The 72,089-nt window shown below is 41.6% G+C and overlaps 2 protein-coding genes across 2 annotated transcripts; one reads left to right on the top strand and one right to left on the bottom strand.

Annotated features, from left to right (window-relative positions):
* Window positions 1–23,905: 23,905 nt before the first annotated feature.
* Window positions 23,906–28,241, bottom strand: LOC124476811 (proprotein convertase subtilisin/kexin type 5). The gene is made up of 4 exons (XM_047034194.1): window positions 27,992–28,241; window positions 24,479–24,682; window positions 24,280–24,349; window positions 23,906–24,162 (listed from the first exon to the last, which is right to left on the bottom strand). Exons 1-4 carry the CDS (start codon window positions 28,022–28,024, stop codon window positions 24,077–24,079), a joined length of 393 nt encoding a protein of 130 aa, XP_046890150.1. The 5' UTR covers window positions 28,025–28,241; the 3' UTR covers window positions 23,906–24,076.
* A 32-nt stretch (window positions 28,242–28,273) lies between these two features.
* On the top strand, window positions 28,274–45,831 carry LOC124476367 (putative nuclease HARBI1). Its single transcript, XM_047033475.1, has 3 exons — window positions 28,274–28,294; window positions 44,651–45,353; window positions 45,485–45,831. The coding sequence occupies exons 2-3, from the start codon at window positions 44,816–44,818 to the stop codon at window positions 45,829–45,831; spliced, it is 885 nt and encodes a 294-aa protein (XP_046889431.1). The 5' UTR covers window positions 28,274–28,294; window positions 44,651–44,815.
* Window positions 45,832–72,089: the final 26,258 nt, after the last annotated feature.

Below are 72,089 nucleotides of genomic sequence, written 5' to 3'. Positions count from 1 at the left end.
CACTAACGACTGATGGTTGGACTTCTCGTGCTACCGAAAGCTACCTCACGGTGACTGCTCATTTTATTGACTGAGTGGGAATGAAAGCGTCAGTTCTACAGACACGGCCCCTGTATGAGCAGCACACAAGCACTCACCTAGCTGAGAAGCTACAGAAGGTCGTGGCATAGTAGAAACTAGAGAGGCCTGGAAATTTGGAATTTATTGGGTGTGTACAACATCAGCACACGTTAGCAACAACTCATAGATACTACGCTCTGGATAAAAACGTCTGCTAGACTAAATGCAAGTTCTAGTAAGACAGCAATATCAGCGAGCCCTCAGCATTAGTACCGCAGCTAAAAGTCTAGGAAAGTTTAGGCAATTTTTCGCTATACTTACACTACGAACATTCATATTTAGCACTAGCGTTGCAAAGGCTACGTCTTGGACAGACCAAAAATTTCCTATCAGTTTTGCTCCGTTTTTCTTTCAATTCCGTATGTAACCTAACGTATCTTAAACTTATCCGAAGTCAGATTTCAGTTACCTCTATTAGTTTTCTCACAAATCCCGTTTTTAGGCGTGATTTTAGGTAATTTTTTTAAACGTTCCACCGCTTTAAGCCTTGAGTTTTGTGGCACCGAGAAGCTGTCAAGCTCCCTTTAAGAACGCCATTGTTCTACGTCACAGAGCTCTGCTTCTAGCCAGGGCGGGAAATGTGACTTACATTTGTCATTTAGCAGATGCTCTTATCAGATTCTCTGCTCTTATCCAGACTTATATTCTTTGTACTTTGCGAGCTAATGCGGTGTCCAGTATGGAGGACCAAACCTGCCAAAATCAAAAATAAATGAATAAATAAATAAATGTATAAATAAATGTACTTATACATAAAAAAATTTAAATATATAAAAATAAATGTATGAAAAAATATTAATTACGTATTTATTTATTTACATGGCCATTTATTTCTGTATTTATTTATTTTTGTATTTATTTATTTCTGTGTACATTTATTTCTGTATTTATTTATTTATGTGTACATTTATTTCTGTATTTCCTTGTCCTTAAGCTAATGAGGTAAGCTGTCAATCAATGTATGTCACGGTGTCACCTTAACCCCATTGGTTGATTGGTATCAGAGTGCGAAGATGGACTTTCCATGCCTGGGGTTGCTATGAATACCTTAGTAAACAAAAGACTGCACACACGCAACAGATAGCCAGAGATTTGATAGTTTTGGCTAGCTAACCTTGCTAAAAAAGTGCTAGTCAAGATGTTTTACTTTTTTGCGTTGAGGCTCTGGATACCAATTTGTACCATTTAGCTGCATGCAGAGTCATAAAAAGAAAGAGTTGCATCAATTGATTGGCTTTACGTTCATGGTACTGCACTGTAGGATAGTTAGAACTAGAGCGAGCTAGCATGAGTTTCAAACACAGCAGCATTGTCGTTGTGGAACAGTTGTACTGCATTGTATGAAGGAGCTGTGCCAAGGTAAGAATGTGTAAGTTCTTGGCTCATTTTCTGGCATCTAGTACATTTAATATTTCAGTATCTTAAAGTGCCGAGATTTTTTGATGCTAGCTAGAAATGTAGAAGCCAGAACGTAGCAAAAACAATGTGCTACGAAGTGAGTGATGACCTGTTTATGTAATGTTAAGTGTAGCTTGCTAATTTAGTGCACTATTTATGTTTATTGAGAAACTAATGCCTACAAACAAGTTTGTGTGAGAGGAAAGCTGTATTTAATAATTAATTCATAAAGGTGGTCGCTTATTTGCACCAAAGTCTGGTAGTTAGTAGGGGAGACCGGGGTTGGTTGGCACACTTTTCACTGACTGCCATATTTCTCTGGCATCATTTATGATAGAATATTCTAACCAGCAGCAAATGAAACGTTATGGTCTAAGCCATAATTAAATATGTTTACAAGTACACAAATAATTGTTTTAAATGTGGTGATTTGAGATTTAAATCATGTTGTGCATTTGTGCCAACCAGCCCCATCACGGCAAATCAAATTATTTATTTCTGTGTACATTTATTTCTGTATTTCTTCATCCTTAAGCTAATTAGGGGGCGGGATAGGGGCGGGATCAGGGCGGGATCAGGGCAGGACGTTCAGCCAAGCATCATGCCATAGCAAGACCAGATAGATTAGAGACGTAAAGTCACAGTAAACATGTCCAGACGGATATTGGAGCTACTAAAGGCAGCTGATCAAACTATTGATATCTGGTCAGATGATATGTGGATATTTTGAAGTGTAGCCTACTTATCGCATACACGGCAACCACAAATTCAGATGAATTTAGCTCTAGCTAGCAACGATCTGTCATACGGGTTAAACTAAGGAACTCGTGTAAATGAGTAAAACGTAGCTCTAATAATTTTAATCCAATGTTGTAACATTAGGCAGGTAGCCGGTAAACTTCCCTAGCAGGTTAGCATAGTTATACTGTAATACTCTGCAGTTTGACCGACACAATTTAGTCATAGTTTATGGAGTGCATTTGTAGTGGCGTGTTCTGCATTTTTGTCATTATCAACAGCAAGTCTATCAGGCAAATCAACAGCCATATAGATGCAACCAGAGCTGTACTCCAATTTAAGAATCTCTTCATACCCTTCATGTGTTGTCATTAAATGTAACTTACAAACAAGTAGTATGTTCTGCATCTTTATTTAATCTTGCCCTACTTATTCCTTTTTATTGAATCATCAATAACTGACAGCACACAAGGTGATTATGACCATGTAATGATAGAAATAGGAAACAGTTTAATAACATTTTAAGCATGTGTAGTGCACAATGATTAAACCTCAAGGACTTGGTTGTGAAAGGCTACAGTACAACTATGATAGTCAACATGACTATTCAAATATGTACACGTTATTTTAGTCTCTGCTATGAAAAGAGTGTCACAATAAAGGTAACACTTTTGTCTACACTGCGCTGTCTTGGTCTTGCACCAAGCATCTTGGATGTATTGCATGCTCCAAATAGGGAGTCGTGATGTAGGCTACAGCTTCCCAGCTGATAGTGAGAGAAAGAGGTGGTTTGCTAAAGTCAACAGGAGAAACTGTCAAACTCAATATAACTCAATAACGACCACAATTAAAAGCATAGTAATGACAAAAATACTGTGGTTCAAATATAAGACAGCCCACTCCATCACATTTTCCCTCATCCAGTGGTCCCCCTTCCAGCTCTCTCTCATCCAGTGTTCTCCCATCCAGCGCTCCTTCAACTAGTGGTCACCCATCCAGCGCTCGTTCGTCCAGTGGTCTGTCATCCACCTCCAAGGCACTGGGCCTCCTTTTCAGCTCACATCAACCTCAGTAGCAATGCCAGACTGCAAGGGCCATAACCACAACACACACACACACATAAACAGACAGTAAGCTGTAATGATAATCACATGATGGACTGAATGTTACAATGGTCTCTAACTCATGATGGACTGAATGTTACAATGGTTTCTAACTCATAGTTTGCTTAGTAAACATTCACTTTATGAATAGATTAACCATGTTGTACTGTGTTCTTTGATGGTTCCTTGATACTGTATAATATAATCCAATTTCTTACCGTACTAACTACCAGACTTTGGTGCAAATAAGCGACCACCTTTATGAATTAATTATTAAATACAGCTTTCCTCTCACACAAACTTGTTTGTAGGCATTAGTTTCTCAATAAACATAAATAGTGCACTAAATTAGCAAGCTACACTTAACATTACATAAAAAGGTCATCACTCACTTCGTAGCACATTGTTTTTGCTACGTTCTGGCTTCTACATTTCTAGCTAGCATCAAAAAATCTTGGCACTTTAAGATACTGAAATATTAAATGTACTAGATGCCAGAAAATGAGCCAAGAACTTACACATTCTTACCTTGGCACAGCTCCTTCATACAATGCAGTACAACTGTTCCACAACGACAATGCTGCTGTGTTTGAAACTCATGCTAGCTTGCTCTAGTTCTAACTATCCTACAGTGCAGTACCATGAACGTAAAGCCAATCAATTGATGCAACTCTTTCTTTTTATGACTCTGCATGCAGCTAAATGGTACAAATTGGTATCCAGAGCCTCAACGCAAAAAAGTAAAACATCTTGACTAGCACTTTTTTAGCAAGGTTAGCTAGCCAAAACTATCAAATCTCTGGCTATCTGTTGCGTGTGTGCAGTCTTTTGTTTACTAAGGTATTCATAGCAACCCCAGGCATGGAAAGTCCATCTTCGCACTCTGATACCAATCAACCAATGGGGTTAAGGTGACACCGTGACATACATTGATTGACAGCTTACCTCATTAGCTTAAGGACAAGGAAATACAGAAATAAATGTACACATAAATAAATAAATACAGAAATAAATGTACACAGAAATAAATAAATACAAAAATAAATAAATACAGAAATAAATGGCCATGTAAATAAATAAATACGTAATTAATATTTTTTCATACATTTATTTTTATATATTTACATTTTTTTATGTATAAGTACATTTATTTATACATTTATTTATTTATTCATTTATTTTTGATTTTGGCAGGTTTGGTCCTCCATAGTCCAGTACTTCGCTATAAATAATTATGTTAAATCGAGACCACAAATATGCAAATGTTTGTCCCGTTTAGCATTACTGCTGTAATGTAAATTTTTGGCCACTTGGGGGTGTATTTAACGTTGAACAGGGTGTTTGTGTCCTTGTGACATTGCCCATTATTTTAAAATACCTTGATTTGAACACGTCTGTTTGTTTATGATGGATAAAAAGTATACACTAATCGTATTATAAATAATAAACTTTATGTATAGGGATATGAAACTTATGGTCCAAAATTTAGTCATTGCCTGTGAAAAAAACTACAGGTTGATAGCTCTCAGAGGACAATTGGGCACCTCTGCATCCATGGTGAAGGTTCAGGGGAGCAACTTTTATCTATTACTTCTATACTAGCTATGACAGTTTGGCTTAACAGGGAGTCACCCCATTACAGGGCCCACTGTCTCATATCACCAAACTGTACTACTTACATTTACATTTATTCATTTAGCAGACGCTTTTATCCAAAGCGACTTCCAAGAAAGGTAAGGGGGTTTTCGGCACTCCGCTTCGCGTCGTGCCTAACAACTCTCCTTACCTGTTCTAAAATCAGCGTAAACCACGGCCTCTTGGGGCTTATTGCTTAATTAACTAAAATAGAATACAACAGTTTAAATCAGCTACTACTTCTAATCCTACCTGTATCTACTTTTATAGACATAGTCCGTTTTAATATTGCAAAGCTAAGTCTGTCTGTGTCCGCACAGGCCCACTTGATCAGACAACCCAATGCTAAAACCAAACAAATACTACTACTACTTACCCAATGCAGCTATCAGATATTATGGCAGACCATTTGGCTTAACAGGGAGTCACCCCCTACTGGGGCCCCCTGTCTCATATCACAAAATGGTCCATCATGAATATCCTCAAGCTACCACAAAGCCTGAATATTACAAACCAATAGCTAAATGACACACTGCAAAGCTAAGTTTGTCAGTGCCGCACAGGGCCACTTGATCAGACAACCCAATGCTAAAACCAAACAAATGAGTGTTTACCCAATACAGTCTGAATATTACATACCAATTGCAAGACTACAAACCTATTTATAAATCCTTTCACAGATGTCCGAGCTGAGGCGAGAACTTCAGCTTTTCTATCTGGATCTAACCCTGACAACCATTCCCAGGACCTATTCTGCTTAAACATGACCATACCCTCTAACGCAGGGGTGTCGAGCTCCGGTCCTCGAGGGCCGCTGTCCTGCATGTTTTAGATGTTTCCCTGATCCAGCTCACCTGATTCGAATGAATGGTCGTTATAACAACCCTTTTAATTGAATCAGGTGTGTTGGAGCAGGGAAACATCTAAAACATGCAGGACAGCGGCCCTCGAGGACCGGAGTTCGACACCCCTGCTCTAACGCTATTTTACTTGCCCTGAACTTGGATCTAATCAAATATCCCAAAATCCCTCTCACATGAAACATTTGTTTTGGGCACTGATCTGAGGACATGATACTGATCTTCAGACACATCATCATACCGTCCATGTTCCAAGTGGTCCGCTACCAACCTACAGCAAACTTTCACTAAACTAGCAGATACAAGTTCTAGAACTTGTTCCTCTTGGCTCTCGACGAAGGCGGTCGCATTTTTCTATCCTCCCCTCCCTGACCTTCCCTGCTTCGCTCTGTCTTGTCTGTCTTGTCTGTCTCAAGATACTCTCTCACCATCACTCTCCGAAACTGGAAGCATGGAATTAATTAGCTGGTCTCTCAATGCAATTGACACCATCTTCTCGAAGAGAAGCTCGGGTTCGGGGGAACCCAAATGTCCGGACGGGACGTTTGCAGCTGGCTACACGATGGACGCGTGGGACAATTGGCGTGTCGTGTGTCTAGCGGCGCTTTCCGTTGAGGATGTTGAAGACATCTTTATTTTCGGAACCATGATTACAGGCTTTCTGCTGTGTGGATTAGGCGGTTGGCTTGTGTATCGGAAAGTAAGGAAACGGCTGCAGCCATCAAAAGCCCCCTTAGGCTGCCCGACCTGATTGAGACGGTGGGCAGAGCCGTTGGAGCACTGACTGTGAACTTACAGCAGAATAGGGAGTACAACAGGGATAAGTTCGCGGCTCAGCAAAGAAGGTTTGAGGATCTGGAGGCCTTCCTGAAGGGTGGACGTGAAAATTGAGTCGCATCTACTCGTCTAAACATCTACACCAATCTTATCTACTTTCGGCCCCGTAACCAGCTCAGGCCTTGGCCAAGGCCGTTGCTGGAAAACAACTCCCCTGGAGAGCGCTGAAGCGAGACTATCTTGCTCTTCCCTTTCCACTCCCCCACCATCAACATCTGTGGCTTGGTCTCTACCCGGGTCATGACCAAGGACGTCTCCTTGCCAACACTATCTGCATAGAGAGACTCGGACTGATTGTGGCCTAGGTCGAGGGCGCCAACCCAGACCTACTCACACACTAACTTTCACCTACTACAGATACCACCACCCCCCCACCCCCATCCAACGCCTTCGATTGCTTTTCCCTGGGTGGCTGGCGGGTCTGTGTCCAGCGCCTATTACGGTCGCAGGTCCAGATGCTGCTGGTCTACCCCACCGCCCTTTCCCATTGCAAGTGTTTGTAATGTTGTGTTGTTAATGTTTGTGGGCTTATGTGCTGAGGTTTTTGCCTGTTCCCATACTGTACTCCTCTAGGAGCATTGTATGGGGGTTGCCTTTTTCTCTCCTCCTCTCTCCTCATGTTATGCTTTGCTGTAATCTTTCTGGTGGGCGCCTTTGATGGCTGCCTAGGTAGGCTCTCCTGCCAAATCAAATTCCGTGTCTGTGCAAACTTTCATGGCCAATAAACATCAATTCAATTCATTCATTGTTGAGTCATAGCATCAAACTCTTCTGATGTTGACTCCAACAACCTATCTAAGATGGGTCCTCTGTGGATGTCTACATCCTCAAACAGAGTGACCTCACCCTCTTCCTAAATATTTTAAGAAATTATAACTTAATTTAATTTTTACTGAAATACTCACGATTAGGGCCTACTTAAAAAAAAAAGCAAACATAAACATTGTATTGTTGGCTTAACCGGTGAAGACCTCACCCTTTGTAACGAGTGGTACGAACGCAGGGTTGGACCAAGTGTTGATTATTAAACAGAGTCAGGGTACAGGACAGACTACACAACATAACGCTAGACCAAGTTAGCCGGTGACAATGCTAGATAATAGTTGTTGTTGCTTGCTTTCCAGTCAACTTCGAAAGATGCTCCCAGCCAGGCTGCAGAGACCATCGATACATCTATGGCAGAGACGAGCAGCAGTAGCCACAATGTTAGCCAAGAGGAAGCTAGTTTGAGCAAAGCTGACACTGAGAAAGCGCATGTTCTGCATTGCTCATTGCTCTGAGGATATTCTGCACTTTACCTTAACCACTTAACTGTGGCAGGAGGAGAAAGGTCCTTAAGTAAACTCAAAATCACAAAAATGACTTGCGCTCCACAATGAGCCAGGAGAGGCTCAATCACAATACTTGCCTTTGTGTGTGAAATGGCTAAACAAATTGACTTCAAATACATTATAAAAGACTTTGCATCCAGAAAGACAAGGAAGATAGTTGTATAACAGGCAAAGATGAAGGCAGGTAAATTGCATTTTATACTAGAAAATGTGGTGTGAGTGTAGCAGATCTCAGTGTGTCAAATTGTTATTTTTATGTGTGTGTGTGTCTGGCGCGGTGCCACACAAGTTGTTAAGGCCTCAGTTATATTTATTAAACTTTATGTTTAAGTTTTATGTATAAAGATGTTTATATTTGTTTTTGAATTTGTTTTTCTATAATGTAGCTCCCATTACTGAGTAAGTCTCAGTAATGGGAGTTTACATATGTCTTATGTAGAGAGAGAGAGCACACGTACATGCGTTAATATAAGTAGCCTAAAGACCTATTAGGGGGGGGCCCATTCACTGGACTTGGCCCAGCCATTTCTATGGGCGGCCCTGCCAGTAGGCCTACAGTATTTGGTCATTTAAATTGGTCATTTTGTCCGGTAAAGTTACATCTTTCCTCTTGTGGGTTTTGCTTTTATCTTTTACCCTAAAACAAACATTTGGAATTGCAAGCTGTCAATATTCTGCTCTGATCTCTCTCTGTTTTGAGCTCTGCATTTACCTGCTCGAACAATTGCAAATTCCCTTTACATCGAACTTCAAGGTGATCTATGTGATTGTCTTTCCTCTCAGTTTTTCTATGTATGTTACGTAGGCTACGTTGACCAGACTTTTCTTTCTTTCTCAGCCTGGTATATTTAAAGCCACATATATTTACGTTCCTTAGTTGATTTATCTACTTCTACTATTTACACCTATGAATGCAATTTCAGTAGTTCTTGTTTTTTTATCTGCCATAGAATTTCTTTTCTTGCAAAATTGATTGCCAGAAAGAAAGAATATTCACGCTTTTTTTTTAAGTTTTGCATTTCCTGACAGACAAAAAAGGTTATGATTGGTTCCGATTTGTGCTACGTGACAAGAACATTTGCATATCACTACTATGAATCATTTCGGTAGAAACATTTATTTAAAAGTCACCAAGAGAGTGGGTTTTATATTACCAACCTTTGTTTTTTGTTCTGCACACTGTAAAGATACATGTAAAGTGTAAAAAATATTTATCTTTTAAACCAGTAACCATGACCGATACTTGCATCCACATACGGGTATAGATATAAAGGCTAGTAGCGTTCCCATGTTGTCAATCAGTTCATGTGAGCATTGGAATCAGCCTAGCATGAGTCAAGCGCGGGAGTTTCAAAGGCTCAAAACGGCTGACGTCACAGGTTTTTGAAAGACTCATTCAGGGAGCCAAAACATAAAATAGTTGGCTTTCGATTTTCTTTAAAATTTGACTGATGACGTCTTTATACGTAACCTTGCTTTCCAGGAAGTATCAGGGTGGTGCCGACATGCGGGAAAAAGTTACAAGGGAAAAACCAACCGTTTTCTCAATAGAACGTTCAGATTTCAATGCATTCCTATGGGATTTTCAGCAACATGTCTTCAACTTGATTTTTCTCAAAATGTATATGTTTTAAAATTGACTAAATATACCTTATTTTGAAGAAAACAACCTACTCTTTCATTTAAGATATGTCTCCCGGTGGTGCCGACCTTCTATGAAAGGTAGCCAAAGCAGCAAAAACTATAAACATTATTTTCACACACTTCCTCAATATGTATTGCAACCAACATTTGATAGCATTAAGGGGTAAGTGTCTACATGTTAACTGGCATGTTTGTTTTTAATATCTCGATAGTAGTCGCTAGTTATAGAGCTAAGAAAAGGACGTGGACCTTAAAATTCCGGTGCCAGATTTTTCAGTGGCGTTCTTAGCTACATTCAGGCTAACTTAGCATTCGATTTAATGCGTTTGCTACCGGCGTTCCACAGTATTTGACAGTTGGTTAGCCTAGGCCAAAAATGACGCGTTCTATTGTCCTCCCTATCTTTAGTGCTGCTGCTGCTGCTGCTAGCTATCTCTGACTCACTCAGGCACAGCTCGGCTACACAGGTGGCGGCGCCAATCAGTTTCAGAGCTAAGGCGGGGCTACAGATTGTCCCTAAAGAACACGAATATATTACAGTAGTTCCGCATTACATTAATTAATTTGCACGCGAGTTTTATTAATTTTTACACCGTGTATTCTCCGTGCAATTTCACGAGCCGAACCGTGACGCCCGTACCGTACGGTTCGGTACGAATACATGTACCGTTCCACCCCTAGTTTGTAATGTAGGTTGTATTCAATTATAAACCAAATCCACTTAATGTTTAACAAGCAAAAACCTTGTCAAATAAAATTACATGATAAAATGGGATCATCACAGACTTTTATTTAACGTTTATGTAAACCTGCTGTATCCATACATGTCTTGCATGTATCAAGACACTAAACAGGCTGATAATTCATGGACCAAATCAAGCTGTGACAAGAACAAATTTCAAGGATCAAGTCAGGCTTTTCAATAATAATAAAAAAGACCAGTAGTAGGATTTTACTTTAAATTAATACAAAATAAATTATATCTAAATAATTCAATCAATAAAAATGGGTTGATAAAATAAATGCATTCAAATAATATAAACCTATACATAAAAATAAATAAACTGTAAATGAAATTGAAATAAAGTGCAAATGACACTGTAGCCTTATAATCTGCAAAGCCATTTGAAAATTGCTTCAGCAGTCTCCATTTTTGCATGTCAGAACCAGAAGAATCTTTATATCTGTGACAAATGAACCATGACACAAATAATAACAGCAATTATACAACTCCCTTTTTATCTTCACCTATTAATGAGACACTTGGGCCTGCCTCTGAGACATAATCAGATCCAGTCTGAGTGGAATGTGAGAAAGGCTCACTCTCAGAGTAGCCTCCAGTGTTGCTCTGAACTGTTTCGGGCTTTGGTCTTAGTTGTGGCCACAATGGAGAATCCTGATTCACACAGGTATGTAGTTGTGAATTGGATAAGGAGTTTCACAGCTCTAAGTGCAAGACATGGGTACACCTTTGAGAGCAATCCAGAAGGAGCCCAGGTCCAGTTTTTTGCCCACTGCAAGTGCTGTCAGTGGAAATTTCCAGAAGCTGTGATTCCAGGTGTGAGGGCAGAGCAACATCATTTGCAGTGGAATCCACTGAAAATGGGTCCTCTCTGGGATCCTCAGGAAAATAGTCACCAAATTTCTCTGCCAGTTGTGAGTAGTGCTGGGAGACTGAGTCACTGATTTCCACCTGAGGGGAGTTTTCCAAAATGTCAGACAAAAGTGGAAACATGTCCATCCTCTTTTCCTGGGCCCTCTTGGTCCACAAAGCAAGTTTCCTCTTGAAAGCTTCAACTTTGTCTGCAACACAAAATATGTTGCTGTTTCTTCCTTGAAGTGAGGTGTTCAGTTTGTTCAGTAAGGAAAAAATGTCACAGAGGTAGGCAAGTTTTGCTGTGAACATTGTGTCAGCATAGTAATGTGCAAGATGAGATTTTTTCTCAGTGAGAAAAGAGAACACCTCATTCCTCAGTTCAAACAAACGATTGAGGACCAGTCCTCTTGAGAGCCATCTCACTTCACTGTGATATAGCAGCTGGACATGATCTGCTTCTATGTCCTCACAAAGCTTAGCAAAACATATGGAGGTCACAGCACTGTTTCTAATAAAGTTGATGGTTTTTACACTTACATCCATCACCTGGTGGAGATCTGGTGACATATTTTTTGCTGCAAGGCTTTCACGGTGGAGAAAACAGTGTGTCCATTTAGCTTCTGGTGCACGATCAAGTATCTGTCTAATGACACCATAATGCTTGCCAGTCATTGATGCTGCACCATCACTGCACACCCCGACACAGTTCTGCCAGTCCAGGCCATTCTCAGTGAAGTAGTTATCCATGCAGCGGAAACTTTCCTGAGCCGTAGTTCGTGTTGGTAGCTCTCCACAAAACAGTATGTCTTCGTGCAAGCTACTGTCCCAGCGATAGTGAACAAAAAGTAGCAGCAGTGCAGCATTTGTGACATCTGCGGACTTGTTTAATTGCAAAGAAAAAAAAAGGGCTACTTTTTTGCAGCGGCCTCTCCGATTAGCTCACGGCACATTTCAACAGCGGCAGGCAGAACCAACTCTTCCGCTATGGTGAATGCTTTCTTACTCTGTGCCACACGTCTGGCTACGAGATAGCTGGCTTTCAATGCACATTTAGAGTTGCTTGTCAGTGTCATGACAGACCTTTTCTGCATCTGCAGCCCACTTTCCTTCCTCTTAAAATATTCCACAGGCTTTCCCACGAGCATCCGGTGCTTGGTCTCTAGATGCCACTGTAGTTTTAAGGACTTGAGGGTTACAGCATTAGCCCACACTCCACACACTGGGATTTTGGCACTGCCTCTGTTCCTCCATTTACGAAACCGTATTTAATGAAGACGAGATTGTATTTCCGCAAAAACTTTGTCTTTTGGGTGGGGGTGTCGGCAGGACGTTAGTCTTCAACTTTTTAAAAAATTCTCAATTTCTGCTCTGTGTATTGGCGCTTTTTAAACAACTGATTGATTGCTTTACCGCCTCCACATGGTCGAAAGCTGCCCTCCAGGGGGCGCTGGCGGCCCAAGTTTGGTTAAGAATCACTGCTATAGCATGAAGAGGGGGGTGCTAAATACCAAAGTGTGTCCATTAATTAACTGTCCCGCACCACCAGCAGAGGCTGGGTGGGGGGGCGTTTCTCCGATTTGCACTCCCGGGGGGGGGGGGGGGGGGGGGGGGGGTGCTGAATATCTTACAGTAGTTCCGCATGCTGTTGAAACATTTTGCCTAGGGCGACGAAGGTTCTCGCGCCGGCCCTGCCCTTATGGCTTTTCGTTTGAGTCTGACACTTGAGACGGAGAATGTCCTAAAATGAACATTGTAGAGCAGGCACTTATCATTATTGCTTTAATATATGGACAAGACACATTAAGACATTTGTGACGGCCTCCTCCTCGTCGGCCGTTAAGTGGATACACCTGGGCCGGTGTGTCTCTTCTCCTTTAAGAGGACGCTGAAAGCAGAGAGAGGATTCTTCCTTTGTCCGCAGCACGCTTTTGTTTCGTGCTTTTCGAGTTTTGATTTCTGTTAATACACCATTCAACACTGCTCAACATCACGAGTCACTCACACACAGGTATACTACTGACCTACTGACATGCATACCTCATTATTGGTTATGTTAAATATTAGTATTCTTTAATAAATTACCACAGCAGATTGTCATCTTGCGCATGTTCCCCTTTATTCTGACGCAACCACTGAGCCGGGTTTGTGAAACATTAAACAACCACCGAAAGCCACAGAAGCACTGGACTAAATGCCACAAAAAATATTTGTTTTAAATTTGCACTTGTTTGCTAATTTTGTTAAGGTTCCAGGGTTTTTCCTGGGTCAAAATGGGTCTTCGGTGCTATATATATTTTTTTTTCTTCTTTTTCTAATCAATGTATTTATTCCCAGGTGTTTTGCATCTCCCCCCAAAACTAAACCTATATTTCGGAACAGGTTAATGTAATAGTCCAAAAGCTAATGTAATATTGCACATATTTTCGTCCTTTTTCCCCTAAAGCAATAAAGTTAGGCTACTTAAAGACACCTTACACTCATAAAGTATGTTCTAAATGGCATAAATGCTGCCAATTAATAATTGACGTAACAACTTATTGTAAATGGTCAGTAGCCCAGCCTATCGATTAAGGTTGATCATTAGATCTTGATAGGCTAAGCATTCTGTAACAAATAATAACAATGAACCCACTTTTTATTAATTAAAACTATTTTAGCATAATAATGCACCTAAAATACAAACCTGAGTAAGGGCAGCAATCGCTATCGAATCAACAGACATGTGCAATTTAGCTAGCAGGGGAAGAATACAAAGAATACTTGAAACATACTATTGATGTCGCATGCATTGCACGCGTCATTGGCACTCGGGAAAACTGCTTTGGCGCACGCCAGAATTTCCTCTATGCAGGAAAAACCCTGGGTTCAATAAATGAACGATCATATGGCCTATGTCATTTGTGACATTTGTATGCATTCACATGGTCATGGTGCGGCATGCAATACACTACCCCCCCCCCCCCCCCCCCCCCCCCCCCCCGCGACAAAGTGTCCTATTTTTCACAAACTCAAATCTGGTCTGGACCCTATCTAGTGTCATAATAAATCCTAAAACGAACAGTTGTGAGGAATGTTTATTTTAACGATTGAAAACAGATGTATCACAGGCCGCTGTTGTATCAGTCCCCCCAGGATTTGGCGGGCCTTTTTTGTGATAGTTGCGGCAAAAAAATCCTGATTTCGCAGGACTTTTCCTAAAAGTTGCAATGAAAGTTGCGATGTTTTTAAGGTCTTTGTTGCAATGAAATTGCGGGAGCAAGTGAAAGTTGCGATAAAAAGTTGCAAATTTCCCTCTTTGTAATTTTGATTGAGTTATTGGTTGAAAATTAAGTAATTAACAAACATTCATTAAGGAATAAAACTAGGGTGACCAGACTTCCTCTTTTACCCGGACATGTCCTCTTTTCGAGACTTAAAAAATGCGTCCGGCAGGGATTCAAAAATTGTCCGGGATTTTGCCTTGTTATTTATGTTATGTTTGCATTGTTATGTTATGTTATTTATTTTTGTGTTTCCCTGGGTCTTTCACGAACTATTACGCCCTTACAAGTTTTGGAAAGGGTATTCCCTTACGTTCCACCTTCTTGCGCGAGCACTGACTGTAGAGAGAACTGTCATTCTAATCAAATAGTCCGGCATGCAATACATGACCTGCACTGCCCCCCCCCCCCAATTCCACGCGATGAAGTGTCCTCTTTTTCACAAACTCAAATCTGGTCACCCTAATAAAACCATTGACAAATGGTCCCTTAAATAACCTTACCAACGTGCCAATTTTCAACACATCCAATTTTTTTTTATCCAACCAGGATTTACATTCGCATTGAAGGAAGGAATCTCCCTTTTTTGGACAAAAAAGATTGAAATCTCTATCTTTCTGCAATACCGCTCTCGGCCTCGACGCAATTTCGGCGCTGTCACACTTGCCAGGCATAGAGGGTAGAAGAAAGCACATGCAGCAAATGACTGGTTGGGCAAACCTGGATACAGGACTGTTAACGGTGTGTTTTTCGCCAGGAAGTCTCTAGAAATCTGGCACCTTATTGAACAAAATTTAAAAGAGTGAAAGAGTTCACAGACACCAGAATGAATGCTTTCACAGTATCGTTCATCTGACAGTAATACAGTACGTTCAGTTCATGTTCACCAAAATTATGAACGAGTTCATGAACTTGCCCGACTACCTCAAGTCTCTCCTGCAGCCTTACACCCCCACCCGCCACCTACGGTCTTCTTCAGACAACCGCCTGGTGGTCCCACCTCTCAAGACCGCCCGGTCCCAGCACAAGCTCTTCTCCTGCCTGGCACCCCAGTGGTGGAATCAACTCCCCACCTCCATCAGAGACACGGACTGTCTCTCCACCTTCAAGAGAAGGCTCAAGACGCACTTGTTCCGGGAGTACAATGGTACTTAGGAATGGTTTGCTGAATCCAACGCTAGTTTCCTCAAGGTTCACAATGACTCTTGCTTAGACTGTTGCTCTTGTTGGTTAGTGGTAGCTGATTTAAACTGTTGTATTCTTCTTTTTTTAGTTAATCCTATTTTTATTGCTTTCCTACAGGTACACCTGCACTTAGAGATCAATGTTGTGTAATTTTAACTTGTTTAACTACATGCTCTTATGGTTTCTTCCCTTTAGCACTATTTTTTGGTTGTCCACAATATGTACTTCTTGTTTTTGACTACCCGCAATGCTGTGGGGCTATCTTGTTGTTATTATCAGTGACCTATGCACTTTGTGAAGCTCTCTCTTGGAAGTCGCTTTGGACAAAAGCGTCTGCTAAATGAATAAATGTAAATGTAAATGTAAATGTAAACTTTCGTTCAATGAACGTGTTCAGGCGCAACACTGGATTCAACCCCTACTGGAGAGAGTTGTGGGAGAGGACGATGATTGGTCAAAGTTGCGGAAAAATGGGGGTGATTGGTTAAAATTGCAATGTCGTGCTGAATTGCGGGGAATCGTTGAATTCTTGTGAATTGGTGCGATCGCAACATCGCGAATTCCTGGAGGGTCTGTTGTATGTGTCGGGCAACCGAGGCTAAAGTCATGATGCTAACGCCTCAGTGAAATAGCAGACTACTGTTTCCGAAAGTAGATGTACTAGTTTAATAATATCAGCGTATATAGGGTGACCAGACGTCCTCTTTTACCCGGACATGTCCTCTTTTCGAGACCTAAAAAATGCGTTGACGTGACGCGACAAAGTGTCGTCTTTTTCACAAACTAAAATCTGGTCATCCTAGCGTATATCATATTGTAGCCTAGATTACATTTCACAATTGTTTTTTCAACCATGTTTTTTATTCAAGAAAGATCAGATCTGTTCTGTACTGTCAGATCAGACAGTACAGAATGTTTCATTTAGGTACAGTGTCTCAAATACTTGTCTTATGAGAAACAATCCCATCCCACCCACAAAAAAAATTGTAGCAATATAAAAAAATAAATAATGTACGATCCCTTTCCGTAATCATGATACCCCCCCAGAAATGTTAACTGCACCCCCTGTCAAAGCAGGCTGCATCCGTGCCAGCTAACATCACAAACTCAAAAATGACGTTGTGTCCTGGGCAGGGGACTTCACCCTACTTGCTTCGGGGGAATGTCCCTGTACTTACTGTAAGTCGCTCTGGATAAGAGCGTCTGCTAAATGACTAAATGTAAATGTAAACAGAAGCAGTTCCAGCCATCACATTAGGGGTGAGTTAATTAAATGTTTGACCAAGCAGGCACATTTTTAAGTTGATAAGGGTTAGTCTGTACGGCCCCCGAATGATTTTATAAATATCCAAATGGCCCTTTGCAGAAAAAAGGTTCCCCACCCCTCCTCTAGGAGCTCCCTCCGGATTTTAGGACAGAAATACTGGGAGACATTGAAACAAATACCGAAATCTAGGTAGAACGTTCATTTTTACACAATTAACCCTACCTGCAAAAGATAGGTATAGGGCTGACCATCTCTGCAGGTCTGATACCAATTTTTTCATGAGGGGTTTGAAATTCTTTCCATATAGATCTGAGAAGTTACAGGCAAATTGTTCACATCCCAACCGTGTCTTCGGATCAATGTTTTGTTCTTCTGACAACTGAGTCTTCGGATCAATGTTTTGTTCTTCTGCCAACCGAGTCTTCGGATCAACGATTCGTTCATCTGCCGGGTATGAGTCTTTTGATTATTTTTCATGTGACCTTGCATAGGCTCAGTACTGCCTAGCTATAGGAAACAGAAATAATTTGTTCATTATGACTGGGTCTTCGGGTACGAGTCTTTGGATTCTTTTTCACGTGACTTGCATAGGCCAAAATTCACTGAGGGGATTGTCTGAATGCGCCGGAAATGAAAATCGTTTCTTTTGTCAAGTTTAGGCTGTGGCATTGAAAACAGCGACACACCAAACAAGCTTAAGTTTAAACACATTATTTAATGTGACATTACTTAATGTACATGCAAGTCTTGAATTACTTACGTATGATGCTGCCAGTACTGTGCGCAACAGTCTTACTAGTATACCTATGCACGTCGTATTTATGAGTCGTTGCTAACGTGTGCTGACGTTATGACGTTAGGCTTGCACTGATTCCCTTTGCCGACGAAAGGCACTTTTTGCCACAAAAACGTTAATCAAACCTAAACCATGCAACAGAACATAAATCCCAATAGAAGCAACGCAATCGAGAACAAGACAAACCTTTTGACACAGGCGTTGTCTATGTAGCGCAAATATTGAGGGATCCTTAGGGGTGGGACAATAATAAAAGGATATATGTGAGAGAACAAAGGTTGTGCCCTTGCCGAAGGCAAAGCACACTCAACAAGTAAATATCAGGGTTATCACCCTGGCCTCTTTGATTGTAGCGTTTCTGCAGCTGTCTTGCCGTTTTAGTTAGTTAGCCTAGCTAAATATCTGCCAGAAGTTACGAGCTGCTAAACTAATGTTCTACTACAGGTAGGTGGTGGTCCGAGCCCGCGCATCTGCTTTAGTTTTTTAAATGACCTGTCCCTATCGATGCAGGAGCTGATTTTTGATATTATCAATGTTGTTTTTTTCTTATAACATTTTTGTTTGTTGGCACATCCAATTCTTGCACATTTTTTCTGTAGCTTAGTTCAAAGTTAGCACCTTTATCAGGTAATCGTCTCAACTACCTAACTCTCCAACCAACCAGAACTCGCGTATCATCTTGTTAGCTAATCGAATGGTTCGTAACAGGATCAGCTGATAGTAAAAACAACCTAGGTGACCATGCGTCAAGTAGCTAGCCTAGTAAGCCTACAAGTCTCAGCACCACAATGGTAGCTCGGTGAGCTTTAATTAAATACTTAATTTCCGTGTCACTGTCGGTCTTTAATTTACCTTATTTTCTTCAATTTTTTAATCAGTGGCGGTGATTAAAACTGTTGGGCACTCACTGACCTGGAGATTTAGCTGGCTGTGCTCAGGATAGCAATAAAAAACAAACCTTGAATGGGGTAGCCCTTGCAACCCTTACAAAAAAGAAGTATATTAAAGTATGCTATAAGTTTACTAAAATATGGATAGTACACTTTTAGTTCACTTTTGATATACTTTTAAGTATGCTTAGAAAATAGTTCACTTTTGATATACTTTTAAGTATGCTTTGAAAATTGTTCACTTTTGTAAGAAGTATACTTAGAAAATAGTTCACTTTTGATGTAATTTTAAATATGCTTTGAAAATTGTTCACTTTTGTAAGAAGTATACTTAGAAAATAGTTCACTTTTGATGTATTTTTAAGTTTGCTTTGAAAATTGTTCACTTTTGATATACTTTTAAGAAGTATGCTTAGAAACTGGTATACATTTCTTTTGGAGTAAGATGTACATTTTCTATTATTATACAGCAAAAACTGCCCAAATAATTTTTAAGTACATTACAGTTGACATTTTTTAGATCCACCTCATCCTAATTATTAATGTCTATGAAAATATTTTATGCATTGCACATTTAATCTTTTTTGGTATTGAAGTTAACCTTAATTACTGCCAAAACATTCTGAAGCCCTATAATCTTATACTAATAATTATCAATTGGAGTATGAATGGACAAAAACGAAAAAGCTACTTGAGAAAGAAGCAGACAGAAGGGTTGCATTATGCATTTGAAGGTTATACTGTCAAACTGATTAAGGAACGAAATAACAACGTGAAATAATGAAGAGTCAGGTGGCTGAGCGGGTAGAACATCGGGCTAGTAATCTGAAGGTTGCCAGTTCGATTCTCGGCCGGTGCACATGACGTTGTGTCCTTGGGCAAGCCACTTCACCCTACTTGCCTCGGGGAGAATGTCCATGTACTTACTGTAAGTCGCTCTGGATAAGAGCGTCTGCTAAATTACTAAATGTAAAACAGTATGGCTCATTGGCTAGTCAATTCCCATGATGCAAGGCGGTAAATAGTGTTAACATTTGCTGATAAGTTTGCTGTTTGTTCGAAATACAAATGCAACTTCATGAATTTCGTTTTAAATGTGTCTGCTTAGAATGTAGTGTTTTGTTGCGTGGTAATTGTCATTGTTATGCTGGTGCACCATTGTAACCATGAGTTAAATGACTGTTACATTTGATAAGAACAGCTGGATTCTTGCAACCTTAATGCTATCGCAGTGAATATGTAGTGAAATGTTGCGAGGGCCCCGTTCTTGCCAAGTGACTTAAGATCTGAGGCGTAAGAGGGGCCCCTAAACATTTGAAAACATTAATAAGTAATAGTAAAATAATTAATAAGTAATAATAATAATAATAAGTTTACTTCTTGAAGTACTTACATTAAATGAAAGTGCACTTGAAAGTATTGCAAAGTATACTTTGAGGGTCTTTAGGAAGTATACTTGATGAACTAAAAGTGCACTACACAGGTTACTTTAGAGTATTCCAAAGTATACTTTGAAGTACTTGAGGAAGTATACTTGATGAACTGAAAGTGCACTACACAGGCTACTTTGCAGTATTCAAAAGTAAACCTTGAAATACACTATAAGTGTACTTCAAAGTGTACTACATGACCTAAAAAGTAGGCCAATTCAGTTTACTTAGTACAATAAAGTATATAAATAAGTACACTGCTAGTATATTTCAAGTAACATGATAATAGTATACTTTTTATACTAAGTATACTTACAAAATAAACTAGAAGTATACTTCATTTTTGTAAGGGAAGTGATCCCCAAAAACCCTGTAAAAAGTAATACACAACATCCGAGTTGGACTGATTTTAAGCATCTGATGCTATAATGTGTTCCAGGTAGAGGGTGTAAGCTGTCTTGTGTCTACCTCTTGTTGAGTGTAATGTAGACTGAGCTGGCTGGTGAAGGGACCCTGAGCTGACTTGAGATGGTAGACTGAGCTGGGCCACGTTTCCCAGATTCGTTAAGAAGCTCTTATCGCTATGAGGAGCTTAGGAGCATTCTAAGAGCGTTTCTAGAGCGTTCTTAGAACGCTCTTAAGAAGCTCTTAGCGTTAAGAGCTTTTTAACAAATCTGGGAAACGTGGCCCTGGCTGGTGATGGGACCCTGAGCTGACTGGAGATGGTAGACTGAGCTGGCTGGTGGTGGGACCCTGAGCTGACTGGAGATGGTAGCCTGAGCTGGCTGAAGATGGGAGATTGAGCTGTGTCAACATAACCAAAAGAGCGATAGGTCTCGGTCTGCTCTAAAGGTTATTTTCCGACCTTTAACATTACATTACATTTACATTTATTCATTTAGCAGACGCTTTTATCCAAAGCGACTTCCAAGAGAGAGCTTTACAAAGTTTACATAGGTCACTGATAATAACAAGATAGCCCCAAAAACATTGCGGGTAGCCAAAACATGAAGCACATATTGTGAACAGCCAAAAATAAGTGCCAAAGGGAAGAACCATAAGAGCATGTAGTTAAGCAAGTTACAATTAAACAACATGAATCGCTATAAGTGCAAGTGTACCTGTAGAAAAACAAGCAACAGTTAAAAAAAATTCACAGCGAGTACAACCATTTAAATCAGTTACCACAAACCAACAAGAGCAACAAGTCTCTAAGGAAGAGTCATTGTGATCCTTGAGGAAACTAACATTGGGACCAGCAAACCATTCCTAAGTACCGTTGTACTCCCGGAACAAGTGCGTCTTGAGCCTTTTCTTGAAGGTGGAGAGACAGTCAGTGTCTCTGATGGAGGTGGGGAGTTGATTCCACCACTGGGGGGCCAGACAGGAGAAGAGCTTGTGTTGGGACCGGGCGGTATTGAGCGGTGGGTTGAATTTCTTCAGCTGCCGCAGGAAGTACATCCTCTGTTGTGCTTTCTTGGTGAGGGAGCTAATGTTCAGTTCCCACTTGAGGTCCTGGGAGAGGATAGTGCCCAGGAAGCGGAAGGACTCCACAGTGTTGACTGGGGAGTCACACAGGGTGATGGGGGTGAGTGGAGCTGTGTTCTTCCTGAAGTCCACAACCATCTCCACTGTCTTGAGAGCATTGAGCTCTAGGTTGTTCTGGCTGCACCAGGTCACCAGGTTGTCTGCTTCCCACCTATAATCAGACTCGTCTCCACCAGAGATGAGCCCAATGAGGGTGGTGTCGTCTGCAAACTTCAGGAGTTTCACGGACGGATGACTGGAGGTGCAGCTGTTGGTGTACAGGGAGAAGAGTAGAGGAGTGCACTCCACCAGCTGGGTGGAGTGCTCAGACAGGTATCTCCTGATCTTCCGGATGTTGTAGAGGGTGAATACACGACCGGGAGACTGCAGCAATGTGGGCCGTGAGGGAAAGCTTGTCATCCATGGTAACCCCAAGGTTCCTGGCAGAGGGTTAGGGTTAGGGTCATCGTCGCAGATCCCAGGGTGATTGAGAGATCGTGGGAGATGGAGGGTTTGGCCGGGATGATGAGAAGTTCTGTTTTGGCGAGGTTCACCTGGAGGTGGTGCTTGGTCATCCAGGCGGAGATGTTTGTGAGGCAGGCCCTAAATCCTAGCTGAGATCCCCGGATCGGTCGGGGGGAACGACAGGTACAGCTGCGTGTCGTCACCGTAGCAGTGGTAGAAGCTTAACGTTCTTCATTGTCTTGCTGTGTCCTTAAAAATCTAGTGATTACATTTACATTTATGCATTTAGCAGACGCTTTTATCCAAAGCGACTTCCAAGAGAGAGCTTTACAAAAGAGCATAGGTCACTGATCATAACAACGAGGTAGTCCCAAACATTGCAAGCAGCCAAAACATGAAGCATACATTGTGAAAAAACTAAACAAGTGCCAAAAGGGAAGACCCATAACAGCATGCAGTTAAACAAGTTTACAAATTAAAACAACATGAACCACAAAAAGTGCAGGACTGTACCTGTGGAAGAACAATCAATAGTAAAAATATTTCACGGCAAGTACAAGACTTAACTTCGTTATAACTAACCTACAAGAGCAACATTTCACAGTAAGTACAAGACTTAACTTCGTTATAACTAACCCACAGGAGCAACAAGTCACTCAATAAGAGTCATTGTGATCCTGGAGGAAACTAACAACAGGTCTAGCCAAGCATTCCTAAGTGCCGTTGTACTCCCGGAACAAGTGCGTCTTGAGCCTTTTTTTGAAGGTGGGGAGACAGTCGGTGTCCCTGATGGAAGTGGGGAGCTGGTTCCACCATTGGGGGGCCAGGCAGGATGATACGCTGCAGTCTGCTCTTGTCCTTGGCAGTGGCAGCAGCGTACCAGACGGTGATAGAGGAGGTCAGGATGACTCAATGATGGCTGTGTAGAAGTGCACCATCATTGATCAGTCTGCTCGTTCACCTAGGAGACAGCATCAGCATTTCCAACCCCAGGAGTTTCTTTCACATCTTCACTCTGAGTTCAAATGAGGAGAAAGCCTAAATCATCGGTGACTTTGCCACAGGTTTCACGTACACTGACATTCTAAGAGGATAACAGTCCTTTGTGCAGAAGGGGAATGGAATATGCAAAGGCCATCAAAATGCAAAGTTACACTGATGGTTGCAGAAGATGCCATGTTCAGCCTCACCTGTGAAAGAACAATAACAATACATTGCGGAAAAGAGTCCACCCAACAATAATGCACCTGCTTTGGCCAGGCATTGAACCTCTACAACAACACCATAACTCTCTAGACACATTGGCTGGAACAAATAAACGCGTGTGTGAGAGAGAGTGTGTGGGGGTGCGAGTGGTGTGTGAGTAGAAGTGCGTGTGTGTGTGTGTGTGAGAGAGGTCTGAAGCAGGTTCACCTTCTTTGCTAAACCTACGGCTCAGGTAACAGTGCATGACTCTGTGCACAAGGAAACTTGATTCGGCAACAGGGGGCCTAAACATGGGGAAGAGAAGCTCAATTGAAGATTTGTTCTTCCACTGCAGCCTTTGTAAATCTGGATCTATGTGAATAGGTTGGAGCAGGTAAGACAAAAAGCTGACACATAAATGTCCCTGTTTTGCTATATTAATGTATCTGATCATGGTATACATATGAAGGTGTAGGTTTGGTTAGGTTTTAATTTTGTGTTGGAAAATATCAGACTGAGTAAATTATGTTCAAAGAGGAGAGATTCAAGGCAGCCTAGGAAAACTCAATCAGAGCATAACAATTATTCATAGTACTTACCATTTATCATTTACAATGTTAAAAGCCTTGACGGTCTGGAAGTAAAGTACTTTTATTATTGGACCCAATTCTAAAAATATACACAGAGATTAAGGATGTCTCCTGATCATGCTCAACGTGTTTCACCATCCATTCCATCATTTGATATAGCTGCTGACACTGGAGGTTATCTTACTACAGAGGCAGTGGGGAGATGACAGAGCAGGCTACTAGACTACAGAAGAGATTGATGACTGAGACAAGTACACTTGCAGAAAGAAACTTTCTATGCAGCTGTTGCAGATCTCAGGGTCTTCTGTGTGAAGAAAGACAAAGAGTGAAGAGTTAAAATCAAGCCAGGGAGATGGGGGGTATAGATCTAGGCGATACCCACTTCCATTGAGGGATGATAGCCAGGAGACCTGTGAATTACCTGTGGAACACGTTTTACAGCCCAACTCACAGTCGAGACATTCTCCTGTTTCAGGATCCTGAACCTTGGCCTGGAATATGGAGACACAGAGCACCAGTTAGCACTCACTTACACACAGCATAGGGTTCCTAAGAGCACTAGGCTAATCCTCTGCATTTGTTCTTCCTCTTCCTCTCACATCTCCCTCTTGTTAACTTACCCATATCACAAAAGGCTGTCTGGCAGACTCCATTCTGAAGCCTGTAGTGTTCCCTGCATTTGGCACAAATGCTGCCATCAGTGCAGAGCTCACAGTTGGTGATGCAGGGCAGGCAGGCATAGTGAGCCCTGTCAGGGTAGAGTCCACTGGGGCAGTATGTCTGACAGTGACCTTGGTGGAGGAAGCGCTCATGTCCGTCTTCATCTGTGAGGAGTACAGGTACACGACACCGGTTTACGTAAAGATCCCTCCTCTTCCTCTACTGACCAGGAATGCATTCACCACAAAGCTCTACTGACAGTAAATATCTCATTGGGAAGATTGACTGATGTTACTGTTGTAACATACAGATGTAATCAAGGGCAATCAACAGCGAATCAGAGCTGTGGGCAAACACTGTTGTGTGTCTTAGCCCACTGATGTATGCACTGGCACCTGCCTCGCGCTCAGCTCATCCACCTGGGGCTGGTCTCAGAACTGCTGCTGAGTTACAGCCTTGTCACATCTACACCTTGCAGCAGCGAGAACATGGGAGACAGGAGAAGAGGCCCTCCAGCCACTTTCCTCCCTAGACCGCCACCTCTCTCTCTCCCTTTCTTTGTCCCTTTCTTTCTCTCTCTGTCTCTGCTTATCTGTCTCTCTCACACACACCCATTGAAGGATATTGTGGGAGGAAGCGAACTCCTGTGAGCTGTGACAGTAGTATCACTAAACCGTGGCTTGACAATAGCTGTGTCTACTACCGCGCACTTGTGCACTTCGAGCACTGACTTTCAGTGCTTAGGGCGCTTCACTCACAAAACCAGAAGAATTCAGTGCACTGAAAGTACCCGGATGGCGCACTGCAAACGGTCCAAAAAAACAGTGTACAACGATGGACACTACTCGCCCTAAACGGGCGCCATTTTGGCTATGTAGCGGAAAAGGAGGAGCCCTTTCGGCAGCTTTTTCCACTTGAGTGGAGAAGCGCGTTCATTTTGGCAGGTTTTGCGGGTGTGGCGAGCAGATTTGCGTCCGTCACTTCCACCATGTGTTTAACGTAAGTGTTCCATTTGTCGAGTGCACTGAATATGTAAGTGCACTGTTTTGCAGGGCACTGCATTGCAGTGTACTTCATAAAGTGCGCGGTAGTAGACACAGACATAGACTCCCTTCTGACATGGTCAGGTTTCACAGAAGAGGCTCAGGAAGTAATCACACCATGATTTCAATCTTATGTTTACAGTTGGAACATGAGAAATTATATCTTTGTGTTATACTATAACACAAACAAAACATAGTCAGCAACCACTGGTTATTGTTCTGGAGTCAGATGGCTGAGCGGTGAGGGAGTCGGGCTACTAATCAGAAGGTTGCCGGATCGATTCCCCGCCCCGCCAAATGACTCTGTGTCCTTGGGCAAGGCACTTCACCCTACTTGCCTCAGGGGGAATGTCCCTGTACTTACTGTAAGTCGCTCTGGGTAAGAGCGTCTGCTAAATGAGTAAATGTAAAATGTATTTTCATCTTAACAAGTGTGGAAAGATAAATCAGAGGGTTTTGCACACTGTTGGTAACCATTAAACAACCTTGCTTTGTGGCAAGACGCTCTGTCTGGATTTGGATTAATGAGTGTATTTGTTTGACTGTGGCAGCTGTGCACCCTTACAGAAAAGAAGTATACTTCAAGTTTATTTTATAAGTATACTTAGTATAAAAAGTATACTATTATCATGTTACTTAAAGTATACTAGCAGTGTACTTATTTATATACTATTTTTGTAAGTAAGTAAACTAAGTAAACTAAATTGGCCCACTTTTTAGGTCATTTAGTGCACTTTAAAGTACACTAATAGTGTATTTTAAGGTTTACTTTTGAATACTGTAAAGTAACCTGTGTAGTGCACTTTCAGTTCATCAAGTATACTTCCTAAAGTACTTCAAAGTACACTTTGGAATACTCTAAAGTCACCTGTGTAGTGCACTTTCAGTTCATAAAGTATACTTCCTAAAGTACTTAAAAGTATACCTTGGAATACTCTAAAGTAACCTGTGTAGTGCACTTTCAGTTCATGAAGTACACTTCCTAAAGAGCCTCAAAGTATACTTTGCAATACTTTCAAGTGCACTTTCAATTAATGTAAGTACCTCAAGAAGTAAACTTTATAAATATAATTTTACTATGACTTACTATTAAATAAAAATGTTTAGGGCCCCTTCAGACGCCTCAGATCTTTCATCACATGGCGAGAACGGGGCCCCTCACTAAATCAAACTGCAGATTCTGAAAGAAGCTACTTACTATGCAGTCATCATCAATTTCCGAATCCAGCTCTTCTCATGAAACGTAACAGTCATTTAACTCATGGTTACAATGGCAAACCAGCACAACAATGACAATTACCACGCAACAACACACAACATTCTAAGCAGACACATTTAAAAAACGAAATTCATGAATTTACATTTGTATTTCGAACAAACTGCAAACTTATCAGCAATTTTTTACACTATTTACTGCCTTGCATCATGGGAATTGACTAGCCAATGAGCCACACTATCTTCATTATTTCACGTCGTTATTTCGTTCTTCAGTTAGTTTGGCAGTATAACCTTCAAATTCTCAAGTAGCTTTTTCATTTTTTTCCCATTAATACTCCAATTGATAATTATTAGTATAAGAGTATGGGGCTTCAGAATGTTTTGGCAATAATTAAGGTTACAGCTTCAGTAACAAAAAAAGATTCAATGTGCAATGCATAATAGATTTTCATAGACATGAATAATTAGAATGAAATGGATCAAAAAATGTAACCTGTAATGTACTTTAAAATTATTTTGACTGCTTTTGCTGTATAATAATAGAAAACGTACATCTACTCCAGAAGAAATGTATACCATTTTCTGTTTCTAAGCATACTTCCTAAAAGTATATCAAAAGTGAACTATTTTCTAAGTATACTCTTTAAAAGTATATCAAAAGTGAACTATTTTCAGAGCATACTTAAAAGTAAATTAAAAGTTAACTATTTTCTAAGTATACTTCTTAAAAGTATATTAAAAGTGAACTATTTTCTAAGCATTCTTCTTAAAAGTATATCAAAAGTGAACTAAAAGTGTACTATCCATATTTTAGTATACTTATAGTATACTTTAATATACTTCTTTTTTGTAAGGGCAGTCACAAATCAGGCTACGATAGTGTCCTATACAGAGAGAAATCAAGAAGCTGGCGTTCAAGCACACTGGATTGTATTTTCCAGATACCTCTAAATGAAAAACATCATATGACACATGAAATAACTATGTAAACCAGACTTACAATGAATTACCTCAAAAAACAATGTATTGTTATGAAGAAGTCTGGCCCCTTCTTCCAAGCTATGATTTTTACTTGTTCACAATATAAACGAAAAACATTGTATTAAAGGGCCTATTCAATTGCCTAAAGTCTGCACATTGACACTTCAACTCTCCCTATTTATAGATGCTATATTAAGTGTGACAAGACGCTATAAGAAGATGAATCCTTACCAACACCACAAGACGTGCAATCGAAGAGCTCATGCCCGTCACACTCTGTGCAGGTGGGGTGACAGAGAACGCACTGGTTATTAACGGCGAACTGTCCACTTGTACAAGCAAGCAATGTAGGTTTGCTACGAATGTATCCAACGCAGTAAAAATATTAACAACGCTAAAGTCTTCATGGCGACTTTTTAATTCGTAGTAGGAAGTTTACAGATGCACTGTCCGCGTCCTCCAAAAGCACGTTTTTTTTTTACTCCTGCCACCAGAAGGCATGCTATACAAAACTTGCTGGACGAGTTCGATGAGGTAGGACTGGTCAATGAGTTAGCCTAGTAAATATATATTGTGGTTGTCCTTGTGCAGGTGAAATGTTTTACGAGTATATGTTATTAATTAAGTATATTGCAAGAAATGGTACCTAATCTGTCATTGGACATTATGTATTGTGAGTTGTGAGTTACATTAAAGAAACGTTAGCTGTCCCCTCGGCAACAGCAGCCTTTCAGACCATCCGCTGGATGGACAAATAATAAAAGCCGTGCAGAAATGGCAGAATTTCAACAATTCCATAATTTCAAAGTCAGCCATCAAACGTTATCTTCAGCAATTGTATGTTACTTTGTAGACCTTTCAGTAGTCAGGGCAAGACATTTAGTTATCAGACATTTCCGACGAGGGCGTATCCTGACGTGAATTGACGTCACTCTACGGTAGAGCTCTGAAAAGGCGTGACTTCGTTCTTCTCCTGCAGCGGAGAATTAAGCAGTAGCGGTTAGAACCGAAACTGTACTGTCCTGTAGCTAGTGGTCCAGGACAGTGTAGCTAGTGGTCCAGGACAGTGTAGCTAGTGGTCCAGGACAGTGTAGCTAGTGGTCCGGACCAGCGCCTCCAGTGGTCCAGGACAGCGCCTCCAGTGGTCCAGGACAGCGCCTCCACTGGTACATGACAGTTACTGTTCTGTTGATAGTGTTACGCAACTGTCTCGTAAAAGTTGCATTGGTTGTCTTGCAGCATTTTTGTTGACTGTCGTATAACATTTTAGAATGGGAGAACAGGCTATAAACTTTTATTTTCAAAATATAAGTTAAACTGTCTCTAAACCAATACGTAACAGACTGTTACGTACCAATACGTAACAGACTGTTACGTATTGACTTAGTAAAAACGTATTTTACTCAGAGTAACTGAATTTAAACGTCTATTAACCACTGGTACATGACAGTTACTGTTCTGTTGATAGTGGTACGCAACTGTCTCGTAACAGTAGCATTGGTTGTCTTGCAGCATTTTTGTTGACTGTCGTATAACATTTTAGAATGGGAGAACAGGCTATAAACTTTTATTTTCAAAATATAAGTTAAACTGTCTCTAAACCAATACGTAACAGACTGTTACGTATTGACTTAGTAAAAACGTATTTTACTCAGAGTAACTGAATTTAAACGTCTATTAATTGTATATTACACATAAATCTGTTTATGTAAATATAAAAAAGTAGGCTACAATTGTTTCAGTATCCACTTAACAAAACACACAGGATTCAGAAAGATCTGTCTTATATCTTAGGAACTGTTTTGTTTAAAAAGTTCAAGCCTATGGCTATAATGTTAAAGAAGGCTATTTTAACTGTCTCGCAACACTCACATAGCGTATCCTGTTGTCTTGTGACAGTGTGTCTCTAAGTTAATTGGTTTAAACCAGAGCTGGTTTCAACCAGAGTTGGCCCTTAGTTCTAGAACATTTTATTTTAGTGTTGGTGCAATCAATGGCGGGTAAGGCGACATTTTCTGATTCTGATTTCAGATTTTAACAATCAATTTGGTTTTGAAATAAGGTCAAAAGATAGGCAAATTAGATAGGCTATTTGACTGTATGATATCGTTTTATCACAAATGGTATATTAGTCCATAGAAGTGTGGCGATTTGTAAGAGCACAAATCCCCGCTGTCCTGTTACCGTTGTTTTTGATGAGCATTTCAATTGTTGATGTCTTTGTTAAGTTCACCATCCACATCATCAGAAAGAACGACAGCGTTTGCCGGTACATGGCTGAGATGTGCCTTGCCTCAGGAACTGTGTTTGAGTGAACATATAGTGTCCTACAGTGTTTTGTACATGTACAAAAAGTGTTTTGAATTGTATTATTTATGTTTTCAAATACATCTATTTTCATTGAAAATATTAATGGTATGTGTTGATTTTTTTTTTATTGAGAGAAATGCTTGTAAACAAAGAAAACTAATGTAACCTGGCTGTGTTGACTGACAGGGAACTGCAATTTAACAGTGTATTGGAAAATGAAAATACTCAAACCTTGTTATTATAAACACATTCATATTTCATTTTGTCTTTAAAATAATAAAGAAAACATAATTCTTCATTATTTCCATATGAAGAACAATGTCAATAAATGACACCCCTTGACTGCAAAATGTAGGTAACCTATAGCCTATGTTGACTTTAATTATTAAAATAAATGATATACACGCCGTCACTAGGAGGCGCTGATAACAATAATGCAATAATAACGTCTCCGGCGGTGGCTCATGTGCATTCAGTTTGAGTAAAATACGTTTTTACTAAGTCAATACGTAACAGTCTGCTTTACATTACACACAATGTAAAAATTGACTACTTTGTATGGTAAGCTTGTAGCGACACGTCAAGTATGGTTTAGAGACAGTTTAACTTTTTTGAACTTTTTTTGATTTTTTGATCTTTGAGTTTAACTATTTTGAAAATAAAAGTTTATAGCCTGTTCTCCCATTCTAAAATGTTATGCGACAGTCAATAAAAATGCTGCAAGACAACCAATGCAACTGTTACGAGACAGTTGCGTACCACTATCAACAGAACAGTAACTGTCATGTACCAGTGAAGGCGCTGTCACGTACCACTGTCCTGTGCCAGCGGAGGCGCTGTCCTGGACCACTAGCTACTGTCATGTACCAGTGGAGGCGCTGTCCTGGACCACTAGCTACTGTCCTGTGCCAGCGGAGGCGCTGTCCTGGACCACTAGCTACTGTCATGTACCAGTGGAGGCGCTGGTCCGGACCACTAGCTACACTGTCCTGGACCACTAGCTACAGGACAGTACAGTTTCGGTTCTAACCGCCTCTCGAATTAAGACAAGAAAATGACAAGTTATCGGCAGTCAGAGTGGGTGCTTAGAAATAAGCCAGAAGGAAATAGCACACTACTGAACTATTATTTGTAAACATCAAGATGCGGAGTAATGACCGGAATTAAGACGCTAAGGTTGGAATTCATTATTTCAGAAACTGTGTGGTTTTATATAATAAACCACTGTCGAACTGGCGCAGGTGCACCTGTATTTTTAAGAACGTGACACTGTACAGTTTCCATTTCAATATGTAGGTTTCGAATGATAAGTTTCCTCATGAAATGAAAATAATGAATTGAGTATGCAATGTCAATACAGTGATACATTTATATTGTGTAAATATTGTTTCATTGGAAGGCTTTCAATTGTAGCTATCCTATTCTGAAAATACTTGGAGGGGGATAGCTCTCCAAGAGCTTAAAACTATGTATAACATAGGACTGCTGTCTGGAATATGTTACATCATAGGATGTAAATTAGATTGTGAATGACAGTAAAGCGAGATTGTAGTTTATAGTTTTTGTCATAGGCTGTATTAGGCTCAGTGTCAATATGACAGTGATGATGAAATTATAATTCAGTATGCTCAACTGTTGATGCTACAAATAGCAATGTGACAAAAGATTATTATTGATTCAAATCTGTGCTTGACTTTTAGTTTTGGTTTTGTGCTGTACTTTAGTCCCCTTGATGATGGCTGACTCCAGACAAACAGACAGACGGATGGATGTCTGGTATAGTTATAAATTACTTTAAAAGTAATCTTCAATACCAAAAATGACAGAATATAGCCTTTGTTTTCACTTTAGAGTTGTACTTAGATTGGCTTCATACGATTGTGGATTATAAAATGAATTTTGTCAGACCATTACAAATCCAAAAAGACAGAGCTGGAATATGTGTGAGATGGCTTACTGACACTTGACAGTGATTGGAAGACAGATGGAACAATCAAGCCAAATCTCTACAGGGGTTGCACCCCTGGCTGGCAGTACAGAGGCCCTCAGCCACACTGGGCCTCTGTCCTTTAGCTACTGTCCTCCTGTGGAGAGTGTCTGGCACCTGATTACTTACCACAATTAACACAGTCCCCATCAGTGACACTTAGCTACAGAAAAACAGACCGTCTGACTGCTGTAGTTCAGCCCAGTTGGGCTTTCTTGTCACTGTGGCAATATGTCTCTGAAAATGCCTTTTCTGTTGACAGTCATAAACGCGCTGCTGTGAATGCTGGAATGTGTCAATGTGCTTGAATACCCTGTTGAAGCCTGAATTATTTTGTCAGGGTAGAATGTACTGTTGTCCCATATTACCTCTATAGATTAATAGTCTAAAAGCCTTCATCGAATGGCATGAGCAGCTAAACACTTCTCTGCCTTTCAAAAAAATGTCATGTGATTGGATTAGCTTCACTCCCCAAAAGTTTGGTCCTTGAGATGAGATGAAATAAGCCAAGTGGCCCATGGCAATCACGACTCAATCACCGCACAGTGCTTTGAAGTGGGCCATGCTCATCAGGCCTTTCCACAGGTGGGGAAGCAATGTTATGTGTTCAGTCTGCAGGCACACAGAGGTCAGCTAGAGGCCAGAAGGTTGTGCTAAACGGGGCCCTTTAGCCAGATGGCTAAAGGGAGAGAGTGGAAGAGTGACTAAATTGTTGAGTTTTCCCAATCGGGCTCTATTTAATAGAGAGGTGGTGGACTAAGAAGTGGATAGTAAATAATCAAGGGAGCTTGACCTACATGTATGTAGTACGGTGGCCCTGAAGTGCAAATCGCACCCCTTAATATGAGTACATCCCCCAAATGAAAACTCTCCCTCCGAATACGAGTCAACTCCCCCCAAATCGGATGACTTGTTCAACTCCCCCCAATACAAAAACACGCTTCCGCCAAACAACTATCCTGGGGTGCGTTTCCCGATAACGATGGATCGTAGCTGTTACGAGGGTTCTCTACGATGAAAATAACGATCCATCGTTATTTCTTACGTGCGTTTCCCGAACATGCTCGTAAGGAGAACCATCGTACGTATCTCTTAAGTTGCACTTAACAAGACGCTGTCCATTGTACTGAAATGTGATTCTTCTGACGCAACTTGAAGACTTTAAAATTAAAACGTTAACCAAAATATTTGACGAATTACGGTACACAAAAGTCTTTTCTGTAGCTACAGAAAACTTTAAATTTATTATAGGCTACTTATTTGAGTACTTTTCAATGTGATGCTACATGAAGGTAAAGACAATAAGGTGAACGTGCAAACTATGCTGCATCTGAGTTTTACACCGATGTTAGGACCTTGCAATCAGCGACACAGGATGCTAAATACCAATAGGAGGTCTTGGAAATTAAGTGGGCTCGTCTCCAAATTGAGGTGAGGAAGCTTTTGTTTGAAGAGATTAAGTTCACAAGGCCCTCCATTTCTGTGCCTATTCTTCTGCCCAATCAACAAGGTAGTGTCACATTTAGGTTACCTTAAGTGACCTTAAGCCTAAAGCATACAATGTTTATTTAAATTAAGTAAAGGCTGAATTGTGTATTGTATCATATATTCAGTGTTGCCTGTCCAATCCTTACATGTTTACCTTATAGATCCATGTGAGGAGCAGGAGCAGGGAGAACAAACTCCCATAAAACAACTATTTCTCATATTACTTGTGCCTTGGTTTTTAACTCTTCTTGGTACTCCACTTTCCATAGGCATATATATATGAGTCCTATATTTACTACTTGATTGAACTACAAGGTTAAAAACCATGCATATGAATGGTATCACACATGGCATGTCCCAGCTAGCATCCTAAACAATTCAATGTACAAATACAAGCATCTCAATCCTCATATTTACCGTCTTATTTTCTAGTGCTGACTATATCTACAATCTTGCATAGGCCAACAGCTTCCCAAGACCATGTTTGCAATCTCATAATTATCACATATTGGCCACAAATGACATTGTGACAAATGACAAACACATAAGTAATGAATACCCCATGTCTTTAACATGGAATCATTGTTTCTGACATGAATAATCAACTCTACTTTAATTGATGGTTGATCAATTATACTCATTATGAGTGTAAGATGTCAGATGACATCATGATGCTCCTGAACCACATAGAAGCAGACCTGCAGAGGCTAACAAGGAAGTCCTTTGCACTGACCCCTGTAACCCAACTACTGGCAGTGTTAAGGTTCTATGCCATTGGCAGTTTTCTGGAGGTTATTGGAGATGGACATGGGCTCGCCAAGGCCTCAGTGTCAAGATCTGTGCAGGCTGTCACAACTGCATTACTTTGCCACATCCCAGACCACATCCAATTCCCCATATCAGAGGGGACAAGTCTGAAGTGCAGGACTTAGGCTATCTTCAATGGCTTTTATGATTTTCGTACGAGTTTTCACTCCCTCCCAGCCCCTTCACCCTGTGTGACTTCCTAGTCAACCCTGTGGAGTCTTTCCATTTCCTGGGCGCCACCATCTCCTAACATCAGGGTCGGCTCTGCCACCAGCCTCTTCATCCACCGGGCTTGGCGTGCTACCAGCCCTATAATTCTAATAAACATCTTCAATGTTCAATTGTTGTTGTGTTATTGTACTCGTAAAAGCGTTACTTTAATGCATTTCTAGTTTCTATTGCACATTACAACAGCCATATTTCAATGTTATAGTATTTTGAATAAGACTGACATTTGTTTTTTAAATACCTTCATTGCATGCGCCTAACCCACTAAATCAAATTATTTTGTGTAACCTAAATTTACTTGAGGATAAACCGGATCCTGATATTTTTTCGGCAGTTAAACTTGTATGGTTCACTAAGAAATATCCCAGTTCCAGCGTAACTGGTGTACAAAGAGGACCAAAATAATCTTATTTTCCATCGGAAGTAACTTTCAGCATGAGTTTAATGTAGTTTTCATGGTCGGCCTACGCGTGTCTCCACTGAGTCTCTTTAGCTACGATGCACTTAGCGATCTACGACTGGTCTGGAGCTCTCGTTGATCTACGACGATTTTCAAGTGCCTCTTTAGCTACGATGGTTTCGGGAAACGGCCCGTACAACTAAGATCCATCGTACGATGGACTCTACGATCAATTTAGGCTTACGATGCTTTCGGGAAACGCACCCCTGGTCGTTACTCTGTCATTGTGGCATTTAGTTCTTCTGTAGTGGACTATTAGTTTTTTCTTCTGAAAAGTCCTGCTTCCTTCAACTGCATTTTTAGCGTGCGCATAAACTACTTATATTGTGAAACGTTAACAGCATATCTGAGATTATTTCATAGGAATTACCCTGATTAAAATAAAGAGTAGTGTCATGACTCTGAATTGTAAACATTAATGTTTCCTCTTTCCTTCCAACCAGAACGATCAAGTTCATGATAATGACAGAGTTACGTGGACTAGTTGTTTGGCTATCGATGTTTACGTTTAACACGCAATTTATGCTTTTGCATACGCAGCCTATGCTACATGCTTCGATACCCAAATAAATGTCCTGGTGCACGTAACTCTGTCAGGCTATTGCATTATGTGCTTCTGTCGATCAATTTCTTATTTCTTGTTAGTTAGCCTACTGCATCCAATCAGCGCTAAACTGTAGTACCTACCCTTTCCGTTCAGAGTTAATGTAATGTGTTTTTGAGTTAATGTAATATCGTTTTCCATTTGGGGGAGCGTGTTTTTGTATTGGGGGGAGGTGAACAAGTCATCCGATTCGGGGGGAGTTGACTCGTGTTGCCGGGGAGTGTTTTAATTTGGGGGATGTACTCATATTAGGGGGTGTGATTTGCACTTCAGGGCCACCGTAATGTAGTTCGCATGAAAACTCCTATTACGTGTTTATAAGACATTAGGATTACGCGAACTGATGTTCAAAATCAGCTTTAGGTAGCAATGCTCGTGAGGATCTGGATACGGAGGGATTTATTAGAGGAACTTGAAAGGCATAAAATCATAAATATGTCTTGGATTAATGTTGTGGTTGGAATCCAAAGACTGGTCGGATGAACCCCACAAGGTCATAGATGAAATATCCTTTCAGCGTTTTGATCTCCTTCTTACCTTACTGGAATTCAGTTCATACTTTGAATAAGAGAAGGCTCCTCCCTAAAACATCTAAACATAACCTCTACAGCAGGGGTGTCGAACTCCGGTCCTCGAGGGCCGCTGTCCTGCATGTTTTAGATGTTTCCCTGCTCCAACACACCTGATTCAATTAAAAGGGTTGTTATAACGACCATTCATTCGAATCAGGTGAGCTGGATCAGGGAAACATCTAAAACATGCAGGACAGCGGCCCTCGAGGACCGGAGCTCGACACCCCTGCTCTACAGACAGGAATGCAAGAGGACAGGAAAGGCTTTGATTAAGGTTGGACAAGTGCGATAAACTTTGCAAAGCGGAAATATTGTTTACAACCTCTAGACTGAATCTTTCCATGTGTAGTGCTGTAGTCCTATCATTCCTACGATCCCACGCCTGTGCTCTGGAGGTGTACGGTGAATTCTGAGTTTTTCACACTCACACAAAAGCATGTTTTTTTAGTTAGCATGGCCTTCCACTTTTACCATGTTACACAATGTCCTTAGCTGAACATTACATTTCATTTGTGCCACTGTTTGCTTTGTTGTATGTGACAGTCATACCTCTCTCCCCTCTTGCCATCCAGAGATAGGGATGCTACCACTGTTGTGTTACCTAATTGAGTTTGTGCTAATTCACTTGTCCGGTGTCGAGTCTGGGAACAGGCTCACCACTAGAGACATCTGCCAGTGTCATATTTTTCCTGTGAGACTCACTAGGCACACGAAGGCACCCTCTTGCCACTTTCATGCCCCATCCTGTACCCAAACTAGTCCTGCCCCCTGCTACCTGTCCCTTTGTTGCCTCTTATTTCCTGTAATCAGAAGCACTCATTTGATTGTATTCAGTTTAATGGTTGGATTTTTTATGAATTTGCTCTACAGGTTTACAGTTGTGTTATAAAAGCATCTGAATGTTGTTTCATTTCAAGAAAATTCCTATTGGGTTTTATTGTTCATAAACACAGAGGGTATTGTACCTCATTCATTTTCATAAACATTGATAAATGCTTCAACTCTTCTCGGTGTGCCTGGCCTTTGTTTCATTTCCAGAATATCAGTGCTGTGTCATACTGCTCATCAAGTGTTAAATTAAACTCAGTCATGCAACAATGCCAAGGTCATTCACCCTTTCTACTGTTCTTGTCACATTTCTGGTATCCTCTCAAGGTCTGATAACTCCATACAGGATAGCAACACATGCCTGCAGTGCCGCCTTAACTACTTTTTTTTAATGAGCGTTATCCCCCGTGTTACTCTGTCCTGTTTTCTACTTTTCATTCCAAACCGTGGCATCACACGTTTTTTGAGGATTTATTTAATTTAAATTATGACCTGGCTATTTGATGTTGCACATTTGTGGTTTCATACATCCACAGACATACTACAAAAATTAACTGTGATATATGATGTGAAATAATATGAAATCTGAACACTAGGGTTAAAAGGAAAGATTTATAGAAATACTGTAGTGTACAGTACCACAGTTAAACATCAGGGCTCTCAAGTCTCATGCATTCGTTCAACCATTTCGCACGCTCTCAGGCAACAGCCTTGTCCCGCTATATACAATTAATGGACGAGGCGCAGGCATACGGAAGGACGTTTTCTGCCGAGTTATACAGAGTTAAATGTCACTTACCAGGTGATGTATTAAAAACATCACCAGCAAACACCCCCCCCCCCCCCCCCCCCCCTCGATCCAAGGTAGGAACACTGCTCCATCCTTTGTGTGTTTTTGTCCCCTATGGCAGGGTGGATTTTGATCTCTCCTGCTCTGTAAGAGGACATCTGGTGGACAGGAGGTACTGTATGCAGTAGCATAGTACATGTGGTCATTCAATGCGTTTGACAAGAGACCAGCTGAGGAGACATCTATATCCAATCTGCACACATCATCGAGGTTTCTGGAAAGTGCAAAAAGCACTACTAGTATGTCCCCCGTCCATCTTTCAATCTGTAGGCAATTATTATAAGCCTGTCTCTGAGAAAGTCAACCAGTTTCCTGTCATGTGCTCATGACATAATTTAGCAATGATTAAGCTTCTTAAGTAATAACTTTCAGCTGGCATGAAAAGATTGACAGGAAGTTGCTTCAACGAACATCTTTAAATTACCTCTGGGTTCCTAGCTGTGTAGCTCAGCTGTGTAACTATTTACATGATTGTACCCTCCGAACAAAAACATTGTCACTGCACTGATATTAAATTGTGTAGATGTAACATTCTATATTATATTTCATAAACTGTATGCCGCTAAACCATATTAATTCAAACATTTTGAATCTTTATCGATCTCGAAAATCCTCATGAACAGTATTACGCATTTGCCTTGAGACTCACGCATTTCAACCATTTCTCCCACTGAGAAATAAGAGATAACTTGTCCCTCTTAATGAATGAGGTGCGGACATACTGAGAGGATAGTTTTTTCTAGTTATACAGAGTTAAATGCCAATCAGAAAACATCCCCACCCCCATTTTTACGTTGACAGTTATGGTAATCTCACGGCAAACTTTTTATACAATTTGAGAGCCCAGAGTATAGAAATAAATGTATAGATTTGAATATATAGACATGTAGTGTCCAACTACAGTGTATAGTTACAATTATGTAAGATCAGCTGTGAGTCCTCACTAACAACCAACAGGAAGGCCAGATTCATCTACAAGGGAAGTGGCTCCTGCACAGCTGTGTGTCTATGCCTGTTTGTTGGAACCCTAGTCTGGTCTATATACCCAAGAGATTCTGAGGCATTGAGGTAGGGAGGCAATAATGAGGGAAGGTGCTTTATCATCTCTGAACTTAAGTTGTCTGGGCTTGTGGTTAAGCCTAGAGTTTAACAGAAAGCTGATTTGTGTGAGATTGCAATACAATTTCTAGAGTTTGAGGATTCTGTGTTTATTATTAATTAGATATCAGCCATGCAGATCCCACTCATCTATGTTGTGAATGATTATAATTGTGACACACTTTACTGAATACAATTGCAGCATAAATCTAGGTAAAGTTCAAATATTAATGTGATGCATTATGGCTTAATAGACACTAGCGCTCACTCCCTGCATATGGGCTGACTGTGCGCAACACATCAATGAGATGTAAAGTGACAATATGGCTTCCAGCAGCAAGTTGGTGTATAGTCAATTTGAAGGCTTGGAGGGGGCAGTGGTGGAGATATGGCCACTTCTGTCTTTGAGAGAGGGGGGGGGGCAGAGAGAAAGAGAGAAGGGTGTGGGGTAGAAGTAGGACAATGGATGCTTTGTTACAGCCAGAAGGAAGCACAGTGTTGTCTAGTTCTGAGTTGTTCAGTTTTGCAGATCTTCCCATGGATGAATCAGGAAGGGGACACGTACAATACTTCTCCATGGCACTGCTCCAATGCACAGTGATGTCAGACTTTGTGCTCCAAAGCCTCTGATTGTTCCAAGGGTACATCCCAGCTAACACAGTTACGTTGCCCTTACGTTGCCGCAACGTCATTCGATGACCAAACATTCGTTGCCGCAACATCTTTGGCGACGTAATTTTGTGACGTTGCCAGTCCGTAACCCCGACTTCCTAGCAATGTAATTTTGTAACGTTGCCAGTACGTAACTGCGACGCTAAGTAACCTATTTTTCAAAATGTTACTGCTTATATTGGAGCGGTTCATATGCAGACCTCATTCGCCCCAAATGCTACTTGTTTTTGTATAATAGGCTACATGGTAGCCAACTTTAGGAGGACTATGTTTGTGTGATGTGTAGCTCAAGCTAATCATAAACAATGCAGCATTACCATGTAACATTCAGTCATTTTATTTCAAACAAAGTGCCAAACAGTGATTTAAAATCTTCTGCCAGTCCCCACTACAGGTCCTGTCTGTTGGCCCTGACAATGAAGCACAAAAAAGTTTGTGTCCTATCAACATAATTGCATGTGTGAAAGGGGCTATACAAGTCATAAAAAATCACATCTAAAATAATATACATCATCAAAAAAATATGGGATTCTAGTTTTTTGTCACATAGCCATGTGAAAGGTTGGATATGGAAGCTGCAATCTTGATCCATTCAACTGGCTTGTTTTGAATGGGGCGTGTTTGAGTGTCTCCGCTATGACGAGCTCCACAGCCTTCTCTCCCAGTTCCGTCTTCCACTTCATCACAGCGTCTGCAATTAGAAGTCATGAACTTATTGTCAGCACCATTTGAACGCTGCGTATAAGCCATAGTTCATGGCATCTCCAAACACTTACCACTCTTTTTTGGAACTCCAGCACCTTAAGGCACTCCTCAAGGTCTTGGAGTTCAGCCTGTGTTTGGGCCACCTGTAGGTCACTGGCACCTCTTCAGTGTGTCTGCCCTGTAGTCGCCTGAGTAGGAGAGCCTCTCGCGGGCTCTCCTCCAACGTCTCCATCTTCCGGAGCATATCCTGTAATGTGTCTGTAATTGAGGACAAGTAAAACGAGTTTACAAGAGTTTGCATGATTGGCATACACTGTGGTTCTTCTAGATTAGCTGTAACATTGATGTGAATAACAAACGTCACCTTGAATGGTCTTTGCCCAAGATGGTCCAGCTAAACGGGGTATACAAAGCATTTGTATGACAAAATTTGTTGTTTGGACAAATATGTTTCCCCCATGATCACAAACAACCAAGGTATGCCTTACAATGAGTTGGCAATGGTTTGAGTATTTTTTTGAGTGTCTTATATTTGCACTTGCCTGGCTGCCATCTGTTTTTCTGGGCCCTCCTCCACCAGACCAGAGTTGACACCTAGGGGTATGGCATTTGGTGATGCAAAAGTTTTAAGTCATGCTTTTGCTTCAAAAAATAGCCTTTAGGGTTGCCATGGCTCATACAATTATTGTAACTGTTATAAACGGCCATTTATCACTTAATCATTTCCCAGGGACACAGTGCTAGGCCGTGTGATGGTGGTAGGATAATCTGTACAGAATTGGAATGTAGTTTATGTACATAGTATTAGCATATTGATATTAAAACAAATAAACTTAATCCAAAAACAGATGTCAGATGACAACTTGGAAGAATTAGTGACATGATATTCTTATAGATTTAAAGTATACTTACCCCATTTTCTTTAAAGGTCCAGCATTGGGCTACAGTCCCAACCAGTCCTTCTCCACAACATTATACATCCTGTTATCAAGAGAAGAGATAAGTCAAGCGATTTTACAGTAAATTGTTTTGCATCGGTGTAAACAGTATTCCTAAAAAAATGTAACATACTCATTTCATGAAAAATGGCTGTGAAAACTTTTATATGTTTAATGTATGCACCTTCCTGCCAAAGTAAATTCCTTGTCTGTGCAAACTTTTTAAGAATTTTTTTTTTGAAAATGTAATCTCAAATGTGTATTTCTTTTTCATTTTAATTAAGTGAAAGCATTTCTTCACCTCATTGATTTCACCTCCGGGAGAGCTTCGATCATGTCTCGGGGGGGGGCCGGGGACATTGAGTCCGAATGGGCCATGTTCCGGGCCTCCATTGTTGAAGCGGCTGACCGGAGCTGCGGCCGCAAGGCGGTCGGTGCATGTCGCGGCGGTAACCCTCGGACCCAGTGGTGGACTCCGGAGGTGAGGGATGCCGTCAAGCTGAAGAAGGAGGCCTATCGGACTTTATTGGCTGGTAGGACTCCAGAGGCAGCTGATGTGTACCGGCAGGCCAAGCGGAACGCGGCTTTGGCGGTCGCGGAGGCAAAAACCCGGGCATGAGAGGAGTTTGGCGAGGCTATGGAGAATGACTTCCGAACGGCTTCAAAAAGGTTCTGGACCACCATCCGGCGGCTCAGGAGGGGAAAGCAATGCTCTGTCAACACTGTATACGGTGGGGATGGTGCGCTGCTGGCCTCGACGGGGGACGTCCTGGATCGGTGGAAGGAATACTTCGAAGACCTCCTTAATTCCACCAACACGCTTTCCGACGTGGAGGCAGAGTCTGGGGACATCGGGGGGGGGCCCTTCTATCTCTGGGGCTGAGGTCGCCGAGGTGGTTGAAAAGTTCCGCGGTGGCAGGGCCCCTGGGGTGGATGAGGTCCGCCCGGAGTTCCTTAAGGCTCTGGATGTTGTAGGGCTGTCTTGGTTGACACGACTCTGCAACATCGCATGGACATCGGGGACAGTGCCTCTGGACTGGCAGACCGGGTGGTGGTTCCCCTCTTTAAAAAGGGGGACCGGAGGGTGTGCTCTAACTTTAGGGGGATCACACTCCTCAGCCTCCCTGGGAAAGTCTATTCAGGGGTCCTGAAGAGGAGGGTCCGTCGGATTGTCGAACCTCGGATTCAGGAGGAGCAATGTGGTTTTCGTCCTGGCCGTGGAACAGTGGACCAGCTTTATATCCTCCGCGGAGTCCTGGAGGGTACATGGAAGTTCGCCCAACCAGTCTACACATGTTTTGTGGATTTGGAAAAGGCGTTCGACCGTGTCCCTCGGGGGCTCATGTGGGGGGTGCTCCGAGCGTACGGGGTACCGGATTCCCTGATCGGGGCTGTCCGGCCCCTGTACGACCGGTGCCAGAGTTTGGTCCGCATTGCCGGTAGTAAGTCGAACTTGTTTCCGGTGAGGGTTGGACTCCGCCAGGGCTGCCCTATGTCACCGATCCTGTTCATTACCTATATGGACAGAATTTCTAGGCGCAGCCAGGGTGTTGAGGGGGTCCGGTTTGGTGACCTCAGGATCGGGTCGCTGCTTTTTGCGGATGATGTGGTCCTGTTGGCTTCATCGGGCCGTGACCTTCAGCTCTCACTGGAGCGGTTCGCAACCGAATGTGAAGCGGCTGGGATGCGAATCAGCACCTCCAAATCTGAGGCCATGGTAATCGACCGGAAAAGGGTGGAGTGCCATCTCCGGGTCGGGGAGGAGATCCTGAACCAAGCGGAGGAGTTCAAGTATCTCGGGGTCTTGTTCACGAGTGAGGGAAGAATGGAGCGCGAGGTCGACAGGCGGATCGGTGCGGCGTCCGCAGTGATGCGGGCTCTGCATCGGTCCGTCGTGGTGAAGAAGGAGCTGAGTCGAAAGGCGAAGTTCTCTATTTACCAGTCGATCTACGTTCCTACCCTCACCTATGGTCACGAACTATGGGTAGTGACCGAAAGAACGAGATCGCAAATACAAGCGGCCGAAATTAGCTTTCTCCGCAGGGTGTCCGGGCTCTCCCTAAGAGATAGGGTGAGAAGCTCGGTCATCCGGGAGGGGCTCAGAGTAGAACCGCTGCTCCTCTGCGTCGAGAGGAGCCAGCTGAGGTGGCTCGGGCATCTGATTAGGATGCCTCCTGGACGCCTCCCTGGTGAGGTGTTCCGGGCACGTCCCACTGGGAAGAGGCCCCGGGGAACCCAGGACACGCTGGAGGGACAATGGCTGTTTATTAATCCGAAGAACGCTGAGAACGCAAGTACTTTCTTTGAAGAACGTTCTGGCAAGCCTCCTTGCGAGGATGGTCTTGCTAGGACGGAGAATGAATTGAGATGTTAGGGTTTTCCTGGACTCGCAGCATTATGATAACACTGGCATTATCAGCGCAACATTTTATAAACTTTTGCTGTATAGCGCTTGTGTATTGCATTTGTGTTACATAATAGGCTCATACCTAATAAAGTTAAAAAACAAACTCAAAATGTATTTGTCATTTCCCTCATTTGATAGGATCATGATCAAATGTTATTAACCTTAAAAGTGGTATGATTCCCCCGTGTGAAATGCCCTGTCTGTTCCTCTCACTCTCTCTCTCTATATATATGTGTGTGTGTGTGTGTACCTCCTATCTAGTTTATCTATCTAATCTGTTGCATCCGTCTTTTCCCCGCTGGTACCTTGTGAATTTCACAAGGATATCACGAGCTACCAGCGGGAAAATGCTGAGGTAAAGATAGTCAACCCAAACGATTTGACGGGTAAAATATAGACAAACTAAATATATATATATATGACTAGTCAGATAATTATGGAGACAAACAGAAGGGCACTGGTAGCAGTGGCTATAGGGTTACTTTACTTGGAAGCTGAGGAGGAGGCAGCTGAGCTGACGCACCTGATCCAGAGGAGGAGGGACAAAATGAGATGGAGGAGGATGGCGAGGGATCGTTAAATGCAATCACATATCTTTCTCAATGTAGGTGGTCGAATAGTAACAAAACCATTTACTTTAGTTAAAAACCTTAATGGAAACTCCAATAATCTAATTAAGTTAATGCCTCACTGGTTACAAATGGCCAATTCCACAGGCAAATTCATAAAGTTGTAAAGGTTTGAATGATCTTGGACAAAATATTACACAGAAATAGCAATGACCATTAACCACTTCACAATGAGATAAGGTGTTATTATTATCATCAATATTATTAGTTATACACATTTATAAACAACACAATGTGGGATAATGGCCTAAAACATTTTATTGAACATAATTGTAACATTTTATCTCTCATTTTATTTTATAAATAGGATGGAACTCCACAGAAAAATGCTCAAATAAATAAACAAGTGCCCATCCTCAAGATAGTCTTCTCAGATGAAGACACCAAACCAGCCTTCAGGCTCACCAGGTCTACCATCCAGCTGCTGGTCCAGGTCCTGCCGAGAAAGAAAAGGCATGGTTGGAGCCACGAGATGGAAGTGTACATGTTTGTGTACTGGCTTGCATGTGGTGCTTCATACCATGTGACATCTGATGCCTTTTCTATGCCAGTGGCTACAGTGTGCAGAGCTGTACACCACGTGGTAGAGGAAATGATGACAATCCTCCACCGCATCATCCATTTCCCCAAGGCCGATGAGATGGAGGTGGTGGGGGCAGGTTTCGCTCACCTAGCCGGCCATGAAGCTTTCTGCTTCGCTGCAGGAGCCATTGATGGGTGCCACATCAGAATCCGTCCACCTGCTATGCCACAAAAAAAGAGTTACTTGAACCGCAAGCCATCGGTTCCATCGGTTATCCTGCAGGGCATTTGTGACAACAGTGGAAAGTTCATTGACGTGTACATTGGCAACACAGGTTCTGTCCACGATGCCCTTGTCCTGCGGAGATCTCCAATGTTTAAGGAGTCCCTTTATCCCCCGGCTGGTTATTTCCTCCTTGGAGATGGTGGATATCCATGCCTGCAGAATCCTGTGGCTGTCATCACCCCGTTTCGACAGCCTATAGCTGGTAGGGATATTTACTGGACCTAAATCCAAAGTTGCCAACACATGCACAAACACATAAACAACACAGTAAATAACAACACTACCAACTAATGTAACTGTATAACATTTCTACACCATTATGTATACCACCAGGACGTGTTGAGGCCCGGTTCAACAGCCACCATGCCAAAGCCAGGTGCATAATTGAGCGCACTTTCGGCATGCTGAAAACTCGCTGGAGATCCATCTTTCTGAGGGCTTTGGAAGTGCGTCCTCTGTTTGTCCCCAAGGTGGTTGCTGCCTGCTGCATTCTCCACAACCTTTGTCTCTCTGTGGACGACATCTCAGAGGTGGACCATCCTCAGCATGAGGAAGAGGGTGACAATCCGGAGGACTGTGCGGATGAGTTGTCTGGCAACAACCTCCGGGCTAGACTGGCTGCACACCTTTCTGCTCCTACAGAACTCCATGCATATCTGCAGGAGCATGATTACTTTTAGGGGATACAAACTGTGCTAGGTAGGGTGCTTTGAATAGGGTACTTTGAATGTGTAAAATGTTCTATTATTTATATAGCCTATTGAATTTTTTGTTTTGTTTCTTCTCTGTTTCTTTATGTTATATTTAACTTTTTTTGTAAATTACTGTATTGTATAAACTATTTTTTAATGCCAATTTCATTTTGAGACTTTTGGCATTGCTGTGTGTTCCCTTCTCAGCAATAAACAACATGTTCTGTCAGTGCTGAATGTAGGAGATTATTAACGGGCTTGTCATAGTAATCATAAACCTTACTAATCCCCCAAAAATATTTTATTATATTTTCTCAACCAATTTCTCAAAAAGTGAGAGGAACTTTTCGCTTCTGGCAGCTGCTGCCCTCTCCCTCTCCTCTTCCCTTTGAAGAGCCTGCCTCTCTCTCTCCTCTTCTTTCTCCGCCTGCATTTTCAAGTAGTCCAGGAGTTCACCTGACCTCTTCCTTGCTGCTGGCCTGGCTCTCTCCCTGGCAGGGGCAGAGGAGGCCACAACACCACCTGCAGTGGACGTCAGGTTTGCAGCAACTACCAGGGGCGGATTCATCGAATGCTGCCCCCGGAGTGCTGCATTCATGGTGGCATACCACTGCCAGGTGGCAGCTGTGACCCCCCCTGCCTCCACCCCTTTCCCTGATGGTGGGTCCCTCAGCTCCTTTAGGCTAAAGTCCAACAACTAAGTTGCAGAGTTTCTAGGACCTTAGACCTTTGTGTTTATACATTTTAAATATGAAATCATAAGATTTTATATTCTAAATATACAGTGCCCTCCAAAAGTATTGGAACAGTGAGGCGAATTCCTTTATTTTTGCTGTAGACTGAAAACATTTGGGCTTGACATCAAATAATGAACGTGAGACCAGAGATCAACGTTTCAGCTTTTATTTCCAGGTATTTACATCAGGATCTGATGCACAACTAAGAAAATATCACATTTTGTTTGAATCCACCCATTTGTCATGTGATCAAAAGTATTGGAACAGATATACTTAAAACATATTTAAGTGAATAAGACTTAATATTTAGTTGCAAATCCTTTGCTTTCAATAACTGCAGCAAGTCTGTGACCCATTGACGTCACCAAACTTTTGCATTCTTCCTTTTTGATGCTTTCCCAGGCTTTCACTGCAGCCTCTTTCAGTTGTTGTTTGTTTTGTGGGGTTCCTCCCTTCAGTCTCCTCTTAAGCAGGTAAAATGCATGCTCTATAGGGTTTAAGTCTGGAGATTGACTTGGCCAGTCTAATACCTTCCATTTCTTGCCCCTGATGAACTCCTTTGTTGTTTTGGCAGTGTGTTTTGGGTCGTTATCTTGCTGCATGATGAAGGCTCTGCCAATCAGTTTGGTTGCATCTTTCCTTAAATTGGCAGACAAAATGTTTCTGTAGACTTCCGAGTTCATTTTGCTGCTGCCATCATGTGTTACATCCTCAATGAAGATTAATGAGCCCGTCCCAGAAGAAGCCATGCAAGCCCAAGCCATGACATTACCTCCACCGTGTTTCACAGATGAGCTTGTGTGTTTGGGATCATGAGCAGTTCCTTTCTTTCTCCAAACTTTAGCCTTTCCATCACTTTGGTAAAAGTTAATCTTTGTCTCATCAGTCCATAAAACTTTGTCCCAGAATTTTTGAGGTTCATCTCTGTACTTTTTGGCAAATTCCAGCCTGGCCTTCCTATTCTTCTTGCTAATGAGTGGTTTGCATCTTCTGGTGTAGCCCTTGTACTTTTGTTCATGAAGTCTTCTGCGAACAGTAGATAGTGATACCTTCACTCCTGCCATCTGGAGGTTGTTGCTGATCTCACTAACAGTTGTTTTAGGGTCTTTCTTTACAGCTCTCACAATGTTTCTGTCATCAACTGCTGATGTTTTCCTTGGTCTACCTGTTCGACGTCTGTTACTTAGTACACCAGTAGTTTTCTTCTTCTTCAGGACATTCCAAATGGTTGTACTGGCTATGGCCAATGTTTCTGCAATGGCTCTGATTGATTTTCCATCTTCTCTAAGACTCACAATTGCTTGTTTTTCACCCAAAGACAGCGCTCTGGTTTTCATGTTGTTTTCACCTCTGAATACAGTCTGCATAGACAAAACCTATCTTACCCAATCTGAACCTGAGTGTAGACATTCAGTGGTATTTATTGATTGAATAATGTATGTAATAGGACACACCTGGGCAACAAAACACACCTGTCAGTCACATGTTCCAATACTTTTGCTCACGTGACAAATGGGTGGGTTCGAACAAAAAGGTGATATTTTCTAATTTGTGCATCAGATCCTGATGTAAATACCTGGAAATAAAAGCTGAAACGTTGATCTCTGGTTTCACATTCATCGTTTGATGTCAAGCCCAAATGTTTTCAGTCTACAGCAAAAATAAAGGAATTGGCCTCACTGTTCCAATACTTTTGGAGGGCACTGTATATACTATTAATATAATATTACTATTATTTTAAATAATAAAAGCACTAAGCTTGTCACAAATTGCCTGATATGTGGAAGTGCTAAAACAACAATTGGTGTTGGAAATGGTACAACACTTAAATAAGAAACATCACATCTGACTTTACACTGTTTTTAAATAACCTTGTATTTTTCTTTCAAGTTGTTCCATTTTTTCTTTGCTTGTTTTTCTGTCATTTGGAACTCTGCCTGATTCACAAAGGCTCTGAGGAAAACAAAGTGGAAGTCACATCAACAGTTCAATTCACATGGAACTTATGAATGGAAACTGAAATGTTAAACTCTTCCCTCTCTAAGAGCAATTCAGGGAAACTGATCAATATTAAACAAGTTTATCTATAATCAACTATTTTCGTTATTTGTAAACTGAGCAAAAACTAGTGAAAGAGAAACTAAAATGCTATTTGTAGCAGGTGCCTGTTTCCCACCTGCTACCGAAATGTACATCATACCTCAACTACAATGGCTAGGATGACTTTTTTGTATTTAAGTGAACCTGTTATATTTTCTAAAGTTATAATCTTTATAATCTCTACTCACTCCCATCTACATTTGGAAGAGTTCCTCTTCCCTGTGAAGAGAGACTCATTCGCCCCCCTCCACTCGATGAGGGCTGTAATCTCATCAGCAGTCCCTGAATAAAATATTAACGTGAAGATAAGAATTTGATCGATATTACATTTGAAAAGGGAGACTAAACTACAAAAACTAGAAAACAAAGCTAAAACATTGTCCGTCTACCTGTAATTTTACGTCTTCTGTAGCCCTTGCTAACTTACAGTACCTATAGTAATGTTAACTAGTGTCTGCACTGCACTGAGATGCTAGCTAGGTTATCGAAAAGTCGGAGCAGATTTACAAATTAGCCGTTTCATCAATAAAATAAGAACATTTTCAGTGACTAAATAACCTATTTCTCGTCACATTTGAATGCAGATGCTGATTTACACGTACCGTTTAGCTGAAATATGAAAAGTAAAAACTTACAGATGTGAGGTTTGTCCGCCTCGCTTGACATCTTGCAATGACTTCTGGGAAATCAAAAGCGTTCTCGCTGGTCAAGTCACCATCCAATGCATCCTCGATAAAAGGGGCGGATCAGGAACATTTCCGGGTATTTTTGGCGTTCTTGGTGACTTGTGTTCTTTGGATTGGAACCGTACTTGGGCAATAAAAGATTACGTCAAACTGGTTCGCAAGAACACAAGAACGGAAAAAAACGTGGATTGATAAACAGCCTATGTCTCTCGGCTGGCCTGGGAACGCCACGGGGTCCCCCAGGAAGAGCTGGTGGAAGTGGCTGGGGGGAGGGAAGTCTGGGCCTCCCTGCTTAGGTCGCTGCCCCCGCGACCCGATCCCCGGACAAGCGGCAGATGACGGACGGACGAAAGCATTTCTGGAAATGCATTTTCATTTAGATTTTGGTTGCAATTTGCTTCCATATACCTATGGCTAGCAAAATCCTAACGTAAACAACGTGAATCTGATAGCAGATAAACAGGCTAAATAGCCAACATTTCAGACCTATACATAATAGCATGCCCCATTCAATTTCTGCAAATACATTAATATATTTAAAACTATTTCTGTAAAGCAACTCACCTTTGAAGTAGCTAATTTCCAGGTAAAATCCAATGCGTGAAAGACGGTGGAACCCCTGCAAAATCTCTTCTGAAACCCCAGTTTCAGCAATGCGTTGAAATGGATATGCGCAAAGTTGTTGCTCAGGGGCAGACTGAGGGGCAGGTTTGCTAAGCAAGAATTGTAATATTCCGTGATGACTTGTCTTTGGAAATTAAACTCTTGAGAGTCGCTTACCTTTTAGTCACATTTAACAATTTTGTATTACAAAATTATTGGAGCACAAATTTGCATTGTGTGTCATACAGCTTTAGTGTGCTATACAAAGAATGTTTGCTTAATCATGTTACACATCACACATTGATTGCTTTTGCAATCATGTTTAAAGAATGAAAGACTATATTATATCAGCTTCAATAAATATAATACTTCACTATGTTTCTGCATATGAGAGAATTGATGACCAATGACATGCTGGGGCTGAGCTGCACATGAATTACATGCATTGTCTACATTTATACATGCTGGGATGCAACATTTAATATTGTGTGTGATTGAAATTCATGTATACTATGGCTACATTACAAAAGTTTCAGAACAGAGAGCAGTCCAGTGTGATCTCTCCATCTCTGGATAAACCACTTATAACTAATAACCAGCCGACCAAGGTACGACGTTGCGGCAACGTCGTCCAAGGGTCTAAAAATAGCATTACCAGCCGACCAACGTATGACGTTGCGGCAACGTTGTCCATAGGACTAAAAATAACGTAACCAGCCAACCAAGGTACGACGTCGTGGCAACTTTGTCCATGGGACCAACTGGCAACATTCCCTTTATAACATTGCTACGACATTGCCACAACGTTGCCAGAAGGCAGTGGTGGACGAAGTACACTAACTACGTACTTAGATGAAAGTATAGATACCTTATGTAAAATATTACTCAAGTAAAAGTGGAAGTATGCACTTTGAATTTCCACTTAAGTAGAAGTACAAAAGTATTTGCCTTCGAATATACTTAAGTATTAAAAGTAAAAGTACCTTGATGAATTATGGTTCTAATGGCCTTTTATCATTTTCACATCAAAGCTCCTGCTCAATCAACTGATGTAAGGTGAAAATACTAATGCCACTCTTTAAATAGTATCTTACATTTGTCTATTTAAAAGAGTATAAGCACAAAACATTGAAAGCTAACTATTGCCATTAGGTAAGACCAAGTGGTTATGAAATAACAGCACTAGAGAACAATTATTTCATTTTACATTTATTTGCAACTGGGATAGTAGTGATATTCCCTACACAACAGGTACAAAAACAGACGAAAGTCATAACAAAACACTTGACCTCAGATCAGACGTGAAAAAAAAAAATCATTATAGGATACATTTTTTGCATAAATTACGAAGTGATACTCTGGTACAAACATAGAAAGTCAAAAGAAAATACTCGGCCAGACATCACAAGTGGGGAAAAAATTAACATTACAGGAACTAGTGCTTGCATAAATTCCATAATAAGAGAAACCATTATGTTATACCAATTTGTGCTTAAGATTATAGAGTAGGATACTTTGGTACAAGCAGAGAGGTGACTCACAACAAACCAGTTAACCTGACCTACCCTGAATCAGAAGTGGCATGCTAAAACAGCAAGCCTAAAATGGCAGAGCTGTTAATTTTTTGCCAAAGCTGAAATATTTCTTATTTCGCTTCAGGAGGAGCTGGTTCTCCAAATGTTTTGCATCCAGCCTTGCCCGCCGTGGACTGAAAATCAGCCCAGCTGTGCTAAATAGGCGCTCGCAAGCGGCTGAAGCTGGTAAAGTGGTGTTGAGTTTGAGAGACACTACAGGGTACGACTTCAATATTTCCTTGTGGTCTACCTTTGAGGCAAGGTAGCCCTCTAATTGTTTAATATTTTCCTGACAATCAGGGCCCGTATCTCTAAATAATTTTTGTGCAAAAAGTGGCTCCTAGCGGCCAAATTTTAAGAAAATTCTCAGAGGCATGACGTTTTCTTAGAATTTCATCTAAAAGTGACACGACAATCCCAGTTAATATAAAAGCTATTCCTCAAGAGTCCTAGCGCTTAAAAGGGCTCCTAAGGCGAGATCTGCTAAGAGCAGGGAAGAGGACTTTTAGTGGCTTAGGAGTTACCCTAAGCAGCTGCACAAAATGGCCAACAGAGGAGGCAGGAGAGATGTCCTGCAAACACTGGATGACAGGGAATTATTGAGACGCTACAGATTGGATCGTGCAGGAATCATGTTTGTGGTGGATCTCCTTAGAGATGCAATTACTTCACCAACTCGACGCCACAACGCTATTACACCGGAGAAAAAAGTAATCACAACCCTGAGGTATTTGGCAACAGGGAAAATGCAACAATGCAGCAGTGATGACTTGGGTCTGTCCCAATCCTCCGTCAGCAGAGTCATCACCCAAACACTGACAGCTTTGTCACAACCTAATATTGTGACACAATTTGTTTCATTCCCGCTGGATGCCCGCACTTTACACACACATAAAAGGGCATTTATGGACATTGCAGGATTCCCTGGCGTTGTGGGTGTAATTGATGGAACACGTGAGAATAATTGCGCCATCAGAGGACGAGGCTGTCTTTGTTAACAGGAAGAATTTCCACAGCATCAATGTGCAAATAGTGTTCAATGCGGCCTGTAAGATCTTGGACATTGTGGCTAAATGGCCAGGCTCCACACATGATGCGAGAATGCTCTCCGAGAGTGGCATCAGACAGCTTTTTGAGAGACGCTATGTGCCAGCTAATTGCCACTTGTTAGGGGACAGTGGCTACCCATGCAAACCATGGCTCCTTACACCTTACCTCCAGCCACGCCAAGGGCCCCAACTAAACCATAACAGGTAAGCCAAACAATACAAAAATGATGGAAATGAAATGCAAGCAATATGTTAGAGCATCCAAGTAGTGCAATATTTCCATCAAATAATTAAAGGTCTGTGTTCTATTGTAGGGCCCACAAGACAACAAGAGCGGTGGTGGAGCGTGGCATAGGCCAGCTTAAGAGGCGCTTTCATGTTCTCCACGGAGAAGTGCGGCTGAGGCCTGAAAGAGTCAGCAAAGTCATCATAGCCTGTGCAATATTACACAATATTTGCAAGGTTAGACAGATTGCAGAACCTCTGGAGGATGGCGATGAGGATGAGGATGGAGACAAAGATGAGGATGGTGGTGAAGAAGATATTCACATTCCACAGGGGAACCTAGCCCAGAGTGGACTGCCTTACAGGGCAAACTTCACAAATTTACATTTCAGGCAAGCTGTAGCCCCATGTCATTTGAGAACTTGTGATGGTATTAAGAACTACCACAGTTTTACTGCACATCACCTGCAATTGTTAAATGCAAGACACAGAACACAATCTCTAAATGGTTAATTTTTTAGGTGTTCAATTTTAAGGCGGTATTACTCCTCCTGAAGGGAAAGGACTTTTTGTTGTTGTTCAAACACATCAATTGTGAGTTGCAATCTTCTCTCCTGCAGGGATGCTGACGGAGCAGGTGCTGCGGATGGGAATGGTGTTTGATCCGCCGGGCTATCCTGAGTAGCAGCTGCAGATGGTTCAGGCGGCAATCTTGTCGGCAAACTTGATGGGCCCGGTTCTTGTGATGGCTCCATGCTACAGAAATACATAGGCCTAGTTTAATTATTGTTTTGATTAAATTAATTTAATACAATGAGCACATGAAATGGCTTCTGCAATGAATAAACACTGTTGATATGAATAACCCTGTGTCCTACCTTTGCTGCATTTCAAGGGCCTGCATCATTGACGTTTCAATGCCTGTTGGAAGCCCGGTGACACTGACCTCAGAGTGTCCCAGGACTTGAAAGACTGTGTCAGCCACCTGGGACAGCCGCTTTGCAGGTGGTCCACCCCCTAGAAAGAAACAGTCAATGAACACAGTACTTAGGCATGTAAATTAACTTTGCCAGCAGGAGCAAGTTGCCAGATTATGTGGTAGGCCATAGTATTTTGCTCACCTGTGAGTGAGGATTCCCGCTTGTGTGCTGCAATCTCATCTTTTGCCTTGGACTGCAGCACATACCACCTTTTCTCACAATCGTCGCCTGTCCGCACCACCAGTGGAAAAGAGGCATTGATTGTTTGGGATATTGTGTCCCAGGCGCGCCTCTTGCGTTGGCTAGTGACAGTTGGGCCAAATTTTCCTCGTAACATACCTTTATGTTCGTTCACCAACTGGGCCAGCAACAAACCTTGCTCCTCAGTCCAGTTCGGCTTGCGATTCCTTTTTTTCTCCATTTACTATGTTTGTAGGATTTTGTTAACAAGCCTTCATAAATAGACCAGCCAGCAATCACAGACATTGTTAAAAGCTGAGCTGTGTTACCCTCGTTAAGACCACACTGAGTTGTGACGTTGCAATTTCTACTTCATTAAGGACAGCCCCTTGAGATAGGCCATCTTGTTTTCAATGGGGTCCATATGGAAGTGAAAGTACAAAATAAGCCAGCTAGGATATTAATATGAGCAAATAAGACACAAATCATTATTTGAACAGGGTGTAATGAGCTTAAGTTTTCACATATTTTAGATTCTAATGTTATGCTATAACCCCTACAGCTTACTATTCATTTTCCAGATATTTTCTTGAATGTGAAATATTATTTACAATTATAGTCTGCATAAGATTAGAGTGTATAATTATGTTTATTGATTTGAGGGTACATCCTTTGCTCATTATCACCAAAAGTTTAGTTTATTACATCGTCTATAAGCTCTGCAGCAGTAGAAGATCTCCCACATTTGTTCCATAGTGCATAGCATTTTGAGAAAGCTGATCTAGACAACCTTTTGAACTCATCATTTGAGGTTGCTTTGGCCGCATCCACTGTGGAGACAAGATTTAATAAGTGGCATGCGCATCGATGATGCTTAGGGAGTTGGAATTGCAAACCATCATCTTCATTTAAGATAGATGTGATGTCGACAAAATCCACTTCAACCCCATCCAACTCCTGGTCCTCATCACCATCATCTTCAGACTCATCTGAAGGAAAGTTGTTGTTCTCATCTTGTTCTCCGTACATTCGGAATGCCTTTAAGAAATTTGACCCGTTGTCTGTGGTAGTTCGGATAATTTTGTTCTGTATGCCAAATTCAGAGTGTATCTCATTTAACGAACTACCCAAGACGTCAAAAGTGTGTGCGCCTTTTAGCTGCTTGCATGCTAGCGCCACTGAACACCTCTCTAGGCTATTGGGATCAACCCAGTGGGCAGTAACTCCAAGAAAACCCCTTCGCCTTGCAGTCCAACAATCTGTTGTCGTGGCAATGACATTGGCTGGACATAGCTTCTTTGATGTTCCTCTTCATCTCAATTGCAGCCTCATCTATCTTACATCGCAAGGTGGTCCTCGACATCAGAGACGCTTTGGGGTGAAGCTCTTGTAATAGATCTTGGAATGATGGCTGCTCCACCACAGTAAAGGGCTGGGGACTCTGGATTGCAAAATTCAAAACGGCCTGATCAACATTTCTTTGTGAAACTATTTGTGTTTCACCTAACTTTGTCTGTCTGATAGTTGAAGGAGAGTCTTGGGTTTTCGCTTTCCTTTTGCGTGGGGCTTTCAAAATGTCATATCGATCCAGGTGACTTGCATGCTTTCTCTGGAAGAAAAAAAAATCCAACCATTAACAACATAGGCTAGGCTACTAATACTCTCATTAATAAATAAAAGGTCTTTAGAAGATGAACTTTAGTAAGTAGGTGATTTCTTTCAGTAGCAAATTCCAACAGCCAACTTCTTAGGCACCATGCATTTATTTAACAAGTCAAAATGCATTCAACTTGACTTGTGTGAACATCAGTGGTATAGCCTCTAGTGGCTATAACACTAGCTTGCTTAGCTAAGTGGGTGCGCAAACATCCCGCCTAGAATCACAAACTCTCAAAAGTGTGCCCCCCTACCAATTTCAGCATTTACCATTTCAGTATGCAGGTACATATTCTATTAGCTTCAGTGAAACGGTACTAAATAGCATTCCCATTTATTGTACTGAATCGGATATTCCATTTCCTTTGAGTAGTGTGATACAAGCTATACTAGCGTATAGTTAGCTGCTAGTTAACTAGTTTAGCTGAACACCCAATGCAGACAATGTAGGTTAATTTTAAAATAATTAGGTCATTTGATAGTAATCAAATCTACCAGAATAAAAATCACTTACCTCAACGAATTTCTTCAAATTGGAGGGCGAATTTTTGAAAGAGGATATTATGTTGTTCTTAGGCAGGCAGAGGAGACACTTGAAATAAAACAAGTCTTTCTTTCTTTCTTTCTTTCTTCTAATTTAAAAAGTTCGCCCAAATAAGGCCAAGGGTGTTCAGGCAAGTCAGCCGTTTCTTCCATCATTTGTGTAGCGTTATGCTCTGTCATGAGCTTAAAACATCCATAAAATGCTAAAGCTGCGTTGTAACGAATTCAACTCGGCATCCGCTCAACGAAACTAAACCTAAAGGACTTCAGAGAAAAGCGCGCGCTGAGCCGTGATTGGTGTGACTGTGCACTTGCTTTGACCTCTCATTATTTGATTCGAAAAGCAACGACACGAAACCTAAAGGACTTCGTAGGAAAGCGTGCGCTGAGCCGTGATTGGTGTGATTGTACACTCACTTTGACCTCTCATTATTTGATTCGAAAAGGAACGAGAGTTTTTACTAAAATGTCTTAGTAAAAACTCTGTAATGGAGTAAAAAGTACAATTTTTCAGTTTAAAATGTAGTGGAGTCTGTAGTGGAAGTATAAAGTCTTACCAAATATAAATACTTGAGTAAAGTGCAGATACATTTATATTGTACTTAAGTACAGGAACGAATTACATCTACTTCGTTACTGTCCACCACTGCCAGAAGGTAACGTCGCGGGTTACCAACTGAGCACTTACTGGCAACGTTGCTGCAATGTCATGTGTTAGCTGGGATTGAGGTTAGTGTTTAAATATGTAACCAGAATGATTGAGAAGACAAAGAGGGCCTCCTACATACATTTGTAAACGTAGCGTTATTAGACCCATGGCCAACCCGCAGATTGCGCACGCTGTGATACTTCAGTTTACGTGGTATTTACGAAACCTGCAGTTCATCGGGTCATCAGTGCCTTTCTCCGCCCACTATACCGTAAATTGCGAGCATTTAAATGCGCAATTGAATGGGCTTCCTTCTCTCTTTCTATTATAGATCAGCCACCAAAGTCAAAACAGCGAAAACAAAGATTTTGTGATAACGAAATTGATGTGCTTGTTCATTTTAGACATTTAAATTGTAGACATTTAGCAGACTCCAGAGCAACTTACAGTAAGTAAAGGGACATTCCCCCTAGGCAAGTAGGGTGAAGTGCCTTGCCCAGGGACACAACGTCATTTGGCACCGGGGAACCAAACCAGCAACTTTCTGATTGGTAGCCCAATTCCCTAACCGCTCAGCCATCTGTTCATGAGGTAACAGCGAATTTAAATATTATACAAGGCCGGAATTCCACACAGACACAAACAAATGCATATGGACCGAAATTACAAATTCCAGTAACTGTAATATTGCATGGCTGCTTAATCTGTAACGTGTATTGATTTTGTGTTCACTAAACTAAAAAAATGTGATCCTTGTGGCAAAAATCCTTTCAGAACAGGAGGCATATAAGAGGGAACCCGCGTGCATCCAGGTTTACACCTGCTTTTAAGAAGCGCAGAATTTTCACTGCAAAATAGAGGTACACTTTCACAGGCATTTTGTACATACTGTGGAATACATAATTAGGCGCACTTTACGCATCCCCTCCCATTTATTTATGGGAAACTCCCACTTTCCCCTTGACCCTCTGTGAATGCATATGCATGAAACGATAAAGCGCAATTTGCCATTTTAGGTTCCCGCGACAGGCAGTCTGCGCTTTTACCTCAGTGCGGCATTTTTGGACATCCCTCGCCATGCTTTTAAGCGCAAATGGCTAAACAAATACGCCTGAAATGGGTGCAAAAGCGTTAGTACATGAGGCCCAGAAAGTCCCAGTAGGGGTCATAGCATGTCAGGAGTTTACACAAGACTGTGGGTCTGTTCACCTGGAATGTCAGTCCCTGGTGGAATGCTGCAGGTGTCTTGGATGTGTGTCGGGTCCTCACAGGTAGATTCTTGCATATGAGTTTCTTCTGAGCTAGAGAACCAGCCTGAGTTGTTAGTGTATAGTAGCAAATCACTGTAGACACATCACATTACACATTCCACAAGAATAACAGGAGACTAGACTCTTAACTATCATCTTGTTTACGTACCATGTAAAAAGGTCCCCTCCTAGGAACTGAATGCATCTAGGAGGATACTTTTTTTTTTGCCACACCCCCAACGGCACCCCCCGCCCCCCATTAAGGTGAAGTTAATTGTGTTCACATACAAAAATAAAATCAAATATAGTGCCAGATCACAAAATAAGTCATTTAAGGTTACCTTTCCTACAAAACAAGTCTATAGCTTGCTCTTTTATGTAACTAACTAAATGGCCTTATGTTGTGTTTTTTAAACGCTCCCAGGGTGGTGAAGATGGCAACACACAACAATGCCTCTTCGCTCAATTGGATATACCTACCACCAATCAGAGCAACGTAGTATGTTGTTTGTTGAAAACGAATTCAACCCAAGCGCTCTTTGATGACGTGGTTGATTACGTTACTGTTGATCATCTGTCCATCATCGTATAAAGCCCGCCCTGACAATTTGATTGGTCCGAACAGCTCCTGTTCGGACATACTTTTTCCCCAACCGAGCTAACCCAGACCCAAATTATTTTGTGGGTGGGGATAAGTTTTGATAAGATTTGCAGAAACGCTGTATTTCAAGTTGCTCACAACGGAAGTGCTTCAGACCAGTAGGGACATCTGTACTCTACTGTACCTGTCTTGGAGGTTTGCTATCGAACAAAACGCAGAACAACATCGCTGAAACTAAGAGAGGGCGTTCATTTTGTAAAACATAAGATTATAATTAAAATATAATAAAACCAACTTACATTGGTGAATTTAAAGGTCCCATGACATGAAAACTTCACTTTAGGAGGTTATTTAACATTAATGAGTTCCACTCGCCTGCCTTTGGTCTCCCAGTGGAGTGGGAGTCAGATGGCTGAGCGGTTAATTACTACGTACTTTACCAATATTCACCCTATATTAAACAACTACACAATGTTGTTAACGAACGGCCTTTCCATGTGGTTACCCTGATGAAAAAGAATGAAAATAAACAGATTGATCTGTTGAGCTAGTATGCCCGTAGTTGTTTTGTTTGTTTGTTGTTTTGTCTGCACGCATGCAGACTTAATAGTCTACCGAGAGAGAACCCCCAAGTCGATTTCAAAAATCAGCGAGAAATTCAAGGAGATGGAGGACATCAAATTAATTCACAAAGTTGAAAAGCACAGGGAGTTGTATGATCCCCAGCAACAATTTTACAAGGACAACGTAGAGAAGGATCAATGCTGCGATATAGCCAATGCCATGTTTATGTACCATGTCAGTGAAAAAGGAAAGCTCAGAGTAGCTGACAGGCTTGTTGACCGGCGAGGAGAAATGCGTGGAGCAGCTTTTGCACAGTCGTAGCCGATCGTGGCGCGCCCAGGCGCTTTGCAGTCAGTGTGTTCCAGCCCTAAGGTGAACGCTAGCGATTGCTTATGGCAGATCAGAGCGGCTCTGGGCAGATCCAATAGTTTTAAACTTCAACAGAGTACCCGCCTTCCAGGAAGTTAACGCTTGTCAATGGAGCGATCCCAGACCCTCTGTCCAAATGAAATGTACGAGGGTCTGGTTAGGACCAGGCTACCCGTGGGCCACCGTATGAGCCAACTACCGTATTTCTTCGATTATCGATTAAACGCCGCCCTCAAATAAACGCTGCACCAAAAATTAACATTGTGTAATAAACGCCCCCCTCAATTAAACGCACCAAAAAAACAGAACCCCCCCCCCCCCCCCCCCCCCCCGGGCCGTCCCCCCAAACGCAACACGGAGATATGACGTGGCGCGGTTGGCACCCTCTGCTGGTTGTGTGGGAGGGTTAATCAATGGATGCACTTGGGATGCACCCCCTCTTCATGCCGCCCTACGCGGCTGCCTATGTCGCCTGTAGGAAGGACCGGCCCTGTTCGGATTATGTAAATAACATTCACCAAAGTAAAATACAGACACAAAACAACATAGCTCGTTGGTTGCGAAGAGAATAGAGGTTTCCTTAGATTGCTAACTTCCCATAACAACCTTAAACTTTTAATGTATGATTAAATTGTCCGTGCTTCGCTTGCTGTTAGCTTGTCGACTCTCTCACTCACGAGCGTACCAAAAGGCCTTGAAAATAAAGGCATTGTACTCTTAACAAATAAAGTCACTTAATAATACTGAATGCAATTATATAATTCAAATTATGACAGTGGTTGAAAACAAATTATACATTATCATAATGTAATTTGCGACAATTACATGTAGCCTACAATATAGCGGCGTAGCTGACTTCACCACTGGCGAATTCGCCTTTCATCAACCACAAGTTTGTGTGCTACAGATCTTGTCCACCGAGGTGAAGTTAGTTTCATATTCGACATTCGTCTCACATTCGGATGACGCTACTTTGCAGCGTTGAGTTAGGGACCAGGTGAAAATTACCCATACAATTTTGAAAAACTATGACTTGTATAATATTTTTATGGGTATAAAACCTCAAACTGTCACTAGATTATTCTAATAATGTCTGGTCTACTTCCACACCCTTCACTTTTTCCAATAATGTTTTTAAAAGAATGATAGAAAAACGCTAATCTCTGAAAATAGTTTGAAATCCTTGCTAATCTCAATATCTTTTTCAAATTTGTGTCAAAAAATCTCAAATATACACCAGATTATTCTAATAATGTCTGGCCTACTTCCACACCCTTTACCTTTTCAATAATGTTTTTAAAAGAAGGATAGAAAATCGCTAATCTCTGAAAATAGCATGAAATCCTTGCTAATCCTAATATTATTTTCAAAATTGTACTGAAAAATCTCAAATATAGACTAGATTATTCTAATAATGCTTTGCCTACTTCCACACCCTTTACTTACCAGTATCCTTACCAGATGCCCAAACCACCTCAACTGGCGTTTTTTGACGCAAATTAGCAGCGGCTCTACACTCTCTACAGCTCCTCCCGGATGAGTAAGCACCTCACCCTATCTCTAAGGGAGACACCAGCCACCCTCCTGAGGAAACCCATTTCAGCCACTTGTACTCGCAACCTAGTTCTTTTGGTTATGACCCAACTTTCATGACCGTTGGTGAGGGTAGGAACTAAACTTGACCGGTAGATTAAGAGCTTTGCCTTCCGGCTCAATGGTGCGATAGGGTAAATCCAATATCGCCCCAGCTGCATCGATTCTCCGGCCAACCTTAGCACCACTCCATGCTCCCCTCACTCGCTGAGGTACTTGAACTCCTTCACTTGGGGTAAGAACTCATTCCCTACCCGGAGTAAGCACTCCATTGGTTTCCTAAGAACCATGGCCTCAGATTTAGAGTAAATAAACTGCATTTACATAGTGCTTTTCTACTTTAGAGGCACTCAAAGCACTTAACAATGTTTGCCTCTCATTCACCCATTCATACTCTCACTCACACATAGCGACGGCAGCGAGCTACCATGCAAGGCGCCAGCCTACCCATCAGGAGTAACTTGGGGTTCAGAGTCTTGCTCAAGGATACTTCGGCACATGACCTAGGAGGAGTCGGGGATCGAACCGTCAAGCTTGCAATTAAGTGACAACCCTCTCTACCCCCTGAGCCACAGCCGCCCCAGAGGTGCTGATCCTCATCCGAGCCGCTTCACACTCAACTGCAAAATGATCCAGTGAGTGCTGAAGGTCATGGACCGATGATGACAGGAAGACCACATCATCCGCAAAAAGTACAGATGGAATCCCCAGCCCACCGAACTGCAACCCTTCCCCACCCCGACTACGGCTTAATATCCTGTCCAGAAAAGGTCACAAACAAAAACAAAAGCGACAAAGCACAGCCCTTGCGGAGAACAACCCCCACACGGAACAAACTCAACTTTGTGTCGAGGACCCGGACACAACTTTCGCTTTGGATGTACAGGGATTGGATTGCCCAAGAGCAAGAATCCCAGGGCTTTGCCACTGTGGAGTTGTTTGAATACCTCAGTGACAACCTCAGAGGCTGCATTTCTCCACCGCGGCTTCTGCAATAGAGGCTTTGAACATTGCCCACTCCGGTTCAATGCCCCCAACCTCCGCAGGGATACCTGAGAAACTCTTGAGGTGTGAGTTGAAGATTTCGCGAACAGGGGCCTTCTCCAAACGGTCCCATCTCACCCGCACTACTCGCTTGGGTTTACCCGGTCTGTCCAGAGTCTTCCCCCACCCGCTGACCCAACTCACCACAACATGGCGATAGGTTGAAAACTCAAAACATATAACCTCAGATCCGACGACATGATGACAAAATCAATCATTGACCTTTGGCATAGGGTGCTCTGGTACCACGTACACTTATGAGCATCCTTATGTTCGACCATGGTGTTTGTTATATATAATCCATGACTATCAGAGAAATACAACAACAAACACCCATTTGGGTTCAGATCAGGAAGGCCTTTCCTCCAAATCATGCCTCTCTGGGTGTCCCTGTCATTTTCCACATACTCGTTGAAGTCTCCATCAGCACTATGGAATCCCCCACTGGGACCCTAAAAAGGCTAAATACTCCGATCTTCTGTTCAGTCCATATGCACAGACAACAGTCAGAGTTTTCCCCCTCACAACTATTAGGCGTAGGGAGGCGACCCTCTCATCCACCGGGGTCGCCTCCTGCCTCCTCCAACAAATGCATCAGCTACTGAGCATTTCTGTATACAGTTTCTCTTACCTGGAACATACTTCCTTTTCTAATCTTGGGTGGCCGGTGCTGTTCTGGTGTTTAGGGCTACATCAAAAACTCTTTCGTTTGCTTAACTACTGCACTAAATCACACGTGACTGGTGGGGACCTCACTCATATTGTTATTGTGACTGTTAATTGTTGCTTTGCATTCTCTAATTATACTTTATTCTCTCTGTTGCCCATCTAACCTCCCTTGCGGTGTGGGGGGGTTGAGCTGTCAACATCGGCCTGGATGCTAGTGTGACAATGTTGGACCTAGTCCCCAAGTGGACTTTGATCTCCTATGACGGACAACAGAGTTCCTAGTCCCATCCTGTCCATCTCCCTTGCTGTCCTCTGATGCATTTGGTGGAAAGCATATTGGTGCAAATACACGTTGGTTATGCTGTCACAATCAAACCATAGACTAGCTCCTGGTTGACTTGCAGCTGTGTGACCATAGGTCAGAATTTAGTTTAGCACAGCTTTAATGCTGTTTTCAGAGATTAACAATTTATTTCTTAAAAAGGGTGTGGAAGTAGTCCAGAAATTATTAGAATAATATGGTGTATATTTGAGATTTTTTGACACAAATTTTAAAATATTATTGAGATTAGCGAGGATTTCATGCTATTTTCAGAGATTAGCAATTGATTTGAATGCTGTTAAAAACTTTATTGAAAAAGTAAAGGGTGTGGAAGTAGGTCAGACATTATTAGAATAATCTGGTGTACATTTGAGATTTGACACAAATTTGAAAAAGTTATTGAGATTAGCGAGGATTTCATGCTATTGTCAGAGATTAGCGATTTTCTATCATAAAAAAAAGGTTATTTAAAAGTAAAGGCTGTGGAAGTATACCAGACTTTGTTGGAATACTCTGCTGTTGTTTGAGGTTTTAAATTCATAAAAATATTATAAAAGTCATAATTAGAAAAAAATATATGGGTAATTTTCACCCGGTCCCTAACTCCACGCTGCAAAGTAGCATCTTCCGAATGTGAGACGAATGTCGAATATGAAACTAACTTCACCTCGCTGATCTAGCGCTGCTGGTGAGTCCTTTCTGCACAGTTTACTGTTTAAAAGCTGCAGTGTAAGAATGTTTCGTCATCCTGCTTCATATTTCTACACAATGTAGACATAAGCGCGGCTTAAATTTTATACTAGGCGTTGTGTTTGACCTCCTTGTCTATTCTTTGTGTGTCTATGGCCGCAGTGCAGCTGCAATTCTCAAAATCTCAAAACTCTTACTAATTAAACGCCGCCGTTTCAGAGATGCCCTGTGGCATGTGACCACATTGCCACCAGTCAGTGTTGTGCATGAACGCTTTCATTTTTATGACAACGATGAACTGAACGAAACTTAAAGACAAATAATGAATTGAACGGTGAACTGCTAAGGAAGAATTCGAGTGGCACTGTGTAGATCTGAATAGTCAAGGGATATGGTTTTAATACAATTTATTTAGACTATACAATGACATAAACAAAGCTTTGCTGATCAGTCTCAACGAAGGAGGTGCCATCCACACAGGTCGTTCGCAGGAGTGATGGCCAACCATCACACATGCACTGCCTTATATAAACTTAAGATCAAATGGCATTCCATGAGGTCAATCAATCAATGAAGCAAACTCTGTGATTGGCTAACTCAACTTAGTGACAGCTTGAAACAATACCAAGAGTCCAGTGTGTCCCAAAGTTCTTTGATGTCACAGCTCTCTCCAGAGCAGTAGATAATAAAGCCACAGGGGTTGACCAGTCAAATGTTCAACTGTCCTTTGTGTGACCATCTTCAAACAATACTTTTAATTAACACAAACAATGAAACAGGACACAGTCCTTCTAGCCAAAGTTCAGAGCAACTGTCTCATTGACCCCTTACAGTAACCAGAGGACAGAAGGCCATATAAAATGCTTCACCCATCCCCCAGGGCAAGCTGCCCACAGAGCCATCAGCACCTCACATTCCTTTGAACTCAACTTAATTATCTTCCCTTCCTGTCTCTTACCAATGAACATAGAAGATTATAGATTTCATACACATACATCTATGCATATGACCAAAATTTCCATTACATGAACACGTTAATATTATCTGAGGTCTAGCTAAAACGTTACGGAATGTTTTCCTTCTCCTAAGGAGAGACGCTGTCTAAAACGAATACCATGTCGTTGCTCAGTGCCTGTAAAATGTTCGCTATGTAGCCAAACCTAGCGTCACTGTGTCCAATCCCGACCGTTTTTTGCTAACATTCTTATAAAATGCCACTTCAAATATTGATAAAAATGATTGTATCACGTTTTCAGCTGATTTACTGATTTCTCGGTTCGAACGATTCGTTCATTTCCTGACTCAGTCTTTCTACGAGTCTTTGGATCATTTTTCACGTGACCTGCATAGGCTCTATACTGGTGGCTAGAGGAAACGAACGATTCGTTCATTTCCAGACTCGGTCTTTCTATGAGTCTTTGGATCATTTTTCACGTGACTTGCATGGGCTCTGTACTGGTAGCTAGAGGAAACTAACAATTCGTTCATTTCCCGACTCGATCTTTCTACGAGTCTTTGGCTCCTTTTTTATGTGACCTGCATAGGCTCTGTACTGGTGGCTAGAGGAAACGAACGATTCGTTAATTTCCTGACTCGGTCTTACTACGAGTCTTTGGATCATTTTTTCAGGTGACCCGCATTGTATTTTTTTGTAGAGAAAACAGTTTCCTCATTCCCTTTCGCGTGGCCGCTATTTTAGTAAGACGTGAATGATATTCGCTCAAGTCATCATACTGACTGGTTTTGTTATTTTCACTTTACATTTACAGTTTAGTGCAGTGTAATTTTTTGCCGTCATAATTAAATGCTAGTGTGATAATAAATGACCAAATCATACAAACTGTCATGATATATAATTTTTATGCAGGAATTTCTTTTGAAATAGTATCTGCTGGTGCACATGTCATGCACTAACCTACATGAGAATATGATAAGTGTTTGCATTAGACGTTTCATTCCACACACATGTAGACCAAACAAGCAACTCTAGGTTGCTAGGTAACGGAAGCTAACTAAAGCTGGCTAGCTTCCGTTTCGGAAAAATAACTCACTCTGGTGGGAGCGTCGGAAATATTTAGAACTCACGCATCTATGCACCATGACCATGTCAATGCATCAATGTCACAAATGAAATGACACAAATGACATAGGCTATATGATTTATTTATACCTTAACAAGATTGCAAAATACAAATGTAAACAAATCTTTTTTGTGCCATTTATCCCAGTGCTTCTATGGCTTTCAGTGGCTGTTTAATGTGTCTTGTCCATATATTATAGCAATAAATAATTAAAAAAATATATATAATCATATAGCCACATACTAAAATAAGAAAATAAAGACACATTTACGTTTCGGCATGGCTGCAGATGTCCTGTGCTGTTGTTAACAATGCAACTAGTGGAGGCGGTAAGGTGCTCAGTGTTGCCAGATTGGAAATGCCGAAGTATCGTACCAAAGGCTCAAAATTATCGTATTTGGAGGATAATGATCGTGCATCTGGCAACACTGAGAAGGCGGTCAACCAATGACAGTTTTCTCTAGTCAAGAGCTCGCGCAAGAAGGTGGAACGTAAGGGAGATACATTTTTCAAAACTTGTAAGGGCGTAATAATTTGTTTGTGAAAGACATGTATATATGTCTATGGTGAAAGACCCAGAGAAACACAAACATCCACCGAGACTAAATCTCGGACGTTTTTGGAATCCCTGCCGGACTAATTTTTTAGGTCTTGAAAAGAGGACATGTCCGGGTAAAAGAGGACGTCTGGTCACCCTATCTAAATGTTAAAAAACAAGTTAAGTCTTTCATTTTAAATTTCCGCATTAAAACTATGAAATGAACTGAACTATGAACGTGAACGATTCATATTTACTTGGATGAACTGAACTTTGAACGAGTTCATAAGAGGTATGAACGTGCACAACACTGCCGCCAGTGCTAAATGCTTTCTCAGAGGGGGAACTTGTGGCTGGGATGCATAAATATTTCTTTGCAAGATGACTCACTTGTGGAAAGTTGGATGCGTGACCTCGCCACCACTCCAAAGGATCAGCCTTACTGTCTGCTTCCAGACAGCTCTCACCTTCACCTCCACCAGCTTCTCAGTGGTCATGTAGGTATTCTTGAACCTTGGGTCCAGAAAGGTAGCCATGGTAAGCGGCTCATCTGTTTCAGGGTTGGTGTATTTGTCGAATAGGTAATCAACTACCCTCATCTTGATGTCTCGGGTCAGTTGGGCGTCACCCTCATTTGATTTCAGAACCTCTGTCTTGAACAAATGGAGGACTGGTTTCAGATACGACACACTCACGTATGTTTCTCCTGAAGGCGTCTGTAAAATCCTGGAGGGGTTTAAGTGCTGCCGTGATACATTCAAAGACATCAATGTCTTGATAAGTGGGTGCAAGGTGCCGTATTTTCTTGTCTGCTGAAAGGACGTGTGATGGCCTTTTCCTGCTCCAGGACTCTTTCCATCATCTGCAGTCGAGATCCCCACCTTGTCGGGGATTCCGTGATGAGTTTGTGGAGGGGCAGGTTCAGTTTATTCTGTGCACTTGTCCGGGCCTTTTGCTTCTTCCAACTATAGGAAAATGTGCTGACCACTTTCTTGCACACTCCTGTTGCCCGCTTTGGACACTCCCTCTGATCAAATTATTTTTAAAGAATTTACATTTGATCACAATTCTTCTACTGAAAGACAAAAAGGATAGATGAATATATTGAAATGATAAACTAATGTATCAATTACAAACTACACATTTTATTGAAAAAGCTAAGGACAAAGTTTAACCACAGATGGGTATTCAGTGGTATAACAGATCCAAAGCAGGGCACTCTTGACTGATTTTTTTAAAAACATGGTTAACGCCAACGCTACTGATTTCCTACAAATATTATAGATTTGCATTACTGTATTCGTCTCAACGCATAGGATCAGGCAGGGTAGTCAACTATAACGTGTATTGGACGTTGAAACTTATACTTACCAATAGCGATGTGTAACCTGTGTCAGAAACACCCTAGTCTTGTCCATCCATTGACCATGTTCGCTCCGCTGTCGGTAGTCATGCAAACTTGACGAGACTCTTCCAACCAGGATGCAAGTGCCTCCCCTAGCCCAGATGCAATTATTTCTCTGGTGTGGTCTTCTGGGAAATAAGAGGTCTGAAGACACTTGCTTTGCAGCTTCCAGTTGTCGTCAATATAATGAATTGTAAGGCTCTGTGGTCTGGCTTGACCATAAGTCTGCAGTGGTGGAGAAGAATACAGCTTCATTGATCTCGTGGGCAACTCTGTTCTTGCATTCTGTGTAGAGATTTGTCAGAAATTTCTTGGTGAAATATTTACGGCTCGGGATCTCGTATCTTGGGTCTAGGTCAGCTTTCTGAAACCATCTTTCTCCACTGTTTCAATGGGTAGCATGTCCTTTGCTATGTGGTATGTAATTGCACTGGTTGTCATTCCACTTCTTGCTCTTCTTGTCATAGGGATTAGCAGTAAATGTTGCCTCGATTGATTGCTGAGTGTGGGTCTGGCTTGTGGACCTTTTGGCAATTGCTCCGCTGCTCGGGGGATTTGTCAAACGCATTCTGGTTGATTGTTCATATTCCAGAACATGCGTAGTTTTCAAGTGGTGGAAAAGATTGGTAGTGTTTCCACCTTAGGCCAACACAACTCGACGACACAACTTACACAGTACCGTTTGTTGGTAGATGTCGGATATTTTAAAACCAAACCATTTCCAGGCGACAGAAGAGGCCCCTTTTTTTTTACCAACTCTTAGTCAACTCCACTGGCGTTATTTTCAGACATACCTAGCTTGCTAACCCTCGTCAACAAAAGCAGTTTACTTCAATTAATGTTTTCTTCCTCTGGAGTTGCGCATGCTTGTTTGTTGACTTTCATTGGCTGGCACAAAGCGTGCCGCGTCCATGAGTAAATGGAAAAAGAAAATCGTTAAAAAAATATACTAATTTGACCTAGCCCACTAGGCTGTATCACTTGACTTGAGGCTATATTTTATACCAAACAGAAACACTTTAATACATTTATTAATATAGTGTGATATCCATGATATGGCAAAATCCATATCAACACCCCAACAAATAAAATAAAAAGTGACTGACTCATGGCTGATCCACAGGTTCAGGGAAGGAAAACAAGAAATATATCTGTCGGGACTCTATGGACCCTTGCTCCTACCGTGCTCAATAGTCAGGAGACTAAAGGTTCAACCTGTCCTCTCTCCTCCCTAAGAGAGGTCGGATCCGAGATAACACAAGACGGTTCGCCAGCAGCAGGTTTAGCAGCAGGTCCTCAGGATGTGAGATCGAAGCTTCAAGAAGCACCAATTTATCTTTCACCTTGAACTACGAGAGCCTTTTTCACTCTGTCAGGTTAATACCGGGAATGATTTCACAACTGTAGGGCTGTTTTGGCAGCCCCTTTGTCACTGGTCACCCAGACACTCGTCTGGGACAGTCGTTGATTTACATGAATGCTAAAATGACAATCACACCTTAATGACACACCTCTGGAGAGGTGGTCTCAACAGTTGAAGAGGAAGGTGGACAGAGGAAGACTCTGAAATTATCATTAAAAGTTGTGTTCTTGAAAATAAGGTTCTAAACAGCTTTGTTTGATATGCTTTTGTTTCTTATTTTATGTATTACATGCTTGTAATAATCTTAATACTGTAACATGTACATGTACAGGGTTTACAGAGTTTGTGCCTACAGCAGACCAACATGTGTTTAACATATTCCCCTGTCTTGCGAGGGAACCACTTGGTCTACTGTAGCCTTGATTAATGATCCAATTTGAATTTGTATGCGTTTTGACTACTTTTCAGTCATGTGACCGGTGTCCCCACTTTAGTCAGGTTTGGGTGTATATAGGAAGAAGTGTTACCAATCACTTCGAGTTTTGTTTGCGATACAGCTCCGGTGCGTTAGGCGCCTAGTCTTCATTGTGACATACCTTTGTTAACCATTGCTCTGAAGGTATGTTTTGTATTTGATGATATTTCATTATCATTGTATTGATTATCTTACTATTTAGATAATAAACTATTATTGTGCATTTTGACGTTATTTGTTCTCTTTGAAACGTATCTATCAGGCTACGGCGGTGAAAACTTAGATCTAGTCTGGTTGATGCGGCTAACTGATTATAAACATAGACTTTTGAGTAGGTTTTAACTTAAGGCCTCTGATTCACTTACAGTGGATCTCCACGCTCCGAAGGAATTTACCGGGGCCTCTGAGTGATCGATTACATATCCTACTAGGTCGACTATGGTTAAATCTATATTATAGTAGAGATAAACGACTGTTTAGTGAACACGCATACTTTAGGGTCGGTGCTCTGATCAAGCAGACGATTTTTACCTACGTCAGAGTTTCATGTCATTAACTGTTTAGCGCTCGAGGTTACAGGTAACGCACTTGTGCACGTGTCTTAAAATTGGAGTCAGATATTAACGAGTCAATTATCTCCCTGAGAATCTAACCTAAGGTGAATTGTGGTTCCCAAGCCAGGGACGAACACCAAGTGTCTCTGGCCTTTCGATTCACCGACTACAGTACTAAGTGGTGTCCTTAATGTGGTGTACTGAAAAGTTGCTAAATAAACCATACAATGCATTTATTGTACCCAAGTTAACCACTTTAATAGCTTATGGTTTAAACAAGCAATGTGCAAAAGTGCAAAACATTCAACTCCAAATAACTTAAAGATAAACAGTATTACAGTATTTCTTATAAAACTGATATTAAATTAAATACTTACAATATATACTGATCTGGGATTGCTGAAAACGGACCTGCTGTATCATCAACTGTAGCACTGGCACTTGGGGCAGGTGGCGTTGGTTGTGACCCAGCTCCAAAATATGTCAACAGTGCTCCTAGGGGAAGATTTATATGAGTAGACGGATCAGAATATTCATTTAACAACATAAATGATTTTACACAGCAGCAAGCCATCTGTACACTTAAAACTACAACTCTTAACCTATAACTAGCTAATTGAGGCAAAATGATATTGGAATATTATCACAATGACCCCAAAAGTGTAGGATCTATGCAAGCTACTCTAGGTTAGCTTTGTTAGCAAGCTTAACTGTCAACTAGCCAACTTACGTTAGCTCACAATGTAGCCTAGTTAGCAAACCTACCTTATAGCAAAGTTCAATGGCAACCGGAATTTATTTTGAAGTGTATTTTGCTAATAGCCTATGCATTCGCCTAGGTAAATCCACCTAGGTGAATGCGTACCAGCAAAATAAATGCAAATTTTAACGGGGGGGATCTAGCTATTGTATTTTGTTAGCTAGCTAGTCTAAGTGTTACACTAATATTATAACTAGCTAGCTCTAGCTAACGTTGAAGGCTTGTTTGACGCATCTATCTCTAGACAATAAATGTTAATAGTTAAATACTGTAATTAATCATAAAAACACCTTAATCTTGCTGTTTTTTCTATTCCTCCTTTCTATTTCTATTCCTTTTTTCTTATTTTTTCTTTTCTCTGCACCAGAGAAATATGCTTTCTGCCTTGTCAGATTGTGATTGCCGACTGGTCTTTTCTGTTCTCGAACAATCGACAACGTCATGTTGCTGTATGAGTGCTGACAAAGGCAGACCCCCAAGATAATTTATTAAACCAGTAGTAGTAGGCTATTATCTTCCTTACCAACCGGTCAACATAATATTGAGTTTATTGCAAATGTGTATAATTACCATTAACCTAATATAATTGTAAAATTAAGCTGTAACTTAATGTGCTCTTGGGGGGCCCCCTGGTGGCCCCAAGCAGCCGCTTAGTTTGCTTATGCCTTGGGCCGGCCCTGCAGTGAAGTGGAAGGTAGAAGAGACAATATTCGAGAAGATCCAAAAACCATGCACTTAGTCTTCAAAACATTCATCACAAGTTTGTTGTTTTTTATCCATTCTAAAATCTTATTGAGTGCAAAACAGCAGCAATCTCAGCTATGGACCTAGACAGGCCCGTAACGGAAACACATGAGGCCCCCCCGCAGAATAAGGCAGAATCCCAATACTCCCCCTTACCCCTTTCCCTTAACTTACCCCTTCCCCTTGGCCCTCGAAAGTAAGGGGTAAGGGCTACATAGCCCTAGGAAATGGGACACCACTTG

Source organism: Hypomesus transpacificus, chromosome 14 (genome assembly GCF_021917145.1).
Source record: "Hypomesus transpacificus isolate Combined female chromosome 14, fHypTra1, whole genome shotgun sequence".
Classification (NCBI taxonomy): Eukaryota; Metazoa; Chordata; class Actinopteri; order Osmeriformes; family Osmeridae; genus Hypomesus; species Hypomesus transpacificus.
Note: the sequence above shows the minus strand (reverse complement) of the source record. Positions and strands in the feature narration are given on the sequence as shown.

What these genes read in the sequence shown, in the direction of transcription:
- LOC124476811 (XM_047034194.1), bottom strand. Translation starts at nt 28,024, where the DNA reads ATGAGCTCTTCGATTGCACGTCTTGTGGTGTTG. An exon ending in TTGCACGTCTTGTGGTGTTG is followed by an intron (nt 24,683 to 27,991) that starts GTAAGGATTCAT and finishes TACTCCTCACAG; the next exon opens with ATGAAGACGGACATGAGCGC. An exon ending in CTGTAAAACGTGTTCCACAG is followed by an intron (nt 24,163 to 24,279) that starts GTAATTCACAGG and finishes TTCTTCACACAG; the next exon opens with AAGACCCTGAGATCTGCAAC.
- LOC124476367 (XM_047033475.1), top strand. Translation starts at nt 44,816, where the DNA reads ATGGAAGTGTACATGTTTGTGTACTGGCTTGCATGTGGTGCTTCATAC. An exon ending in GTTTCGACAGCCTATAGCTG is followed by an intron (nt 45,354 to 45,484) that starts GTAGGGATATTT and finishes GTATACCACCAG; the next exon opens with GACGTGTTGAGGCCCGGTTC.